Below are 56,359 nucleotides of genomic sequence, written 5' to 3' on the forward strand. Positions count from 1 at the left end.
TTGCCACTTTCGGAAAAAAATAAAACGAACCTCTTGAAAGTCTCAAGATTATTTTGGGGACGACACACAGGGGCGTGTGAGCAGCCGGCGGGACGGGGGCCCCAAAGCCTCCTCCGTCGGCCCCATTGCGAAGACAGCCGGGGGTGCCCAGACACCCCCACATCCCCCCCGTCCGCCCCGCCGGTCCTGTCCCTCCCCTCCGGGCGGCGATTGGCGGCGGCGCTGCCGGGCGCGGGGCGGGGCGGGCGCGGGGCGGCGCGCACAGCGCCGGGCGGCAGCAGGTGGGTCCGCACCGCTCCGCTCCGCGCTCCCGCCTCGCCTCGCCTCGCCCCGCCGCCTCACCGCGGCCCCCGCCGCAGCCAAGACGCCGCGGGCCGTGCTCCGAGTGAAGAATGGGGCGGCCAAGCTGGCCAAGCCGCCGGCGGCGGCGGGGGAGGCCCCCGGCGGCGCCCCCGGACCGGGGCTCTTCATGGAGCGCTCGCAGAGCCGCCTCAGCCTCTCCGCCTCCTTCGAGGCCCTGGCCATCTACTTCCCCTGCATGAACAGCTTCGACGAGGAGGACGCGGGTACGGGGGCGCGCTGGGGCGGGGGCTGCAGCCGAGCCCGTGGGTCTCGGTCCGAGTGGGGGTGCAGAAGGGCGGGCGGGGGTGTGCGTGGGGTGGGCGCCCAAAGCAGGGGGAGAGCCGGGGCTGCCGGTGGGGCGGGGGGCAGAGCGTGGGACTGGTGTCCGGGGTGTGTGGGTGGGCGCTAGCCCTGACCCCACCGCAGTTTTGGGGTGTCAGGGGTCCCCCCTCCGCTCCCAGCGGGCTGTCAGCGTGTGCGGGAGGATGCTGGGGGGCCCGAGGGCTTGTGCAGGGATGCGTGTGCCTGTGGAGATTGAATGGGGAATTAATTCACGGCGATGAAACGCTCTCCGGATCGATGGCGAGCCCGGCGTGTTTGCAGATGGAGCGGTTTACGCTCCCGTCCTGCTCCTGCGCCGAGCTGGGTGAAGCGGTGAAGGGCAGTGCCCGGGGAGAAGGCGTTTGTTCTGCTGGGTGCTGTGTCCAGTCTGCCGCTCATTTATACACCGTGAACTCTCAGGTTAATTGTTCTGAGGGCTCATTAGCACGGTGCTGCTTTTGGAGAGGGGAATAAAAGGGATTCTGTTAAAATGATCACACGGCACGTACAAAAAGCCTTTCAGAATGGATGCAGTGATTTATTTTGTTTTGCCCTTTTCATAAAAACCTATCTGGCCTCAAAGAGTTGGCAGCGGTCATGAAATAAGAGAAAGCCTCAAAAAGAGGGGTGTTGGTAAGGAAAAGTAGGAAAGAAATGGGGTTGAATGGGAAGGGAAGGGTGCTGGGTGCTGGGGAGGGTGCTGGGCAGGGAGGGCAGCGCAGCAGCTGCGTGGGGAGGGCGGACTCACGAGCGGGAGGATGGGGAGCCGTGGATAAGCACTTTGTTCCCTGCAGCTCACCTAGAAATGCAGGGTGCTTTTTACAGTACACGCTGTACCAGAGATCAGACCTTGTGAGTGAGTCTTCTGAGCGGCAAATAATGAAAGTTGGTGACTAAGGCGTATTTTAACGCTGGCTGTCATGGTTGCATCCCTCAAAATGCCGGCGTGCTCCTTTGTCTGGCGGCTCATCCCGAGATGTGCAGATGCCAGCTGGAATAACGGGCAGATCAGCCCGCTAGCTGCTACACCTGTAACCTTGTTGTTTTTAAAGGGATTGACGTAAGAATAAATTCATCATCTGCGTGATTAACCTAGGATTGTCATCAGCATCATGCAGGGGTGTCAGGCACAAGATTGTATCCTCCAACAGATGTATTATTTTCAATTTGTTCTCAAATTTTGCTGATGATTTATTTGCAGTTCGTGTTTGATTTGAATGCTGGGGAGCGTACGTGGCAATAACGGGAGCTTTGGGAAGCCTGGTCACTGTTGCTTCTGAAATGATTGATAGTGAGACATGCTGGAGTACGAGAACCCCACACAATGCCTGGAACAGCGTTTCATCCCCCGGCCTCCGACCCCTCTTGCTCTGAGCATGGTGACAGTTTCAATGAGTGCTCCCTCTTCCAGCACTTAGAAAAATGGTTTTGCACTAAATTGTATTTATTCACACTTACTGGATGCTCATGCATGAATGTTAATAGGCTGCTCTTAATACAACACGATTACTTGTCTCTGAATTAAATAAATCTACAATTAAGACCTCATTCTCCAGCAGCTTATTACTGGATCTCGCTTGCCTGAGTTAGTCTCGTTAGCAAAGCTGCGTGGAGTAACATTCATTACAGCGGGGACGTCGCAGTATTGCTCCTGTATTTTGTGCCTGTGAGTGTGTATTCAGACACGTATGAGCAAACAGCAGGAAAGAATGTGAGCTGCTTTGTATTTTTTGCGTTAAAACTACAGGCGTATAATTTTCTCAATGAAATAAATGTCGTGAAAGAGAAATGATGAAGGAAATGCTGAAATTTTGCCAGACAAGATTCTGTATAGTTCATACCCATGCACGCTCCTGAAATTGGGAGAGATTCTGACCAGTTTTGGTTGCAGCATGATTTCTGTCAAAAAAATAGATCTTGATAGCTCATTCAGGGAGATGAATACTGCACTTGGCAAGATGTTCTCCATAGGAGATGGCAGGAAAAGAAAGAAAAATTGATCCCACGAGCATTGACAAAGTAAACAATCCTATTTCAAGCAGACACATCATCCATTTTGTGTGAAGGGGAGAACCACATCTTTAAGAGAATAGTCATCCTACGGAAAAAGGAGAGGAGCTGATAAATGGCCAAGTTTCCTTGAAACTTGACGCTTTCCTCTGAAAAGGGAGAACAGCGCAATGTGGGCTCAAATCTAAAAATGAGAAAAAAATATTGAGGTGTCTCATGTAAGGTATTACAGGTGGGTCAGATTAAAGGAGCATAAAAGGCAATTTGCAGGGCTTGTCTGCTCCGAGAGCTGCGGCGATGTGCGAACAGCCACATCTGGGCCACGCTAACAATACCTCTGGGTTCCACTATTTCCCACTTTTAGTCTTGGAAAAATGGCTCTGCTTTGGAAAAATGCTTTTACTTATGGGGTATTTCCCTTTCTGCCATGGCTCTTCTGTTTTTCCTTCCTGTGCACCTTCTGGACATGAGTTGAGAGGACTGTTCTCATCTTGCACAGCTCCTCTGCCTCCGCACCACCCGCGGCTCTGCTCTGAGTTCTCGGCGATGAAGTGGGTGCGGATGGTACCCGCCTATATGTCAGTGTACAAAAGCAGGAGGGCGGTGTAGGCAGGACAGCGACAGGACTTGGAGCAAGAACCTGCATCCCTTTCGAATGCTTCCAGAGCGTGAGGATGATTGAGCTTCAGATGCGTCCTATGGCCAATAAGGCCACGTGCCTGCCGCTCCAGAGAGGTGGATGTGGACTGGCGCTCCTCCGTAATACACTTCTCGTTCCTCAGCTGCGTTACAATGAGGATACTCTGAGGCAACACTGAGCTTTGCTCACCAGTAAGCTGCAGAGAGGCTTTAAAATTACAGGAATTATTGTCTGTGCTCGCTAGTGTAAGGACTCTCAGCTAATTTTGGTCTTGGCATGATAATGTTGCTGTCCTTCCTGCTGGCCGAGTGTCGCTGTGTTTGCTCCATTGAGGTCCCCAGCAATGTGAAGTTAAGGATTTTGAAACTGCAGTTATCACCATAATTGTTGGTTTAATTTATGTAAATATTTGTCCTTAGTTCTGATAATTTTTCAGTTATGGAGTATTAGGCTAAAAAGAGGTAAAAATAATTCACGTGCTCTTTGTGTGCACGTGTGTAGAAATGTGAGCCTTAAATCAGTGCCTGTTTCTAGCAGTGTGAACACGAGTCTTGGCTGTCCTGAAGGTCTGCCATATGTTTGATCTTGGTCTTGGCTGGGATCAGCTGTTTGCAATGCTGGTATTTGTGTGGCGATATGTCGGAAGGGACCAAACTACCAAGTGACAAGTGCATGGCGGTTAAAAATAGGGCGCTGAGGGTTCATGATGAGTGTGGGAACCTGCAGCTTGTGAGTGCTGGGCGCAGTTTGCAGTTAAAACTGCAGGATTGTGGAATGGGGGTGCATGGGATCTGCCTTTGACAGCAGTGTCAGCACAGCCTTGCCCAGTCCGGGATCATCAAATCATAGAACGTCCTGAGTTGGAAGGGACCCACAAGGATCATCAAGTCCAACTCCTGTTCCTGCACAGGACAACCCCAAAATTCACACCACGTGTCTGAGGGATGGGGCACATCCTTAAGGTTAATGGGGATGTGTTTGCTGGCATGGAGCAGGACCAGCTCACTCCATGTGCGGAGCACGGGGTTTGGAAAATTTGCAAAAGCAGAACAGAAAGTGCAGTTTTGGTGGACAGCAGCTGTAACTGATTTGAAGCTGCAGGTGCAAAACCCAGTGAGTTTTGGGCAGGAAAGTGAAGGTGGTTTAAGTTGCAGCAACAGTCAGCGTGGACCTGCTGGGCATCCAGAAGTAGTCCTCAGCTCTAAGAGATGAGAGCTTCCCGACAAGGACCCTGCGTGCTACACAGGACAAAGGCTACGCCTAAAGAAACAAAGGTTGGGAAATGCCAAAAATCACTGAAAGGGTTGGGGTTTCCTTAAGCTCTGTGCCTGAACCGCAGGATCCAGGAGCAGTTCTGAGGCCTGGGGTGTCCTCCTGTGCCGTGGCATAAGTGGGTGAGATGCAGTAAAGCTCCAGCTCCTTTTCCTTCCGTCGCGTGTCCTGGTTTCCGCGGGAAGGACGCCCACTTGCGCGGGCAGAAGGCATCCGAGGTGTGCCGGGGAGGGACGCAGATTTGGGTGTTTAGGAGATTATAGCCAGGCAGGTGCCCTGGGGTGCAGGTACCACTTGACCATCTGCATGAGATGAAACTCGTGTTCCTCAGAGGAATCTTGTACCCTTGCAAGTGTGGTTGGCAAGCAGGGAGGCTTTGATAGGAAGCAGGGGAAGGTACAGAATAGCCGTGAGGGATGTGCGAGGGTCCCGCAGGTCGGGACCCCAGCACAGGGACTGTCCAGTTTGGCAGATCTCTGCCCTGCCTACAACATGGCAGGATCAAGTCGTGTCTCAGTGAGCTGGAACTAAGTGTCTGGCAGAGAGAAAATGGTTTCCAAAGTCAAAATGTCTCCTAGATACTGACGGTAAGCCTTCCTCGTGTCAGCTGCTCGTTCAGAAAAGAGTTGGGTTAGAGATAAAATTCAGCCTAGGCTGCTGCTTCCACACGCTATCGAGTACTGGCAGATGCACTGTGTTACAATCCACTCCTTTGAAGAGAAGCTGTGTGAAATATTATTTTAATGGATTGATAAAACCATTTAAAACATTGGGATGGAGGATTGTGCTGTGGACGTGTAGTTTAGTTTAGAATCTATTTTGTCTGGGTTTTATCTGTTGAACTTCTCTATAATTTTAAACATCAAACTTCTCTGTAATTTTAAACATTAAAACGTCACAAAGTTATTAAATAGAGTCCCTATGTGTGTTTTCAAGTTGCCATGGATATTTCTCAGTTGCAGTACTGTATTAGATTGGGGTACATATGATTTTTAAAGAAAATGATGATTCAAGTCTTTTAACTAGTCCATTTATATATTTTTAAAATGTCTGTGTATCAAGCATGTTAAGTCCTTTTGATGTCTAGTCTGTTTTTGCTCCATCCCAAGCTACCTTTGAAGTTTTGTAAGCCTCTGAGCAGTTTTGTTGTTTGTTAGGTAGGTAACCATGTTCACATGGCAAACATACAGAGGACAAGGGAAGTTATTTGCACAGCTGGAATGTTAACTATTCTTCTTATTAATCCTTTACAAATGAAACGATAGTTCATACCCGTAACCCTGCAGAGACCCAGGCTGTAGGGCTCATCTGGCCGTGCTTTATCCCAGGAATGCTGCAGGACAAATCTGAATCGATCTTGGAATACACAAACACGTAGAGAGTTGCCTGTGGCCTCATCCCTCCTGCGCAGGTCCCCGGCGCTCTCGGCTGGTGCAGAGCAGCAAAAGCCACAGCGTTTCCCTCTTCTTGCACAGAAAGGGGTGTATCCTTGGCCATAGGTTATCCTGGTGATTGTAAGAAATGCTGCTGTCCCTGCTGGGCAAATTCTAGGTCTAGTTATGCAAATGTTCATTTTACAAATTGATTAAAATGAAATAAAAAATGAGAACAGTTTTAGAAGGGCTGCTGTCAATCAGTCTTTCATCAGCACGAAGTATATGAAACGGACCAACCACCTAGAAGATGCCGTGGATGATACCTGCAGAGGTTGGTGATCTCACAACCTCTCACGAGTTAATCCGGATCATAAATGCAGTGACTGCTTTACACAGGGGATGCACCCAGTTGGTGCAGAGCTGGGCAAGCCGTGCTGTTCCATACATCCCCTGGGCACCGCAGGCAGCTTTCTGCTCTCTGCATCTGTTGCCTGCATACGTGATCTGTAAACTGCAATTAGAGAGGACGGGTTTTGTCTTCTGCTGTGGCCGTGTGAGACCAGAGCAGAGCAGGAGCCCTGCAAATGAGTCAGCACTGGGAAGAAGTGATTCAAAACCCTGTCCTCGTTTGTGTGGCTCTTGGTGTTACGGCCACATGCAAGGGCCATAGTCCTCACCCAGGTTCACGCTGTGCCGGTGGGAATGTGAAACAGAATGGCCACGCTTGTCCCAAAGAGTGGCAGACGCTGCCCTGGTGCTCACCCAGGTGTGGATTTACAGGGAGAGGGGACGTGAATGAGGTCCCTGTGCTGTCCCCCTGGCACTGCCCGTTGCAGCACACGCTGGCAGTCGTGGAAAGCACAGTATTGTCTCCCTTTCTCAAAGGTGGCGGCGTCTGGTCCAATGTACGTTATCAGTGTTCAGAGGATGATCCGTTCCAGCCACGTGTGCAGGAGTTGTAGAGGGCTGGTTGTACGTGGCAGCCGCAGGGGAAGGGTATCTCCTCTTATTTTGCTGTCAATTTACTTCCAGATAGAGGAGTCTGTCCCTGGAAAGCTTTCTGTCTAGGAGAAACTGTTTCCTTAGTGCTTCTATTTCATGTGAAGTTAATTTTAATGCAACATTTATTAATTCAAAAGCACTCTGTTCTCCAGGCTAAAAAAAAATTATCTTTACTCTGTCAGATTCCTACATCAGGACAAGTTGTAAAACGCTGTTACTACTTTGCTTCAACATTTCCGTTTGACAGAATGTATGTATCTGCTTTGTGTAGGGAAGAATTAAGTTTGGTTGGAGTAGTTGTTTTGAGGAATAATTTATCTGTGCAATTATTTTCTGAAGCCCTATCTGCTCATATTTGAGTGCCTTTAGTTAGATTAGAAATGTGAACGTTTTAATTTAGGGAAGGGTCTGTAATTTGCTCATGTGTTTTGATGGGGCAGTGAGACCTGGCTCCTGTGGGCTCCTCAGCCCCGCCGGCTTCTCCTCTTCCCTCAGCCATCGGTCACGAAGCACCGTTCGCACATTTGAATGAGGATTTCTGGTCTTCTGCAGAACCGCTCAATGCAATTTGAATACCCATCTATCCAAATGGTGTTGCTTTGTAGGCTTGGTTTTATTTTCTGGGAGAGTGTGTGAAAACCACGCTATACTGTATGGAAACGTGTCATGGTAGGGATCCTGCAACACAAATGATGCCTCAGTAGGTGCCATTGTTTAGATCTGCTGGTGACATGCACAAATTAGGGATGCTCTGATTTTGTTGTCAAACTGGGTTTGCCTTGGGATCTGCATTGAAGTTTTATCTGTGGCTTTGCTTTTGGAAAACAGCATGCATGTAAAGGCTGGGAAGCCCTGATACAGCCCAGCTTCATGTAGGAACACAGCAAAGCTCAGCAGCCCTGTCTTTTAACCATAAATCACTGTGGCTCATGATGTTTCAGCTTTGTGCCACTGGAGTGTTATATCACCATTGTCCGACACACAGAGAGCTGGTGCAGCCTTGCAGAAGCCAGCCTGAATGTTTGAGTGCTCAACCATTTGGAGAGCACAGCGTGTGCAGAGGTAAACGTCACATTTTTCTCTAAACTATGTTATGACTAAAAGGGGCTTGTGCTGATGTCTGTGTGTCCTTATTCATACAAATGTGGAGGTGGAAGGGTCCTGAGGAGTTGCTTGTGTCTGCTCCTCATCCTAGCTAACCTTTTCCTGTTGAAGTTTACCCTAAAATTTAGCTTAAATAAACAGATTCCTGTTACCTTGCTCCCGGAAACATGGGAAACTGCTGCCTTTAGAGCAACTCTTCACGTTGCAAAGTAGTTTTTCCCAGTGCTAATATTCCAAGCCCAGAGATGACCATACTGAAACCATCACTGCCTGGCATCCCTCTCCCTCTTTTTGCAACCTTTTGATTTTTGGACTAAAGGAGCCTGGCAGAATTTCTTGCATAGAGCAGTTCTGCGAGCATCGTGTTGCCCTTGGTGCTGGACCCTGGATCTTGCAGGAGGAGCAGCGTGAACGGCGGCTGCTGGCTGGTCCCTGGCAGGGAGGAATAACTGTGTCCCACACCTTGTGTGCAATATTCCTGTAAATACACACAGTGCTTTGCAAGATTGTCTTGACTCATGTTCAGGGTATAATCTGTGCCGCTTTCCAGATCATTCTCTGCAGGACTGCTGCCTGGCTACTCATTCCCTCTCTGATATTTGTGCACTTAGATTTTTCAATGTTCTGAAGTTATTACCTTTTACATGTGCCTTTATTGAATTTCCTTGTATTGATGTGGAGGGGTGAGCTGTTTTATGCCGTCAGTATCGCTCTGTATTCTGTATGTGTTGTTTAGCAAGACCCGTGCTGCTGGGATGTGTGTGGGATTGGGAGAGGGGGCTAAATAGCTGTGATAAAGCACTTTGTCCTTCGGGCTCCAGGAATGCTGCGCCGTTTTCTGGATGGTTTTGGCAGCTGGAGGAGAGCTCTGTAACTGCGGATCCACAGGCGAAGGGCAGCATCCCTGAAAACCTTTGCTTTCGGTGCACCCAGAGTGGCCTGTTTTATCAGGCACCTTCTCATCACCTCGTTTTGCAACGCTGGGTTCAAAGGACCGTTGTGTATTTCACACTTAATAGCTAGAATAAAGATAATTATGGTTAGTGGTACTTCACGCTGGTGACAGATCTGATTTCGGAGGTTATGTTCTCCCGCCCCGTGGCACAAGTGACCTGCAGAATGACCCACCTTGGCAAGGAACCGGCGGCATCCCCGATGGACGGAGCGCGCGGGCACAACCTGCCCCTCGCTCGGTCCATGGACAGCGCAGGTGAGGCCGATGTTTCCCAGGGCTGTGGGGCAGCTGCCCACCAGCAGAATGTGTATTTACAGTTATCCTGCCACGTGGATGGAAAACATGTTCATTGTGTTGCAGCCAAGATGTCTAAGAAGATTAAGATATTCTTTTTTTTGTTGGAAATCCAGCTCTTCTTTTAGCACTTCTCAGCGTCCTAGAAGGATTGTGTGGGTGGGTGCTTTTTTTTTTTTCATTTTTACTATTTACCTTTCTTGTATTTGCTGCATGACATCACAGCGCTAGCGAAAAGTTAGGAAAATCTGATTCAAGATTTTAAGGTTGCTGCTTTATATCCATATTTGGGTTTTAAATAGATTGTCAGGAACATAAATGTGAAGGATTTTCGCCTTCCTAATGCCTGTTAGACTCCCAGCTGCTGTAGCCGGCTCATTTCTGGATGGCGATATCATGACAAATCCAACCCAGTAGCTTTCGTTGTCTCTGGTGTTCAGTTCATGCTGCCGTCCCTCTGGCTCAAACCATCGTAGCTGCTGTGACATCTCACCGGTGGCCCAGGGGATTAGAGCGGTTGCTCTGCAGCGGTTCTGCAGAGCCCTTTTACCTTTATACACGTTTTAATTAAACTTATGATGAAGGTGGATGGTGGTCCGGACTAACTTTTGAGGCTTGACAGCGTTCTGCTTTCCCCCAGATCCCCCAAAGCTTGAAAGAACAGTGGCAATTGCTGTCACAAGCCAGTGTTACATTTTGATGGTGATTTTGGTATGTTTGTCCAGACATACACACATTTTTGTGAGGGTCGATCCCCGTGCATCTCCCTTTATGAATCCTATAGTCCACAGCTGTGTCCCCACCAGATTTAGGATTTATTGTTTCAACATAAGTAGGCAGGAAAAGGTTGGGTAGTATTACCTGATGCTTCTGCCATGAGCATAGTTTTGACAATAGTCTGTGCTTGTTTTAAGTATTAAATGTGCAAAGTTGGGTATTTTAACAAATGCCTGGGAGTTTTGGTCTCTAGTATTTGTTGAAAGCGGAGGGTTTTTTGGGCTGTACCTGCTTTTGGCAGTTCAGAACATCATCCCACAGCCCTGCAAGTGTGGGGCCGAGATTGCGGCTCCGGTCACGCCGAGCCAGGCAAGCAGAGGAGCCGGCTCTCCCGGGGATCCAGCAATTCCAACAAGTTGATGAAGGAACATGGGAAACGCTGGTCCGGAAAGCAGGGCGAGCAGCACTGATGGTAGGCGTGCAGGCCAGCGCTCAGCCTGGCAGACGGCGCGCGTTAAGTCAGGGTGATTTATGGAACCGTTGCCGTTAAAAGCTTCCTCGTGCACTTTAGGAAGCGGAGCTGCCAGATTGGTCAAAATCCAATACCCAGAGAGTTTGAATTGGCTGCAGTAATAACCGCGGCGAACTCCGAGCAGCCGTCGCAGGCTGCCCCAGCGCTGCTGCTTCGCGGAAAACAGTGTCAAAATGTTACGTGGTATGAGGACATCTCCATGGCAACGTTAGCATCCCATGACACCCGTTCTCGTACGCGTGTGCTGTCGTCGTCGCACTTTCTCTCTCCATCTGGGGCCTTCAGGAACGCCGTGATTCTGATCAAGCCCATTTCTTCAGTGCTCATGGTTATGGGGCTGAGGGTGGAAGAGTTGCTCTCTCTGGGCTGCCAGGTGTCTTAAATAGGGCAGGTATTTTTGCTTTTAGCATACACATAATTCAACTCAAAAGCACCTGATTTTGCTTTCTGCCGCGCTGCTTTTAGCAGGTTTTGCTGTCGGATCAGACCCCTCGCGGCAGGGGCTGTTCGTTCCTGGCGTCAGAGCCACCCGCGCTCCCATCCCGCAGCTCTGAGGCGGCTCCCAGATCGCTCCGTTTGTGAAGACACTCCAGGTTTGTTCCAGGTCTGATCCTTTCATCCCGGGGAACGCTCAGCACCGATTTCCATCTGCAGCTCCCGACCATCGGCTGCTCCGGACGCTGCCAACCGTGGGGCTGGTTTTGGAGCATCCTGAGGGCTTTGGGTAGAGTCTGATCCATGGCTGTCTCCTGGTTTCGTTTCTGTCTCGATCAATGGTTTTGACCTATAAATATTTCAGTACTTTATACTGCAGTAACAATGTCCCACTAGGATTCTCAGTATTCTCCCTGTGGTTTTTTTCATCTTTATCATTCTGTATTTCTGTATTTCCACCAGGTTATATTTTCCAAAATTAGCATCATGGGGTTTTTTTTACTGTGCAGGCAACATATGTTTATTGGCTCATTTCCCTTGACACACAGAAAGCTCTTCTCAATATTTTATTGGTAAGCTAAAGCTTTGGCAAGAAATAATAAAGGTAAAGATATTTTCTGTATGGCAGCCCATGGCCCTTACAGCATTGCACATTTTTTCACTTCGGCTTGGTGTTTTTTAAGAGTAATAAGAGAGAGCTTGGGTTAGTTGTTGTGCGTGTGTGATTTTAGCATCTGGTCTGAAGTATTTCACTTGAAGGGACTAAGAAGATAAATGGGACACTTGAGAAAGTGCAGGTAGAGAATAGGGGAAGGAGCAGAACTTGACTTTTGATCGTATCTGTTCCTCGGGACGCGCTTCTGGACTGTTTCACAACAGTAATTCTCAGCTCTCCCGTTTTGCCCAGGGCTCCTCTTTGAGCTGTGCCAGAGTCCCAAGTTATCTTTCTATAAACGTGTTTTTCATCTTTTTTTCCACTGAATTCCTGGCTTCTGCCTGGTAACAGCAGCAGGTCTGTTCCTGTGCCCTGTCTGCTCTGTGTCTGCACAAACACTCTTACTGCTCCAGGGCAGGAGGCAGCTACTATATCCTAAACTCAGTTTTTCCCAAGACCCAACCCAAGCCAAGTGTCTCTAAACCTGGCATCATGTCAGCCCAATTTCACTGTTTTCCTATTTCTGTCTCAGTACTGCCTGGCTTACCTGCTAGAGAGCTCCATGAAACATGGCATGGTTGATTCAGGCGAAGTTTGACTTGCTGCTCTAGGAGTAATACCAGGCAAATTATCCGCAGTCCATTTTAGTTGGTGAATTTGACTCTGTTTTCACCGCCATCTGCTGCAGGGAGACAGCAAGCTTGTGGGACAGATTGACCCTGAAAATCAGGAAGGCTTATTTCAGGCCATAATTTTGTTTAATTTCCTGAAACTATAAAACTGTTTCTTTCCTAAAACACCTTTCCCCTGGAGCCCTAAGACTGGGTTTCCAAAGATGACCTGTACAGTGTATTAACTGCATGAAAGATATTTTGGGGGGAATTCTGAAGGTTTGGCAACGTGATGTTTCACCGATCAAAATATTAATTAATAATTTCCCAAGCTCCCATCAGTTTTATTAAGAATGTGCTTTTACGTACAAGTTGACCAACACAAAAGTGTTCTGCAAGTGTCAGTAATGCAGATTAAAGCAGCATTTGGCCCCTTGAAGTTCAGTAAATGGTTTGGAAACTGGATTTTTTTCTGCTCTAATGCTAAACTACTATGTCAGGAAAGATTCTCCGCCTTTTATTTCAGTTTAAGGAGGGGGAAAAAAAGCTTAACATCTTGATATGAGTATGTTTTACAAGGTTTAGACATTGTAAAAGATTTAGTGACCTGCTCTCTTAAGCTCTTATAGTCATCAGATTTGAGGGGAAATTGCAGTCAAAAGGGAACGTTTTAAAACTCGCTGATCTAAGTGGTTAATAGTCGACCTGTTTTTCCCCTTGATATTCCCGTGCTTATCTCTTCAGACCGCAGGTGTTCGTCCACTAAGGCGGCAGTGCGGGCAGGGGAAAAGAGCTGCAAAACTAGGACAGACTTGGATTATATTTAACCACGTTCTATTTCGACTTGACAACCAGCTATTGAACACCTACAAGTTTGCGACTGTGATTCACTCGGAAGCTGACATAACTGATGTCACGCTGTATTAATAGCTACAGAATTGTAACTGCTTTTAGCAATGAGTTTCATTAACAGCCTCTACAAACACACTGACAATCGGTTGAAAACTTGAAAATATTAGGTGTATATAAAAATAGATTATGCCATAAAGGAACCTCCCTGTGTTGCCAAATGTGTTTACAGCAAGCTCTTGCAGGTGTTGTGCATAATGATTCCTCTTCATCACTTTCAGTAGGTATTACTGATACCAGAAGGTGTTTGAGGACTGATCCACACTCTAAATTAATTAGGAGCCGCGGGTCTAGCGGGGTTGCACGCCGTGAAGTGTGCTTCAGCAGCATTTGTCTTGGCAAGTGGACACTGCAGAGGGCTGACGATGCTTTGGATGGTGTTTGGTCCTTCACTTGTTTTAGCTGAAGGCTTTAGCTCCGACGGAAGGTGTCGTGACAATCGGTGGCTCGACGGTGCTCTCCAGGCTGTACTGAGTGTGTCGGGTTCATCTCACCCTGGAGCTTCGCTGGTTTCCTCGGTGTGGGCTGCCAGCCGCCCCCCGGGAGGTTGTGCGGAGGATGTGGAAGTGTTTGTCGCTTCCTACCATCTTCTTTGAAGATGCTGAGTCAGTAGCTAATGATGGTGGCGTGGAACTAGTCCTCACCAGCTTCTTAACTGTCCTCTGGGGTGGGTGAGTCAGTTGCTCGTCCAGGCTCTTAGTGAAGTCATCCCTGCATTATGTACGGGCAGTTTTGGGGTTTGCATCACCAGCATGATGGGTCAAGGCTTTGTTGTAGAAGTGAAACGAAAACTGAGATTCAAGAGAGGAGGTGTTCAGGATGGCGTTGGCTCAATGGCGAGTTGTGTAGACTTGTCACTGGAGTAAATCTGTGGACATGTGCGTTTGGGCTGGGGGTTCTGATGCTCTGGTACCTCTGAGACCTGCATTGCTCCTCACAGCATCAGTCATCTGCTTCCCTCGGTTCCTCCTTTGCCTGTGTTCCCTCACAGTGCCTCTTCCTTTTGGCCCCGGTTAATCCAGTTGTGATTAAGTTTTCAGGTGGTGTCTTCCCAGTCTCATTCATCTATCACCACTTTTGGCATCTGTCATTTGGATGTGACTTTGCTTTTGCTGACCTGCGACTCTTAGGCTTGTGTGCTGCCTTCAGGAGACAGAGAGTCCCCTGGGACCGGCAGGAATCGCTGGCTCAGGACACAGCAAAATTGCAAATAACAGTCCTTTGAAAACAGTACCGTCCGGCGAGGGAGCAGAATTCCTTATCTTGAAATCATGGGCATCCTGGGCACTTTTTCCCCTTTCTCAGGGTTAGACTTTGTTTTCAAGTTCACCCTTCCTCCCCTAGAGTTATAAGTAGCTGTCCAGATAATTAAGTACAGTTGATCATCTTCTGGTAACACAGTTTATATTTTAAATATTGCAATAGCAAATGATTACTTGGGCACATAACACAGCAGGCGATCAAACCACCTCTGGCTCCACGTGTCTGCGTTGAAACAGCTTGTGACAGTGAAGGAGTGTAATTAGCAAGGCACACAGAATGGGATTGAAAAAAGATGTGAAAATAAGCAGAAGGATTTGAAAAGGATTAGGAGGGTAAATGACAAACCAGTCACTAAATGGTGCATGATTAATGACTGTAGAAGTAAAAGTTTGACTAAATATTGTGACTCTGTGATGGCTGCCCCAAAGTCATAGAAAATACTTTTGTTCAGAAGACTCCAGAAGTGGGTTTGTATCGACACGTGCTGACTCTGGGTTTAGACGTGCTTCTTAGACTTGGCTTAGGTCAAGGTGAGCATCCCCTGAGATGCTTTCCTGGTTGACTCGATGACCTGAGATTAATCTTCCATCTTCAATATTAATGATCAGCATCAAAATATCAGTTGCTCCACTGAAGCACTGTGAATTTATTCCTCTTCTGAGCCTCAGTACAAGTGGGAGCATCAAAACTGCCGGGGATCACTAGACAATTGATGGCTCGTTGTCTGATATTAGAGGAAATGGTATCCGTGATGGAACTGTTTTTCTTAGTGCTACAAAGCTGGTTTGTGTACGCAAAAGGAGTCTGACAAGGTGCAACTTCCACAGTGTTTAGGGGGGTCAGCAGGGGTTGCTCTCGGTTATGGGGAGTTGCGGGGTGTCACTTTTTGCCTTGGTACTGACTTTGTCATGTCTTCTATATAACGCCTGATCTGGGACTGCATTTTAACTTTGTTTTCTTATCACTGCATCTTAAATTCTAATTTTCAAGGAGGTGCTGAACTCCTCTGTGTATCTGGTAAATACACTGTTGAGGACTTTGCACAAACTCTGAATTTTCTCTTTCCTGTAGTATCTGTCTCTCTGCTGCTTTAGTATCAGAGCTTGTGTTGTTCCGAGACATATTTTCCCTTCAAACTGGGCCTCAAGCTGTTCTCAGATCTGCCCTCTTGTGTCTTAGAGGAAACAAAGTTGTATATTAATATGTTTTAAAGTTCAACATTTGTCTCAAACCGATATAAGCCGACAGAAATGGAAGTGCCATCCGAATACTGAGATGCTGTGACCAAAGATTTGTGGTTGCTGTAATTTCTCTAGCGGGAACATTAAAGCAGAGCTGCAGGATAGGGAAATTCTGAATGCAGCTGAGCGTGTGTTATGGGTATCGTGAAAAGATTTGCTGTTAATATTGCAGTATGGATTCCCAGGGAAATTATTCGGTCACCTTTGGTGGCGTGTGTGTATTTTCCAGCGGGCACGAACTGTCCCGTGCTGCAAAGAACTCAGCCAGCATTGGGGGAAGCAGTTTCTCTGGGTTTTGTGTGTGGTTTGTTTGTGTTCCTTTTTTGTTTTTGAACAAAATCTCATTACTGTCAAAAGTAACGTTTTTCCTGTGACTGCGTATTTATCACAACAGAGCTGGACATAAGTAATGGTGTGTAATTGTCACAAGTGTCTCATTTGTTTAGCAGGAGCACATTCCACTTCTGTTTCCTCGCAGAAAATTTGCAGGTGAGAAATTCCCCCCACTTTTTGGGGACTTCCATGCTGTGTTGGGAGAGAAGAGAGAAACATTTTCAAATACGTGAATCTGACAAATCACAGAAGCTGGAACACTGCGTGAGAGGGAAGGGAACAGATTTAGGACTCTGAACTGGTTTTGACTCATTTTTGGAAGTCAATTTCAAATTCAATTGGCCTTTTAAGGGCTGTTTTAGGCACAACTGATCTAATGACACTTTCCCCTCGCAGACACCATCCGCAGCCTCTCGGGATGCGCAGCCTGCCCTTTGGGCATAGCTGGAACATCTCACCGGTCACCTGGCTCTTGCTTCTCATGCCAGATAAGAGGCTGAACTGTAACAGGCTTGTCCTTTGCTGGGGACGCTGATTCAAACCTCTTTTCTGTCCGTGGGCACTCGCGCAGCGCAGCACAGCTGGTGCTTCAGGCATACACCCGCTGCTTGGCTCCAGTGGAGCAAAGCGGGGAAAATGGTCGTGTAAAAGTAGCCAAAGTCACTGCCAAGGGATGGTACTGTGTTGAGAAGATTGCTGCCATCGCTTGGTGTGGTTTAATGGAGAGATGAGGTGGTGTTTGGTCTTTGAGGTTCCTACTGGACTGGCAGTCGGTAACGTAAAACCGTTCCGAGGGAAATCAGGCTCTGTGTTCAGTAGTTCCCAACTCGGAGAGTTCAGTTTTGCCTCTGAGCACTAAATTGCTTTGAGTTCAATAACTCATGTCCCTCCAACTGCTTTATTGCCATTTGATTTATTAATGAGTTGGCTCGGACAGCTGTCCTGATGATTTATCACTGCAAAGTGAAGCAAGGGCTGCGCGAGCCCATGTTGTGTGAGCAGCACAGCATTTCCCTGGAACCGGTCCCACAGGGACAGCAGGGCTGGTACACTGGGCGTGCAAGAACTGGAGCTCCTAAACTCCAGCCTTGTTCTGTCCATCAGCGTCCCTTCCCAACACTCATCCTCTCCCTCTTGTTTGATGTAGAAGAACTTCAGATCATGCTTTCTTTTTTTCTAGAAGTGGATTGTGATGGTTAATTAGATGATGTTTGTAGAGCAGCATACAAAACCTGCCCAGGGTTACTGCCCTCACTGGTATTATTAGAGCTGGAGGACGACTGCCAGAAGGTATTGATGACTTGGTAAAAATAAACCCTGCAGATTTCTTTGGTCTTTATTCACTACTGCTTTTTATCTCGGCATCCTGCAAACCTTTCAGAGGGTGGATTTGTTTGCCGGAAGATCAAAACAAAATGTTGACAACTACCGGTGCCAATTTGTGTGGGCAACATCAGAGCAATTTGTGCAGTGCTCTGGGAAGTCTTTCTACACTTTAAATCCACTTAGAGCTGTTGTCTGAGTGAGTGACCAGGTAGGGGTAGCACATCGAGTATTGAAAATAAGGAGAGAATCTCTTTCGGGCTTGTGAAACTGTTTAGTGTATAGAAGCTTGAATATACTTCCTAAAGTTGATGTTTTGATTTGTTTAGGGAAGTTTGTTGGTTAGTTGAGTACAAGTGGAGTGTCGCCCTGTGTGGTGGGTGCTGTTGGGAGAGCTGCGGCTCCTGCTGGGGAGGACTTGCTGCCTCCTCTGGGTTCTGGCTCGTCTCGGGGATGGTTTGCAGCTTCCCCCAAACCTCACTGTGGAAAAGGAAATGTCACACTTGGGATTCATTAAGCAGCTGTGCAAAGGAGGGGGTTACTGTGGGAAGGGGAAAGCTGTTTTATACAACTGTAAAATACAAGGGTGAAAAGTCACATATCTGTAGCAGAAAATACATGAAAAAGACAAGTATAGTATAACATGCTTGGTAAAGTGAAATTTCTAAGGAGAACGGATACAACAGGAAGACACTTCAAGCAGAAATACGGCTTCCAGGATACCAGGAGGATGTACAGTCATGTGTGGATCCAGAGGACTAAAATTTAGTGGTAACTTCAAAACCAAGTGTAGCGTTATGGTTTACTCTGATTGAAATGTGCAGTCAGAGCAGAAGCAAAACATAACATCTTTCTCCAAATTAGGCCTAGGACAAAGCACAGACCCCCAAACACCTGCACATGTCACGACCTAGGAGTTGCTTTAGCGGGGAGACTAAAGCCAGGCTTTGCTGGAGACTGCCAGGTGCTTTCTGTGCACATGCCAGAGTCACAAATGGATTTGCCTTGGTTATCACAAGTCCCCTTTGCGTTTATTTCCAACCATTAAGCTTCTTTGAATGAATATTTGGGTAAATGGGAGGGTTTTAAGCAAATACTGGTGGCTGCGCTTTGTTCTTACACTGCCAGATGACTCTCGCATAGTGACATCCCATCAGAGCCACCCATTAGTGCTTGAGGGCGCTGAGCTGGCCCGACCTGCCCGCCTGCTGGCCCAGAACAGGGCACTGGCTGGGTGTGCTGACCGATGTTACTCTTTGATAATCCTGAACAAGGACCAGCTTCTTTTCTTTTAAAACTCAGGACACTTCATGAGCAAAGGAAAGGTGAGAACCATCAGCAGATGCTATGAACTCATTTCCCAGTGCTCGTTGCTCAGATTTCTTCTAGAAGTAGCTAAGGTGTGAGCAAACCACCTAGCTGCCTGTCACATAAAGTACGGGTGAAACAGATTTTTAAAAAAGTAAAGCAAAAGGCAGAATTAATGTATAGCTGTGTAGGTATGTTAGCAGTGAAAGGGAGGAATGGTGCCAGTGCTGGGAAGTGGCAAAGAGGTTTCTATTATTGAAATGTGTCATAACCCATCAGTAACTTGGAGATGGATAAGAGCTGTGGGACAGGGGACGTTAAAGAGCTGGCAGTACAATTTTAATGTTCTTTCAGTGGAGCTGTTTCTATGCAGTTGCTTGAGGAAATCACAGAATACAGGTTTTGATGCTGGTGCTGCTAAGCGAGTTCTGTGTGGGCATTGCACCATCGTCCCTGATGCTCCAGGCACATGTGGAGTTAGACGTGAGCATGTTGAGTGAGAGGCAAGGAGCAGATGCTCTGGTGGGCTGGGCATAGACGGAGCACGGGGACCACACGGGACATCCATGAAACCTGTTGCACAAGCTGCAGAGGAGGAAAATTCAGAAGCAGCTTAGGAAGTGAATGGGAGACTCGCAGTCTGAGAACTCTGATCTTCTCTGTGTTGTGGCAAAATAGAAGGAGTAAGCGTTTTTTGTGTCTGGAGAGAGTCAGGGAGATGGTAAGAGGGTCTGACACCATGGAGGAAACCTGAAAGGAGGAGCGTGGCTTCTTGCAGAGCCCCCACGTCTGCCAGCCGGGAGTTTGGCTTCTGAGAGTGCCCACCTCGTAACCCAGGGAGTGGGGGTTGTGCAGGTTTATCGGGCTGTTTCATCGGGATGCTGGCCCAGTCACTGACTCGTGGCTTGGGGACCTCCTCTACTCTTGGCTTTTTTCCTCATTAATTTGTCCGGTTGGTTTTTGATCCCTCGTTAATGACCAGCAGCACCACAAAGCCCTGCAGCGAGGAGACCTCCTGTCCTGGGCAGGGAGCGCTGTCCGCTGCCCCTCTCGCCTCGCTGGGTTGTCTTCTCCGTTGTCACCATGGTGGGTTCTTGGCTGTGGGTTGCCACAGCGCTGTGGTGGGGCACACCCTAATTTTAGCACATTGTGCTGGTTTTAATGACAGTAATAGAAAGTCAATTTATAGGCAAGAACAAATTGCCTTTTTATACGGGGAGGAGGATAATTCCTCCCATGTGTTGCATTATTAAATTTGTAATCTTCATTTCTAATGCTTTTCAAAAGTGAATATTAACAGAATCTAAAATACAGATCTTAAATTTATGAGCTGCATTTTTTTTCCCCAAACTCCTCAAGTTCTATAATTTGTCTTTAAAGGTGACTTCAGTGAGGTGTAGTTTTGGGTTTTTTTTAACTTAATAAATTAATATCCCTTACTCACTACCTATCTCTGGACAAGCTTAAAGGCTCCAAAGATACTTGCATTTTCAATAGCAATAATAGATATCTATTTTCATCTTTGCTGAGTGGTGAATTCTGAGTTCAGGCTTATTCCCTAGGGATAAAAGATACCGAAGAGAAAAGAAATGACACATTTTCTTGTGCCATTTGCTAGTGAGGACGCTGTTGTGATGCTCTTCTTTGTTGCCAAGGAAACAGAGCCCTGAACTTGTGGCTCCGCAGGCAGGAGGGGGAGGAAAGGACATTATTTACCTCCTGAGCTCGCTTTCAATTTTGTCTCGTTATGGGGCACTGGGAATGGGTTGGGACCAAGGGCCTCTCTCTGAAGTTCACCCTCAAAATTGTGTGTCTGCTCTCCTTTAGGTTTGTTTCTGTGTTCAGATAAATGTGGAGGCTGGAACCTGACGGCAGAGCTCACCCTGGTACCGGTAACCTGGGGTGGCAGCTGGACGCAGGTCACCAGCGTGGCTGTGGAACAGGGGCTGTGCTGCCCCTGACATGGACGTCTCTGAGCTTGCCAGGGCCACCTCAAGAGATCCCAAGGCCTCCTTGTGTCAGCCCGGTCTTAAGTGTGAGCACAGAAGTGTCAGAGTTACCTGCAAGCATCAGAAGAAAGCAAGTTGATGCTTCATAAGTCAAGGTTGATGCACAGTGTCCTCTTCTGACCTCGGGTCATTACTGGTGGTCAGTTACAAAGAAGTTCCCATCAAACTTTTTTTTGTTGTTGTTAGTTATATTAAAGCTATTTTTTCACTCCTAAATAAAGATAAATATTGCTCTGGAGTGCATGTTTCATCTTCCTGAGCTGGCAGTGTTGTCTGCAAGATTGATGCTATATCATAAGTCTGTACTACTTTTATTTCTTCTTCATCCACTCTCTTTTCTGCTCACATAGTAGAGACAAGTCAGCAAGGCGCTCTTAAGTGTTTTGTTCATCTCTTCTCCTTCTACAAAACATATTTAGAAGTATTTGGCACAATTAATGGGATTTTGGAGAACTTGCTGCCATATATGTGTCATGGGGTAGCCATGCTACAAACAGCCATCTGCTTCTTACGGCCGTTCTACGCTGACTGATTAACACAGATTCCATTTAATACAATGTTGAACGCCATAGTGTATCTCTTCTTTGCAAAGGACAGATTCTTTCTGCATCTAATGGTTGATAATTGAGAAGATTAGATCTTGGTATTGTTCTTAAAACATTAATCTACACTATCAGTGTTGGGTTTTTTTCCCTCAAATCCTCAGTAATCTTCAGACAGACATGATATTTTGGTTGGTTTCTCACGTTCTCCAGTATCTTTCAGTGGAGATTAAGACATTATGTTTGTTTTCTAGCTCTGGCCACAGGGCTTTTTTTCCTCTATTGGAAGCTCAATATTCTGCTTGGACAGTGAACTGAATTTCCCAGTGGATTTCAAATAATTTGGGGTGCGTTTATCTCCGAGTGCTGCTTTTGTGCATGTAGGAGGCAGATGTAGTTACATGTCTGCCGGGTTCATCTGTGGGAGAGTTTGTCACTCGGATGAGTCTGTGTGCATCTCTTCAGGGTGAAAATGTTGCTCAGATTTTGTTGTTGTTGTTAGGAGGCTGCTAGTTAAATTTCAGCATCTCTTTTTGGTATTGGACGATGTTTTCAGTATTGAACGGCTTGACTTGTCACCGGTTGAAGGTATCTATGATGTGTGACTGGCAGGGCTGGTTGCCGTGAGATGAAACCCAGTGTTTTGACCACTTTGATTTCTTAGACACCATGAATCACTTTATATTGTAAGGTGCTGCCACAATGTGATGGCTGGTCCTATCCTGCTTCTGAGCGTGGAAGCCTGACCCTCTCGTCCAGCTGTCCAGAGATGCCTCCAGCCAAATTACCATGGTTGTGAAGGGCAGGGTGCTCTCCCTCCACACAGGGGAAAACGTGCTGGCGTGCTGGCTTGCTTTAGCTTTTGCTACAGGTACTACATGACAACACCTTCAGTGAAGGCTGACACAGATAGTTGTATCAACTGGTGAAATTGCCTGGAATTAGAAGCTGAATGCCTGAAATTGTTTGGCTTCTCTGGAAACCAGACCATCATCTCCCCCTCTCTGCTGCCACAGTGGATCAAATAATTGCTTCCAAATGGATGCAAGTTGTTAAGCAGTGTGTATAATTAAAGTCAACTCCTCGTGAATCTGATCATTCACTTCCTTAAGGAAAATATGATGTAGTTACAACCCAAGCTAAACACAAATCAAATGCTATTCTAAGCGCGATTCCGCATCATGGTTCTAGTTTATGAATGACTCCAGGGTTCTGTGGCTTCATGCCTGTTAAAGAAATGTGGCTGTGTTTTTAATTGTGTTTATAACAAATGAACAAGAGGTTGTATGACTCATTCACTGTGCCAAGGCCATTGCTTGCTCTGTGTGTTCACACATGTAGTCTTGACAAAGCTGCTTCCTCCTAAAAGAGCATCAATGGGACAGAAGAAAAGGGGAAAAATCTTGTTAATGAATCTGGCCTTGTCAGCTCTTTCCCCCTGAATTTTACCTGACCATAACTAAACTTTACTTGCTCCAGCTGTGAATTTGAGGGAGTCAATTACTTCTTTAATACATAAGGCAGAGCCGTGTCCTCACCCCTCTCCCCTCCCTCCATCATTCCTATAAATGTAGCACATACTTTGCAGTTTTAGGACCAGCCTTGTGCAAAGCTCCCTGGATTAGCGAAATGTAGGCAGGGCAGCTCTTTCATCTCATGCCATCCTTCCCTTACAATGACACTTTCTAGCGGCTTTATTTTTGTGCAGTCATCTCATTTTTGTCATCTTCTCCTAAATGGAGAGGTTTTCTGCAGCTCAGGCTCATTCATATTTCAGATCCTGGACTTAAGCAACATCCTCAGAGTTATTAATAGTGTGAGATGGACAGCAGAATTAGGACAGGGCGCTCTGGTTCAACTCACTTGTAATCAAATAGAGATCCTGACCTGGCTTTGGTAACTAATGTTGGTCAGCTGGAGGACTTCGAGCCACTGGGACCCGAATTGGCTCCACCTCTGGTCCTGCTGGTGAGATAACAAGAAGAAAGCCCTGGGATGGCCCTGGCAGACGAACTAACCACCCACCTTTTGGCTTTTCATGTTTTTCTGATGCCCAGACCTTTATAGCTGACGAAGTTCTAAGAGTTTTGAACTGAGAACATTTTGTCTTAAAGCGCTGCTGGTTGTTAGTCCTCTGTCAGACATTTCCCCCGGCTTTCTAGGGAATAAATACTACAATGTAGTGGTTTAAATAAACCCAGTTATTTATTATTAATTGTCTGTGGCTGTTCCAGGTGTACCTGTTCTCTGAACCCATCAATTAAACCCTCCTTGGCTTGGCAGACTCTAAGATAGACATGACTCTTAGTCAAGCTTAAGCTACAAAATCACAAAAGTGGAAAGACTGGATCCCCTCATATCTGTGCAGTCAGGATGTGTGTGTGTGTGTGTATCACACACAGTATCACAGTATGTTTGGGATTGGAAGGGACCTCAAAAGATCATCCAGTCCAATCCCCCTGCTGGAGCAGGAACGCCCAGGTGAGGTCGCACAGGAACATGTCCAGGCGGGTTCTGAATGTCTCCAGACAAGGAGACTCCACAACCCCCCTGGGCAGCCTGTTCCAGTGTCTGTCACCCTTACTGAGAAGAAGTTTCTTCTCAAATTTAAGTGGAACCTCTTGTGTTCCAGCTTGATCCCATTACCCCTTGTCCTGTCATTGTTTGACACCTAGAAGAGCCTGGCTCCATCCTCATGGCACTCACCCTTCATATATTTATAAACATTAATAAGGTCACCCCTCAGTCTCCTCCAAACTAAAGAGACCCAGCTCCCTCAGCCTTTCTTCATAAGGGAGGTGCTCCACCCCTTTAATCATCTTCATTGCCCTACGCTGGACCCTCTCCAGCAGTTCCCTGTCCTTCTGGAACTGAGGGGCCCAGAACTGGACACAATATTCCAGATGTGGTCTCACCAGGGTGGAGTAGAGGGGAAGGAGGACCTCCCTCGATCAGATATGTGTAGATATGTGGCTCATTGAATGATAAATATCATAGTTAGTTGTGGGTTTTTTAAGTCATCAGCCCTTGCCCAAGCACAAAGCAGCAGAGGATGGTTCTCCAGGATGAGCCTGGGCTGTGTGTGTCCCAGACGTGCAGCAATTCCAGGGACAACTGGGGCAGCGTCAGCCGTCCCGTGCTTGTCCCTGGAGACCTGGGCCCGCAGCCGGGACAGCGCTTGGGTCTCATTGCTTGGCTGCTGGTGAGATATTACAGCAGTGAATTTTCTGTATGCGTACGGACGTTGCATTGCATCAGGCTCTCCTGCAAAGCGTGGCAGATTGGGGGGAAAAGAAGGGGGCAGCGTGTTCCGTTTTCTTATAGAAATAAAAATGCAGAAGCAGATGAAGCTATTTGGATCCCGCTGCTGCAAACAAAATAGAGACATGGAAAGAATTCTGGATCCAGTTGCAAGGTGGTTCCCATGAAATACTCTGAAAGATCCCAATGTTTTTGTTAGTGCTATGGTACTGTAACTTTTTAATGGTGAAAAGCTAAACAATTTTTTATCATAGTCAAAAATTGTTTAAAAGTCATTGGCAGTGGAATATATGTATGTTTACCTTTTGGTTTATTAGCTTTCTCTCTTGTCAGCCAAGGAAAAAATCTCCAAGTAATTTTCCTGGCTACATGTTAGTTACAGAGCTCTTTCTTTAGACATTTTTAAATTAAAATTTTGGCCATTTAATTTGGTTATATAGATGAATTATCAGAAAGGTCAAAATTAAAAATAGTTTCATGGGAACTATTTGGATTTAGCCTCAAAAAGGAACAGGAAAAATGTATCACACTATCCTAGTTTAAAATACAGAAATGGGTCTTGCGGAGATAGGAAGCAAAAGCAGCGCTTTACCAGCGCTCCAGCCAACCTGCAAGAGGTGGTCACATCTCACTGCGGTGGAGATTTGCTTAAATACAGATATTGTGGGGTTTAAAACAAACTGCAGCCTGGGGGAGAAAACACTTGCTGCTTTAACGTGGGTGAGGAATTGGGGGGCTGGGCTGGGGGGGTTTGGACACTCCAGGCAAGGCTAAAAACCCCCGGGGGGGTTTGGTGCTTGGCAGAGGGTTAGAGGGTGAAATGCTGCTGTCCCAGGGCTGGGGCAGTGGAGGGACAGACAGGGGGTGTCAGATCTGTGCTCTGCTTTTAGTGTTTATAGGAAGGAAGAGGAAGAAGGTTAGCGGTGTCTTACTTAAATTAAGCTACTGTTCGGCTTTAATAACAGGGCTGTTATGTTTCTGAAGACTTGCAGAGCTCCTGTGCTGTCTACAGCTATGGGATGATTTGCCTTTCTGCAGCCAGAGGAAGCTTCATCTCCAGGGAGGGCAGCCCCCCAGACTGCTGCCAGCCTCATCAAAATAACCCTGTGAATGGGGTTTGGTCCTTGTAATAGTGAGGAGGAAGAAGCAAAAATCATGTGTTCAGGGGGAGTGGGTTTGACGTCCGTGCATCTGGGCACAGGTGCGACCACTGCCTGTGGGCAGGGTTGAACACTAGGATGGGACAAAGGGCTCTCTGTGCTAAAATATCAAATACTGTAGTGGCCCAGGAGCAGTGGGACGTGTTGGTGACTCTGCTATGGGTGGGAGTTCAGAGGAGGTGCCTCGTTGGCTTCTCCATAGGCTGCCTGGCCCTGCTCTGCATTCCGCTGGGCTCTGTGGCTGTCACAGCAATACAAATAGTTGCTAATTTTACTATTTTCTGGCTCTCACAAGAACAGTTGACTGACCTTTCCCAACCCTGTGGATGTATTTAATTTGCACAGATTAAGAATTAACATGTTGAAATACATATATATATATATATTTATTTTTACATCTCATAGAAGGTTTTCTGCTTAATTTGGGAAGGGTGTGATTTTATGAGTGTCTGAAACTAGGACAAGGGAATGAAGCAAACAGCCTGATTAGTGCCCCTGCTTATCCCCAGCCGTTTTCTGACATTTCTGGTGGATTATTCAGGCTGTGATGATATTCTGGCGTGTTCCGGAGCGCAGTACAAACTGCCTCTCTTCAGGTGCTCGTAATTCACGCTCCATTAGGATGTCGATGTAGGGAATACTTGGCTGGATGTCAGAGCTTGCCAGGCATGATGAGATTGAGTTCATCTCGTTAAACTGCGTTCTGAAGTGACAATCCAGTATTTTTATAGATAGATAGATAGATAGATATTTTCCCTTAGCAGTAGCATCCCCTTAGAAGAGCAGCACGTCTTGCTCCGAACACAGATGCCGCTGTGGAAGGTCGTGCGCTGGCCACCCCGACAGCTGCTGGTCAGCGTGTGCCAGGCTGCCGCAGGTGTTGGACGGTGGTGCAAGGCTGTGGGAAGACTTTTATTCGCTTCAGAATTGATTCACGGCACACAAATCTGAGCACACATCTGTAGGGACTCAGCATCTGACTGAACAGAAAGTAGCCTGTTATTTTTAAACCCATTAGGAGCAACAATGCAGTGACAAAGTCTGAAGCGGAGAAGCTAACGTTTTGGCTCTTTTATCGGAGTATTTGAAAATAAGAAGCGGGTAAAATGGTGAGCACACCAGCAGTCTCACGGCGTGCTGAGCTGACTCCCACTGCTGCTTTTTGCCCACAGATGTGTCAAAGACCAGTTGCTGGACTTGGGGACCTTCTCCCTAATCTCAACAGGTGATAATATCCAGATGAGTGCTTGGTGTTTTCTCTTCTTCATTTTCAACCCCAAACTAACATGCATCATCTTTTCTCTGGGGTGGATCTTCATGGAGAAGAAAGCAAGAATCGACTCTTTGGTTTTGACCTTAAGAGTGAAGTTTGTGGCTGTGGGAAATGAAAGCGCATGTGAGACGGTGTTTGAGCTGAGGGTAGAGCAGGAGGATCTGGTGTAATGTACCGCATAGCTCGGGCTGTATCTCCTTGGCAGACTGTCGGTCCTGTCCCCGCGCTGGATGCTGCCTGCAGGGCGCTCTGCTGCACAGACCTTCATCCTTCTCATCCCCCTCATCTTTGCTTCTACATGATGTGCAACATGCTCCGAAAAGTGCATCGACTCTGACAAATGGGTTTTTCTCTGTTTTCCCACTGGGGTTGTCAGTTCTCCACGCTTCCTAAGTGCTGGTTTGTACCCGCGCCACATTTTGGAGCAAAGCTGAAGAACCCGGGTGTGAAACCGGAGAGCAGAGTCTGCCCTGGTTGATACCCTGTGTGTGTGTGGATGCAGATCGATGCACACTGCTCGGTTTGGGTAAGAAAAGCAATAGAAACGCAGCCTGTTTGCTCAGGCTTGGACTAGGCTTTCCTGGAAAATGCAAAATGTGATTTTTTCCAGAGCTTTGCAATAGGAACCAATGCAACCCGAAAGTAAGTGTGCAACTGATTTTTCTCTTCTTGATATTTTTTTTCTTGCCTTGCACCCCAAGGTGAAGTTTGGGAAGGTAAAAAAGCTAATTTGGCTGTTTTGCCAGATCCTTGGTGTGTATTGGGTGGCCTGTGCTGGTGCTGCCTGGCCATGTGCTTTGGGTACCAACATGTTCCGTGTTTGGAAGCAGTTGGTTAATTTAGGAGCAAAGCCAATTGAGTTGAAATTCATCAATTCCTAATCTCAGGGTTGAATCAATATCAATTAGTTCTCAAGTACGTGAGGGTCTGTAGCACATGTATCATGCTGGTTTTGTTTTATGTTGATAGCATCCAGCAAACTGAGCAAACATGGAGGAGAAAATTGAAAGCAAACTGGAAAAGGAAGGTACCAAACACTTGGGTGGAGGAGAAGGAGGTGACAAGAGAGGAGATGGTGCAAGGATAACGGTGAAAGGGACACGCTCTGTCCCTCAGAAACATCAACTCAATAAACATCTAGTGTAGAGCGGTTCTGTGTGGTAGTAATAATTACATAATCGTGACCTTGTGGTGAGCTATTGCATTATTCGCATAGATTTTTCAAGACTTGATGTCCTCCGAGCCTGGAGAGTCCTGTCCATAGCAGAGAGGAAGGGCTGTGAAGAGTCTTGTTTCTCCAGAGAAGGCAAATACAATTCTGGGTGGCAGGCAGTTCTGCCACAGGAGCGGCATCATCCATGAGAAGAGCTGGAAGTGTATTTGGGAAGGGAGCTCTCCAAAGGATGCTCCGTGCTGTGCGGGGCACCTGCTCCGTCACCTTACTCATCTTTGTCCATTACTGCCTTGTCTGGAGGGAACTTTTAGTTATTTGGTCTAGTGTCACAGAATTAGGGAAAACAAGATAATGAGATCCAATTAATAACGAACAAAATGATGGAATATAATTAATGCCAGTCAAGAAGGACTTAGGGAAAATGAGTCTTAGATGGTTTTTTCCCTTGAGTTTTAGTAGGAGCAGGTATCTGGGTAAATGTGATAAGCATGTAAGGGTTTTGTCCTAGAACAACATGACCCTAAAAAATGTGATAGTGATAAATGGCTTAAAAACTTACTTCGCATCTCAAGAAGCAGTTGTCAAGGAACAGTCTCAAAGGCAGGAGGCTCTTTCGAAGGGCTGCTGCTATTTGCAGAATCGCAGAATGCCCTGAGCTGGAAGGGACCCATAAGGATCATCGAGTCCAACTCCTGGCCCTGCACAGGACACCCCACAGGTCACACCGTGTGTCTGAGGATGATGTCCAGTCTCTGCTTGAACACTGTCAGGCTTGGGGCTGTGACGCCTCCCTGGGGAGCCTGTTCAGTGTCCAGCACCTCTGGGGGAAGAACCTTTTCCTTATGTCCAACCTGACCCTCCCCAGCACATCTTCCTGCCATTCCCTCGGGTTCTGTTATTGTTCACTAGAGATAAGAGATCAGCGCCCGGCCCTCCTCCCCTAAGCTGTGGGCCGTGATGATATTCAACGTTTTCATTTTATTTGGAGCAGGCATGAGTTTAAACCTTACAAAATTCACAGGCAATGTACCCATTATCAGGATAATAAATAGCACTGAGGATAGGAGAGTGGCAAAAAGCTGTCTGGACCTTTTGCTGTCTCCTTTCAAATAAGATGTTTTCTTACATATTTCTTAATATATTAAGAATAATTTATTATATTTATTATTATTCTTTATATATTATAATGTTGTACAAGGTTGTACCATCAGGACAGGCAGGAGCTGCAGTGTCCAGGAGAGGTGTGATGCTGTTCCAAGAGGTCGCTGTGCTCTGGGGAGCTGCAAGCAGGAGGAGTGAAGATGAGAATACAAGCTGATTTTTTTTTTGTCTCTGTACATGTTTTTGCACTAAAATGCCATCTCCAGTTCTGCCGTGTTCTCAAAGGGGCGTTTAAAACCTGGGGAGGTCATTAAAAAGATTCAAGGCCAGGAGAAAAAAAATGCTAGAGCATACGAAACATAAAGAGCTCAATCTATTTAACTTGTCAAAAAATACTGAGAGATGACTTGATAACACTGCGGAAGAGCCTTCATAGCGAGAACACAAAGCAGCCCCTGCAGTGGAGAAGGACATTAGAAAAACTGATGGCTGAAAGCTGAAACCAGGCAAATTTAAGTCACATCTTTAAATATTGAGTAGTAAAATAAACTGCACAGGCAAATGGCAGATTCTTCATCTCTCGGTATCTTCAAATCCAGAGTGAATGGCTTTTTTGGAAGGTATTCTTTAGCCAAACATAAATTGTTTGGCTGAGCAGAACAAAATCTAAGCGCCTGTCAACACAGAAAACTTGGCAGAGTGGTTGTTCCCTTCTGGTTCCTGGCGTCTGTGAGGTGCTGGGTGGCTCCAGCCTGGCTATTTGGGCAAAAGATTTCTTCTTCTCAAGGTCATTCTGAAGTCGAATCTGCTCTTCAGCTGCGTGTTGCACTGTATTCTTGACCAGCCACTTAACCTTTGTCGTTTACTGCTTCATTGGAAAAGGTGCAGAAAATCAATCTGGTGACCCCACAGAAAACATCAGTGCTACTCTTACTTGTTCCAGATACCACTAACAATTAAATAAAGACAAATGGTTTTGCCAGGCAACGCCCTCACAGATAAACCTTGATTTGCAAAGCTGTTGAAGCACAAGATTTCGGGTGAGGGAGGCGGCACAGCCCCTGGACGATGCTCCACACTGGGCAGAGAAGGTTGTTCTTGGGTGACTGTGGCTTGTGAAATGGTTTTGGTCCCCAGACAAGCAGTGCAGGTTTGTACATCTTTATTTCCTTTCCAGGTGGGCCGTTTATGATCTGCCCATCTCTCCCAACGGAGGGGGTTAAAACATGGCTTTTTTGTAATGTGCTGAGTGCGAGTAAAGTTTGACTAAAGGTTTAAGGGTGTGATTTAGGAAGCTCTGTCCCATTTCTGGGGGCATCTCTTGTGCTTACGTCCATCTCATCCTATTTCAGTCTTGACTCTGGCCACAGTGGTTTGGGAACTTGCCTTTTTGACAAAAGTTTCCTCCCCTTCTGTTCAAGGGAAACTTCTGACATAAAGCAGACTGGAGGGGAAGGAAGCTGGAGAAACCTTTCTCTGGAGTACAGGGAGATGGTTTGTGAGATGCAGCAGTCGCTCTGGATACCTGCCTTTCCTGGCCTTTGGGTCCTTCTGCTTTACTCATTAGCTTTGAATCGGGAGATGGCTAATAGGGGGCAGCAAGCTCTAAAGCCCTGCTCTGTCCCAAGCCTCTAGTTTATTGCCAGATGTTGGTGCATAATCTTCTAAGTATGAATGTCTCCAGGCATTAGATTGCGAAAATAAGAGATTTTTTTCTTTTTTGAAGCAGATGGACAACAGGGCATTTTTAATTTGTTTCTTATATTTGTCATTTGCTGCTTCGGCTCTGATTGCTTACAAGGCTCTCGTAAGGACGAACCTTAAAGGCGCAGAAGGATGTAGATGACTAAAAGATTGTTTGTGGAGGTGGATGTGAGACAAATGAAATGGACCATCAAGTGTGCCCGCGAGGCTGTGGGAAGCGCTCTGAGAAGAGCCCAGAAACCCCGTCAGAGGATCCAGCAGAGCTGCACAAGGCTTGGAGGAGGTACAGCGAAGGGACCGGCTCTGCAGCCACTGGCAAGTCAGGCCGTTTCAGGAGGCTTTGCTTTTGTTGATGCCTATATTATTATTCTTGCCTGAAGGTTCGGATCTTGAACACATGTTAAAAATGTTTTACGTTTGTGTGACTTCCTGATTTATACAATGTGCTCCGTACATTGCTGTAGGCAGACAAATACAAAGCGTAGTTAATGTTAACCCAGAACACGCGTATTCTCTCCTCTTGGCCCATGGGGACGTGCACACACGTGCTGAGCCGTATGTGGGGACAGCAGCTGGTGCAGAGCCCTGGGGCCAACACATTCACCCACTTGGAAACCTCATGATACCAGAGGAAAAGGGGCTTTATAGCCGTATTTATTGGAGAATTTTTGTCTCTGCGTTTCAGCGTAAGTGTAATTTGAGAAGCGGGATAGGAAGCATTTCTGATATCTCACGGATTTTTTTTTAAGTGCCTTTTCACACAAGATCTAACAAGAAGTATTTTAGGTCAAGCAGCTTGCTAGTCAACGTTCTGCGTATTTTAAACAGGTTCTTACAGATATCCCCATGTTTCTAAAGTAGTTGGGAAAGACTTGTTTTCTTTAATATCTGGGGATCCTGAGTTCTCTAGACTCAGTCGCCAGGTCATTTCTTCTCCAGGGGTGGCATTCAAAAAGCTGGTGGCTTTCTGAGAGCACCCTGGGCCAGAGGTTTGTCGCCTGAATCCAGGTTAATGGCCGGGCATCATTAAGGGATTTTGATCATTCTGAAAACTCGTAGCAGATGCGTTTCAGGATGAGTGCTGCTGTATGTGGGTTGAAATCTGGAGCTTCCTAACACTAGCTAAAGCAATTAATAGTCATGGTATTCATTACATATTCATTACATAACGTGGTTTGTTCTGAGCAACAGGCCGCTCGAGATGGAGGATGAAAATAGCAGCTGTTCATTTCAGAGGGCTGAGTCTCTGAGGCCTGCACCTACTTAGTTCCCTTTGCACTGTGGCCGAGGGTGTCTGCAAAGGGAAATAGTCCCCTCTGGGGTGTTCTGCTGCTGGTGCCTTTCCGGGTGCCACTGGGGAACATTTTGGCTGTGCCCAACCATTCCCCTATGGCACATGTGGGAGGGATCCTGCCTTCACATCACCTCTGGCCTTTTCCTCGCATCTACTCCCTTGATGGGACCTGCTGCTCCACACGATCCGAGGCAGCAACATGGGATTTAGGAGCTGTTTTGAGGCATGTGTGCCTCGGCTCTGCCCTTGGGTGCTGATGCCGTGACCCCAAACCAAGCAGCTCCATGTGTAGCCAGCTTGTGGGCCTGTGTGCACCTGCGCTCTGGGCATAATTAATTGGTACAAATGGTTGGAGTAGGTGAGGTGGTACGTGTGTCTTGGGTTTCTGCTGAGCTCTGGCTTGCTGGAGCACTGGGATGGTTCCAAAGGTGACTGGGAGCTGCTGATGAGGCAGGACTGAGTAACAAAATGCTGTGTGAGGGCAAAATGCTGCCTGGGTGCCAGGTGCTGGGCCTGAAATACCTTCTCTGCTTCTTCACTCTGTCACTGCAAAAGGCTGCGTTAGCAATAGCTGACTGTCTGACTCCCTTTTTGTTCCTAGATGGGGATGGTCGGAGACTGAAAGGAGCCATCCAGAGGAGCACAGAAACGGGGCTGGCTGTGGAAATGCCCAGCCGGACTGTCCGCCAAGCCAGCCACGAGTCCATTGAGGACAGCATGAACAGCTATGGATCGGAGGGAAAGTGAGTCGTCAAAAGGGAGCTGGGTGATCCCCTGTGGGAGGCACTGTTCTTCTTATACTTACTAATTTATGTCCAGTCTGATAGACGATGTGTTTGTCTGACTTTCTTATGCTGCAGGTGTACTACCCGCTCAACTCGAGTGGAGTGGATCTTTGTCTGCATAGCCGGCACATACTCTACCTGTTTATATACTTTTTTTTAGTTTCCTCATTATTCTGAGCTGAAGCAGATTCAGGGTGAATAGCTGAGGCTCATTACTGGTAATAAATTGTAAGCCGATATCCTTTAATGTTGCACAATAGTTGTCCATCTTCCTTATTTCAAAATAGCCATTTGGTTTGGGGAAAAAAAAGAACTCTGAAGGTGATGAAAAGGATGCAAGTAGCAAAATAATCTTTCTGATATCAAGATACACATTTAGAAGCCTGTATATACCTTTGGTAACAAGCTTTCTTTTGTTTCATCTGAGTTAGTATCCTAAAAGAATGTATTTTAGAAGTGGGTTTTGACTCTGAGTTTTACCACATTTTGCTGCACTCAGGCTTTATACCAGAATGCAAAGCAGGGGATCCTTAAGGCAGAACTTTGAGGGCTGACTTGTCTTCAGTTCTCATTTTTGTATTTCCATTATTAGAAGCCATATATGGAGATAATCATCATTTTATTACGATGACCATTCATGGGAATCTTTGGAGACGAAAAAAGCCCAGTATTTAGAACCAGAGGCAATATATACCATCAGATTCTGTACTTCTAGGTATGAGGCCAAAATGTTTGTATACCTAAAACATGCTCTGTTTAAGCCAAGTACCACACTTGGCATCTCTCTATACACTCTCTCTAGTCCTACGTGATATTCCAAGTACATTGTGCTGCTCAAATGCTAGGGTAGTCCAAACGCGCTCTCAATTAACGTGATTCTGGTGTTAAATAAGTAACAGGCTGTAAATGAAGAGAGACTTTCTTTAGCGTTAGAAGTAGGCTAATCCTGGAAAGGCATTGCAGATCTGTGCTGAAGGTTGGAAATAGTAATGAGGCACAGGCTGCGACAGCAATCTTGTCACTCCCAAGCTGTGATGTACCTTGTCTGTTCTGTGAGCTGCTGTCTCCGGGGAAATATTCCTGCTACCCCAGCACAGTCCTGTGGCTTGGAGTTCTGCCTCCTCTATGAGATGCACAGGATTGGTGATTAAGTTCAGTCCCTTGGCAATGTGGGGCAAAAATCTGCTTTCGTGCCGAGTCAGATTCTTTCCTTTTATATTTACCTAGCTTACCCTCCTGGGAAAGGGGTATAATTCTACGACAGGTCTGTGTCCTGTCGTCACATATGCTGGCTGCTTTGGTTGGGCTTTCTTGGAGTGAGAATATTCCTGCCAACAAAATATTGCACCCATACAAGCACTGTTTTATCCTGGAGACAGGCGGCATGTATCTTATCAGCTCTACAAAGAAAGAAAAATCCTGTCTTGCAATCCGAATGTCTTTATTAGAACAAGCCTAACATTTGGTATTCCAACCCCAAACACCACCAGAACATCCTCGCCAGCCCCTCTGCCAGTGACCAGACAGCTTCTCCTCTTTAATTCCCCGAGAATTGTGCTGCGTCCTGGGTGCTTTGTTCCTAGGTGGGGTAATTGATCTCCTCAGGGACGCTGGTGGGAATTGCAGCGATCTGTCTGAGCTGCGAGTGATAAGCAAACGGGGCTGAGAGTACAAAGAGCTAAGAGGGCTCTATTCTCTTGAAACATGGTGGGAGGGGAACTTCTCTGCTTGCTTTTCCTGCAGCAAAGAAAGGAATTGTTTGGGGAATAGCTCCGAGAGACAGAAACGTATTCTCCTAAATCAGATTTCTCTTGACCTCTCTCGTTTGCTGTAGCTGTGTTCCCAGGGAGGCAAAATGAAGATTTATATGACTGTGTTAGCAGTGGCAAGTTTATTTTCTTTAATGTTGGGGATAGCTCGAGCTGTCTGCATCTGACTGGTGCAGATGCTCCCAGGTCCGAGGCAGTTTTCAGCACTGAGTGTCAAAAACTGGGTTTTCAGCAAGATGAGGTTACCCTAGTTCTTCCTACCCATGCATCTCTTCAGCACGTTCACACTGGGAGGAAAGTGGATTCAAAACATCATCTTCCAAGAGCTTGAGCTTGTTTCCCAAGTTCAATACGTTTTCCTAATCCTTTTCAATTTAAGGATGAAAAGGACAAGTTCCAAAGGCGGCACACTGAAATTTGGTGAAATTTTGCTGCAGAAGGCCTTAAATACCTGTTCTCAGCCATACAGGTGTACTTTTAAAGGTCTGTATGTTAGTTGTGATGAGCTGCAAGCAGCTACAGCTGCTCAGTGCCAGCGCAAAGCATCGCGGTCGAAGAGTTTTCTGTAGTGCACGATTCTGAGCAACGCTGCTTTTTGTTTGAGTAGCAGAGTGCGTGAAATGCACTTACGGAGAGGCTTATTACATAGGGCTATACGTCTCAGATATGACAGGCCCTCCTTCAAGAAAATATTCCCTTGCGGGTTTTACCTGGTGGTGAAGTATAATGAAGATTAGCTGGTTGGAAGGATGTGTCGACTGGAATTGAAGCTCATGCGCAAGCCAGCGAGTGCCAACAATGTCAACACACCGCTCCATTTAATTTTTTGCTATACGTTAAGTCCCCCAGCTATATTACCCAGCTTTTATACTGCACAGTGGTTGTGCTCCAGTGTAGGAAATTAATATAATAAAACTCAATGTGAGCGCTTACGGAAGGGAAAGGTGATATTTATTCTAAACAAAGCTGTTTTCAGTCATTCCCGCCTCTGGGTTTCCCTCACTTGTGCTCTCAGCTCCCCAGGGCAGGTGCTGCAGCCACACGGGGGGGACCAGGAACACCCTCTGCCAAACCTTCACCGTGTCCTCCGAGTTGTTCCTCTCAACAGACGGGCTCTGGGGATGGCTTTTTACACTTTCTAGGACTTACCTGTTATTATGGGGTGATCTCTCACCTCAGGCTCTTGGTTTTTTTGGCTTTCGTAGATCTTCAGCAGTGCTGCTGCCTTTATGTTTCCTTGTTCGGGGGCTGTTTTGGGCTGTAGTTGCCTCCAGCCGGGCTGTGGAAGTGATGTGCTCTTAACTCTGTCCTCCTGTGGTCAGGGGACAGGTTTGCTGCTGGCAGGTTGGTTGTGCTTTCACACACACAGGTGTTTCCATTTGTAATTCATCCAGACCAGTCTCGATACTGGTTACAAACCTCTACAGAAGTGGGTATTTTGTTCTATGTATGTCCTTAAAAACCTGCACGAGAGGCCAGTTACCCCCTGTAGTAGGTGCCTACCGGGCAGTCTCAGGACACCAAGATTACTGCAAGGATAAAATTCTGAATATAGGAATAGCTCACAAACAAACCCTTGAGCTTTGACAGGGATCTCCAGCTCCATCCTGGCTCTTGCACAACCTACATCTTGTTTTGGCTGGGTTTTGCTGCAGCTGCATGAGACCGTGTGCAATGTTCAGAAAGCAAGAGATTCTGGACTTATGTGTCACTTACTCCTGCCAACCACCTTCCTTTCTGAAAACGGAGCAGAAGGACAAAAATGGAGCTGGAACAAAAGACTGCGAGCTGCCATAGTCCCTAATAAGTGGTACTTGTCAGCTTTTTTGTTCTTGCTGGCTACTGCTGAGATGATTAAGTTATGGAGAGCTAAGGTGATTTTTACCTTAGAAAAGCACAGCAGGTGATGAGTAGCAAAGACTTAGAGGATTATTCTTGTATTATCTGAGATGAGTCTGCCTGTCCAGCAAGGAATCATCCCGTCGTTAGCCGAATCATCTCTGTTTTCCCATGGCGAGGGCAGCGCCAGGCTGAGCCCGGCCCGAAGGCGCCGCTGCGGCGAGGCCTGGAGGCAGAACGCAGCCTGGCATGCGTGTGCCAGCAGCTCACGCCTCTCGCTTTTGCTGTTTTGTGCTGGTTTTGCAAGATATGGCTTATACCACTTACCCTGTCTGATGTGAACCAATGCAGGGACTTAGGCCGCAGAGCTGCCTGCCCTTCTCTGCGTCACCGTGGAGCAGTGACTGAAAGTGAGCTGGAGAAAACACTGGCCTGACCGTGTGAAGATTCACTTTCCTTCACCAAAAATCAGCCATCGTCGTTTGAGAATTACCAAAAGCCTTGATTCCTGAACGCATCGTTCAGGTGATTGATGTCTTAGCTGTTCACTGGATGTCTGTTTTTCAGTATCCAAAGCCAGGGAACTTCTAGACTCTTTTATAGCAAATGATCTTTAGAGCTCTCCTTTTATCCAAGTCCTTTTAAAGAAATACAATGAAATGTGTTGTTAATACAGTCCAGGCTATAGGAAATCAAGGCCTTCAGAGATGCAAACCAGGAAAGCAATGGGGATTGTTTCTGCAATATGCCAAGAAATTAGTCAACCTGTTCAGCACCAGCACATTTTTTGGTGCCGTTAAGCTTGACCAGCGCAGCTCAGAGAGGACGTGACCTTGAGAGCTGCAGTTACAGCAGTAAATACAGTGAATCCCACTTCCAGCAGCCTCTTGGGAACAGGCAATATTGCTCTCTGAAGACAGGTAGCTATCTTTTATTCAACGCGTCTGAGATGACTTGTGATTGCTAAAAACAGAGCTGGGCTGGTGAGGCGGGGAGAGGAATGGGGGAGGCCTTTGTACATAATTCACTGCACGGTTTTTATAGCTCTGTTTAGGTGGCAGGATTCGTAGAGCAGACGGAACCGGCTGCACGAGCGGAGTACAGTGTGTTACAGCACATAAGACAGCACGTCACGGTGCTAAAAATGCTCCGGAAAGTGGAGTGCCCGGGAGAGCAGCGGGGCCGGTTCGAGGCAGAGCAGGTTGTGCGGGCGGAGGGGTGAGGTTGGTTTGGGTCCCGCGGGGGTCGCTGCTCACAGAAACCCCCCCCAGCCAACGTGAAGGCTCCTGTGTTATTCACATCCACTCCAACAGGGTAAGGGACTGTGTGCCCAGTCCCCTGACAATGCAGTCAGATGCATGTCGCATTAATAATTCCTCATGTGCACCATGAATATTTTAAGGATTGGGGCAGTGGACATTAAATTAACCAGTTATGCCATCCTCCTTAGCTGATAGATATCTACTTGGCTTCCGCGTGTAAGATGCGATTTAAAAGAGCTTAGCATGCAATATGGATGAGTGTGATTGTAATGCGGAACATTTCTGCTCCCTGAAATTGGAGTTCTGATGGTGTGGGTTTTGGTTTGTTTTTGTTTGTTTTTTTTAATGCTCAAATAAAATAACTACCAAATATGTTATCAGTCTCAGAGGAGACTTCCCCTCCCTTTCTTTCTTCTGGATGAGGGAAGCATGCGTTACTGTCCCAGTTTTTAAAGGCAGAGCTGGAGAACATAGCTATGCATTGCATATAGACGTATAGCAAATCTGTTAGTGCAGCTGTGCAAGTCAAACCATTAAGTTGCATGGCTGTGTTTAGGCACCTTGCGTATTAATTGCAACTTTGTGTGCTAAGAGGACAAAAAAAAAGGTGCCTTTTAGAAAATACTTACAAGAACAGAACAATAATTTCCGAACCCTGGCCCCAGACACATCCCATGTACATGGTGGGCACCTCTTCAAGAGTGTGCCAGCTCTAGAGGCTTGAATCGATGGCAAATAGGTGGTTTTGTGGATAGTGTGAATAAATCCATGAAAAGCACAAGGCAAAATGTTATCTTCTTAAAATAGCTGTTGTCTGGGTGTATTGGGGGCGGCTCTGGCTTCACCCCCCACCCCGGCGGAACCCGCAGCAGTGCAGCTGGGCAAAAATCAAGTGTGATAAAGAGGCAGTAATGGGGATTTGATCCAAGGAGGAGACACACAAAGTCATCTTAGAATCCCCCTCTTCTTGATAGAGCTCCTCAATACCGGGTGTGACACTCAGCCTGCGAAGGGAGGAGATGAACACCTCGCTCTGCATTTATTCTGCGGGGGCACGGCAGCGAGTGTGTGGCCATTACAAGTTGGTACAATTGAGACCAGTCCCAGAGCGTTGTAAGGTAGAATTAAAAAGCACTGTATCGAGGGCAAAAGAAAGGAAATAGGTTGGTCTGTGCTTCCAGTTGATAACTCACAAATGGTGTTGAGGATTTATGTGCAAAGAGGAAGGACTGGAAAAAGATTTGGAAGGAAAAAGTAAAGCAAAGCACAGGAATAAATTACCTAGGGAGGTATTTTAAGAACGGGTCAGACAAGCAGCTGTCACAAATGATGTAAAATAAAGCTGCTCTGGCCTTGGACCTGGGTGTGCACTCAGTGACCTGTGGATGTGCCTTCTTGCCATATTTTCTGCGAGTTTTGCAAGGTTTTGACAAGCTGATTGTGCAGCCGCTTGCAGCAGCATAATGGTATACCTGGCATCCAGATCCCCAGGAGCAATTTAAAAATAGCTTTAGAAAAGAGGTCAGACAAACTCCTCGTGGACAGGAAAAGAAATTAATGATACATTTTCCCTAAATGTGTCTGTGCTGCTCCATGCTCTGCATGCTGATGCGCGGGGAGAGGCTGAGCAGAGCCGTGTGTACGGCATGAGAGGGATCGGCACGGGGGCTCCGAATTTGCTTCGTACCATTTTATATTGAAATCTGCATTGCCTGTCTAGGCGCTCAAATCCTGATCAGCTTCCAAGTGAGCTTTGAAAAGCCATTTCTCTATTCGAATATGTCTGAAGAAAAGTGACCTTGCTGTGAAGGAACCAACCGCTCGATGCTTTGCATGTGCAGAGGAGGGACACGAATATTTGGGTGGGTCGGGAAATGCTGCTGCCTTTAAGAGAAGCTGGCAAAGAGCCTTTAAGCCCCTCTTAAATTACACTACAGAGGACAGATTTCATGCGCCCTGACCTACAGCGTGCAACACAGGAGCGCGGTCTTCAGAGACTGAATAATCAGGATTATGAATGTTGTGTTTAAAAAGAAGAACATCTAGGCAATTTCAGCCTGAGTTGGAGCAGACGGTGCCTCAGATAGAGCGAACACGCGGTTTTATTCTGCATATAAACGCATCACAAAAGAAATAAGTAGTTTCTGCAGTGCTGTGTTTCTCACATGGTCAGGAAGGGTGGTCAGGTCCCTGTTCTGCACGGGGCTGTGTCGGGACATGGTCGGAGCTGCCTGCAGCCTCCAGCCCGGTGCCAGCGTGGCCTTGTCTCCCTCTCGCGGGTGTCCACACGACTGCAGCAAGAGCGCTTGTCCCCTGCTGTCCCCAGCTGTGTCTGTGCTGTGAGCTGCTGGGCCAGGGACAGTTTTGGCTTAGAAACGGCTGTTTTATCCATGTGTCTGAAATGGGGTTTGCAGCCTGTGCTGAGCCTGGGGGTGCAGGTGGTGCCTGCGCCAACAAAATTAACGTTCGTGGGGGTTTCTGCTGTTGCTGCCCCACATCAGTGGGCTCGGAGACCCTGGGATTGATGGTGTGTGGCTGTGTCTGCAGGTCCTCCTGAAACATGTCTTTTGTTTGTCCTTGACACTCTGGAGGTCTCGCTGCTCTCGCTGTGCCTTCAGGTCACTAACAGAATCACATTCAACTTACAACCAATTCCCCAGCAAAACCCGTAAGCTTTAACTTCATTACAATCACCCTCATTCAGCTGTGGCAAAGCAGAGCACGTGAATCATGATTAGTGAAAGCAGAGGGCCAGAGAAGAGAGAATTAATTTCTCTTTCCTGATCAAAAGGCTGCGCTGCCCTTGCTCAGAGGACAATTTGTGCCCTTTAGACAAAAGGCTGACAAGTGTCACCTGTTAATCTGCTCGGTGTGCGGCTGTTTGTCAGCTCCGGGTGGCCCTGCAGCCCTGGCCCCCAGGGCACTGCTGGTTATGACAGTTGGTTTTTTGCAAGTCAGCTGCTAAACGCTCCCACTTTATTCCTCCAGCTGTTTTTAGCACTTCTTTTCAAATTAGTGATATTGGTGATAACCAGGTTGTAGGGATCTCTCCCATTGAAGGACAAGCGTGTTTGGCGATGGGCTTTCCAGGCCGGTCTGCTGGCTGTCACCCGGGATGCAGTGTCATTGTCACCTGCGGCAGGTGACACATCTCCCTGCCAGCGCACCCGCTGTGGGGTTCAGCTGGAGGGCTGGTTGCTGGATCAAGGGCAGGTGAGAAACAGCTCGTTTTTGTGCAGAAATCAGGCAGGAAAAATCTGCTGAGCATGCAGGAGAGAGCTCTTGGGAGCACGAGCACCAGGGCTGTGTTTAAACACCTGAAAGGAATCACCGTTGTGCCTGGAGCTCTTCTCCTCCCCGCTTCAGCTGCGTGAAAAGCAACTGAGTGATCTCAGAACCAAACCGTACACGGCCCCCTCACCTCAGCATCCAGCTCCTCTCCGAGCACTTGACAGACACAGCTCAGCAAGATGGATTTGAGCATCCTAAATTTAGCCGATGCAGCTAAATGGTTCCTGCTGTTTCTAATTCACATGCATTCTAAATTTTTGCAGTTTTATTTTCCCCTTCCCTCTCCTCACTAGGGAGAAGCAATGGATTTCTTGGAGGTGGCTTATGATTTTTCCAGACAAAAATTGTTTCAGTTCCAGGGTTGTTGGCAATACCCAAATTTACGTCCAGGAATCGGTCAAAGCCGAGGAGCCTGATTTAGAGCTGCTACTTCTAATGTCTAATAAAGCAGCCTCTGAAGGTCAGCCTCTGTGCAGCAGAGCAGTCAGTCCTGCCAGCTAATGGCATCATCTATTAAAGAATTAATTCCCTATGTTTTCCCTTCCCAGTCAAATATAACAACAACAGGGGACATTAACTGTTTCACCTAATACTGACTTCCATATAGCGCCAGTAAACCTATTAATTGAGCCTGTTATCCAAACCGCTGGAGTCTTGACCTTGGCCTGTGTTTTTAAGCGGGTTTTTGCTGTTTCTCTCGCGGTCACAAAGCAGCAGCAGCTTCATTCGGGCAGCGGCTCCACTGCTCCCCTTGCGATGGTGGGTGCTCGGGGTGGGGATGCTGTCCCCTCCCTGGAACTGGCACTGTTCATCACCTTGGGGTCACCCCGAGCCCTCCCACTCCTGCATCTGTGCGGAGATACGGGCAACGTTGGCTTTGCTGGAAACACTTCCAGTCGCTGTTAGTTCACCTTTAGCCCAACAGCTTGTGTTCTTATGCTTTTTCGCACTGTTCTTCGTTCTCTCCTGCTTCACGTTGGGGTATTGTTGCTGTAGGCTGCAGCATCAGTTGTTCTGTTAGCAGATGATTTTGTTTGCTCCTGAGCTGCCCCGGCCGCTGGGCAGAGCCTTTGGGAGCAGTGTGGCTGAACTGGTGTGTGGAAGCACAAGGAGATTCTCTCCACGTGTGTATCGAGCACAGAGAAATATATGGCATCAGCCTTCAGTGCGATTCTCTGCCCAGCAGGTAAGGGGAAATGGTCTGCTGGCAGGTTTTGGGAATTGTTTTGGGTGTTCAGGGCCAGAAGGAGGGTTTCTCTTTGGTGTTGTGCAGCGAGTAGAGTTTCTGGGGGTGGTTGTCCCCCAGATTTGAGTCCCCACGGCGAGGAGGGATCCCTGGCTGGCTCTGGGTGCTCTGCAGCCTCTCGCAGCGTTAGGCTCCGCTCAGTCCCGCGCTTCCCCTCCCCTGTCCTGGTCCTCAGCATCTTGTTAATGAGCCCAAGCATCTGTTTTGAGCACAGCAGTGAACATTTCCCCGAAGGGCTGTGAGTTGTCTTGCCAGCTCGTTATTTACGCGCTGGTTCAGGTCACACACTCCCCAGGGCAGGAGTGAGACCTGAGCTTGGCCCATTTATCTTCCATGAGTTGAGGAGAATAAAGAAAACATTTACCTTCTGGCTGATAGTCCATTCGTCTCCTGTTGAATCTTAGGTCTTTCTCTGTCAGGTCACTTTTTTTTTTTAAACTGTTTTAGGTTCTCTAAGCACTAGTTTTCATCCTTTTTTGACTCTCTATGGGCAGCTCGAAACGCCTGATCCAGCAGGCGTGAGGAGTCTCTGGTCCTCCCTGGAACAGGACTCGCTTTTCCCTCCTTGTATGGGCAAATCCTGAGCCTGATAAAACCCGTCTGGCTCCAGGCTCCCCCTTCCCCTCCTTTCCCCGTTGCATCTCCCCGTCCCTGCAGATTTACTGGCCCTGGGGCTGTCTGTCTGTCTGTCTGTCTGCGCACAATCCAGCATCTCTGCCGTGGTCCTGTGCTCGGGGTCTGTCCCATCAGGTTTGGCAGATGCCAGCTGGGCAGTGGGGCAGGAGTTGGGTGGCCCCACAGCTGCCCCTGTCCCCAGGATGGACGGTGGCACTGGGGACATGCCTTGTGCCCCTGAGGAGTCGGTGACACTGAAAACCAAGAAGAATCTTCCCTGTAATTAATGCCAATTATAAATCCTGCTGTTCTGTTGTATCTCAAAAATATCACCTGGAGCTAAATATCACAAAAATATCACGTGTAGCTTAACTTCCTGGAAATCTGTGAGTTTTGCAAGGGAAAAAGGCTTCCATAGTTGTCATTTGTTTCAGAGATATATTAAATCTGGTTCCTTTGTTACTGGGTTGCTTTAAAATGCAAATTAAACACTTACCAAAATCTATTTCTTTTGCAGCTTGAATTTCAGTGGAGTCCACCTGGCGTCTGCAGGGCAGTTCAGTGACTTTCTGGGGAGCATGGGCCCCGCGCAGTTCGTTGGCCGTCAGACCTTGGCCACCACCTCCATGGGTAAGGAACAGAAAGACGTTAGGCGGCTTTAATTTAATCTTGCACCAGACCGCTTCTACCAGCTGCTTAGTAACGTGTCCAGCGTCTGCTGCCCTCCCACTCCCTGGCTCTGTTTCTCTCTCTGTTAAATCGAGTAAGTTTGGCTGAAGGGGTTTGCTGATATCTGCGGATGCGGTGTCAGTAGGCGAGCACCAGCTTTGTGCTTTCCTCATCACATCCGAAAGGCAGAGACTAAGTAAAACACAGCTAAAATCCTGATAATGCATCCTGTTCATCTTCATGGTTTACTTGCTCTCTGAGACCCACTGGGCTCTCTAAAGATTTTCCTGTGCTCCACCATAATTGCATTTTTCCAAAGCAGACTATAATTCAAGGGGCTTCAGTTTGGGAGAGATGAGGAGGCTCGATGCTGCTGAAGAGTGTGAGACTGAGTCACCCAAGCCATGTTTTTCCTGAGTAGCAAGTGCTAGGATGAGGGGAAATGGCCTCAATTTGCACCAGGGGAGGTTTAGATTGGATATTAGGAAACATTTCTTCCCGGAAAGGGCTGTCGGGCATTGGAACAGGCTGCCCAGGGTAGTGATGGAGTCACCAGCCCTGGAGGGGTTTGAAAGACGTGTAGATGAGGCTCTTAGGGACATGGTTTAGTGCTGGAGTGAGGTTATGACTGGACTCAATGATCTTAAGAGTCTCTCGCAAACAAAATGATTCTATGATTCTGTGTTAGAGGGCTGACATTAGAGATTGCTTTTGAAGGTGTGGGTTTGAATCACTCAGGGCTGCTCTAGATAATGCAGGAGATCGGGCACTCAGGGCCCACAGTTTGTTACAGCTTGTAGCAGGCATGATGTGAAAATTGGGGGTTTTTTAACATTTTAGTAGCCCACACGTATTGTTTTCAGCGTCTTCTCTCTATTTTGTCATTTTGGCTTAGGGGATGTGGAAATCGGCTTGCAAGAGCGCAATGGGCAGCTAGAAGTGGATATCATTCAGGCTCGAGGACTGACACCAAAACCCGGCTCCAAAACACTGCCAGGTAGTGTGCTTTGACCTCCTGAAATAATTCCCCGAGCCCCAGCCTCCTGCCGTGCTTGCGAATAGAGAAAATGTTAATTCCGCTTGGCTTCTGCAAGCATAAGCAGCCTGTATGTGGTATTGAAAACAAGGCTGGTTGAGCACGTCTTCTCGCTGCTCTAAATGCCGTCTTTAGAAACAGCTGAGACATGGCACTCTGTCTTTTCTAAAGTGAGCATGAAGGTTCTTTCATATTTGACCATGTTTTTTTTTTCCAGCTGCTTACATCAAAGCTTACCTGCTAGAGAATGGCGTGTGCATTGCGAAAAAGAAGACAAAAGTGGCTCGCAAATCATTAGACCCTTTGTACAATCAGGTGTTACTGTTTCCTGAGAGCCCCCAGGGCAAAGTGTTACAGGTAAGATGAGCAAGTCTCAGGTCTGCCACGCTGTCTCTTCCACCTCTGCTGGAAGATATTAAGTCTGGCAAGGGATCTGGATAATTACTATAGATGAGAAAAAGCCAATGTTTAATTGAACCAAATGCACTCCATGTGAATGTAACAAATGGGAAGGAAAACCTTATCTTCATACTCAAACTGATTATTATTTGACACCCTGCCGGGTAACATGAGTGCCTACCAGGAAAAGGTTGATTTTTATGTTTTTTAATTCTTTTTTCCTGTTAGGAGGTAGGTAGTACCTATAGGTGCTAAACAATCTTGCAGCATAGGTTGTCTTCTGCATTCACATGTATTCAGAGCACTCTGCTTTGGCCATCACCCAGTCGCATATCCTACCTTTTCCTATCTCTTTTCTTTTGCTGCCATGCAGTTTCTGCCACACTCGTATTTTCAGATCTACATCTGTGTTTCCAGAGCAAATAGTCATTTGCATTATTAATTCATACCTAAATCATTTCCATCCAATAAAGCCTGGCTAAAATCCCTTGGTAATACCGATGTAATTAACCTGTGAGTTTCTGTTGCTTCCCTCCACTGGCATATGAATTGCCAGTTAACCGCTGGATCCTTCTCATTAGTGAACTCTTCCTCATTTACCTTGATTAAAAGCATTTTTTCCCTGTTGCAATGAGACAGAACATTTTAGCTGAAATTGGGTGGGTCAGCCCTTGCCTTGCACGGTTTCCTTACCTGCTGCCAGCAAAGTCACTTATTCCAAGAGAATGACAGCAGGAGCTTGGCTGGCTGACAGTGGCCATGCCACCAGATGAACTTTCTGCAGTGCCTTGCTCCATCTCACGCTGACCTGAGTGTTATTATTTATCTTTTAATTTGACATTCATTGTTTTTTTCCTACCTCGTTTTACAGAAAATTGTAACGTGATGGTTATTCAGAGCTTAGGGAAGGGAGCTGTCAGGATTAGCCAGAGATCACTAGTCACCGTCATAACCCATTGCACTCATCCTCACCTCCTCAGAACATGGACTCGCTCTGCTGTCAGTCGTCACCTTTGTCCTGAGCCACGCCGGGACACTTGGTCACGTGCAGAGCTCCAGCATGCCCGAGCCTGTGACCCTCACACGTGTTCCACCCGCCGGTCTCCATCGTGTCGTAAGCGTGATTCAGCGCTCCCTGCTCGGCTGCCAGCTCTCTCTCATTAGCCCTTCCTCTGCGCCTGCCAGCCTCTCTGGCGGGCTGTTCTGCCTCCCCTGCATGCCGCTCCACGTGTGTCCCTCACGTCACCGTCCCGCTTGCCAGCGCTCGGCTCCTGCCCTTTCTCCAGGTGAGTGGCTGTCCCTGTCACCATCTGTCACGAGCTCTGAGTGCAGAAGTTAAGACGTTCTCTTTTCCTCAAACTGGTGGCTCTTGACCCAAGCTATCGCCCACCTTTTTTTTTTGTGTTGGTGTATTTTTCCAGATCAGGAGCCTTTCCTGCCCTTTTTGCACAGACCACCCCTTGTTGCGCCCAAGGCGTGTTACTGTGCCAGGACCGGGCTTTACATGCAGGTGTTGGAGCTGCAGCTCCGGGGATACTTTGTGCACGTGCTAGAACAGAACTAGAACAGCAGAATGATGTCTCATCCCCATGTGCATTCACCCCTTTTCCATGGAGGAGGAGAAGAAAGTCTGACAACATTAGGATTTGTAAAACTGTGCTTAAAGAAAAAATAAGTGAAATCATCAGCCAGAGTTTCACGTCACCTGTTGGTAGCGTAAACCTTTCTGCTGTTCTTGGACTGTAGTGAAGCCCTGGGAAGCTGGATGAGTAAAAGGAGGATTTATCAGACTTGTGCTTCCCAAGCAAGTGTGCAGGTTGGAGGATTAACTGTGCTCCCCCTTCGTTTTCCCAAGGTGATAGTGTGGGGAAACTACGGGCGCATGGAGCGCAAGCACTTCATGGGAGTCGCCAGGGTCCTCCTGGAAGAACTGGATTTGTCAACTTTAGCGATCGGCTGGTACAAGCTCTTCCCGACCTCCTCGATGGTGGATCCCACGACGGGCCCGCTCCTGCGCCAGTCCTCCCAGCTGTCCCTGGAGAGCACAGTGGGACCCTGCTGTGACAGGTCTTAGTGAGTAAGGAAAGGGAACTGCTTTTGTTTTTTAAACATGCTGTCAAGGTTTTGTTTGCTGGAACTCTGACCTCAAGCGCAATGCATGTTCAATCAGTTCTTGTGGAGCTGGAAGAGGAGGATAAACCAGTGACCTTAGACAGAAGATGAGGGGGAGGGCGCTGAGCCCTCTCCGCCCGAGGAGGAGGTGCCGTGGGGCATGAGTCCTAGTTGTCAAATTAGACATACACCTCTTGTTTCACTTCTCTCGCTGTCATTCTTGGACCCTTGTTTCAGATCAGTATTAACCTTGGAAAGTTGCAGCGTTTGAAAGATTTTGGGGGGAGTAAGAAAGTTTTTCTTAACTGTACATCTTAGAAATTTCTAATACGGATTCTTTCACAAGGAAGTACCTGAAAAATTCAGAGGCTGATATCTGACCTAAAAAGAGCAGGAAGTTTAAGAGAGGAAGCATTAGGGTTTTTTAAGGTCTCTCTTCTCAAAAGGAAGAAAAAAGAAAGAAACCTGCAACTCTTTCTTTAGAATCAGTTCCCTATCAGTGAGTCACGTTAACTGTAACACTGTCATCGCTGTGTTTTCAAACTGTGCCAAATTACCAGCAAGTGTCTTTACTGCATTACTTGTCTAACACTGCTGATGAAGCGTACTTGGTGGGAGAATAAGTAGCGCCTACTTAGGCCAGACAGTTTGAACAGAGTTTGAGTTTAGCAGGCTAATTAACTGCACATTTTCTCAGAAACAAAACAAAAAAACAACCAACAAACACACCACTAGAAGTGGGAGCTGAACATCAGACTTACAGCTTGAGAAATGTTTTGTATTGTCAGATACAACGTTCTGCGATTTACTGGCTCCCTTGCTTGTTGCTCTGCATCCTTCAGTCACGATGTCTTTTACCTTCTGCTTTTCTCCCGTCTCCTTTGTACTGGTACATATCTGCTGGAGATGCCGCCTGTGGACTGACCTGGAACAGGGCTGGTTTATCCTGCCACAGGAGATTGAGGTTTGTGGGGGTGCAGAAGAAAGAAACCCCAGTTTGCCATCTGACAAGAAGGGGCTGGAGAGCACGTAACCTTCCTGGTGCAGAGAGAGGTGCTGTGGGCAGTCTCGGTAGTACATGAACTTTGCCAAGTGTCCTGCAAGAGGAGATGCGATCCCCGAAGTATGGAGAGGTAGCGGGGTGAGGAATCTGAAGACACAGTGGTCACAGCATGTATATTTTATTAATTGAAGTTTAAACGAGTCTTGTAGATTAGGCCAGTGAAGCACATTCTCCGAGCTACAGCAGCTGCTGTCGGCAGAGCCTTGTGCTGGAGTGAGTGCACTAGAGCCTTCAGACAATTAAAATCTTATTACCCCGAATCACAGAGAATCTCCAAAGATTTTCTCTGGATTGACCTGTTTCGTTAGGCTTTGTCTCAGTTCCTCCTGAGGATCTGACGACTGCTGTCTCAGAATAAGCTTTTGGAGATGTTTTCCTTTGTGATCTACAAGTGAAGGTCCCATGTGACGTTTAGGAATGAGCAGGTTCTTGACCTGAACATTGATTTCTGCATGTGGACCTCAGCTTTGTTAGAATAAAAGCATGAGTGTTGAGTGGGTGGTGAAAGCAATTGCTTTTGGTCCTAGCTTGTCTGTGGCATTTAAAATTATTTTGAGATAAATTAGATGCAAAACTAATAGGCCTTACAATAATCTCTGTAAAAATTATATAATGTAAAGGAGAGGGAAGGAGGATAAGGGACATAGAATGAATAGTTTTTCGAGTCTTCAGTGGCAAAAGCCTCAACATTTCAGATAAATCTCATAATTTCCTTGATCAAATATGTCTCTGGCCTCTCACTAATTATTTTTTCTAATCGTATTAGACAATTTCTATATACTAGCTGAAGGAAGTCTGTTGCATGCTGATCAAACTATGTTGTGGCTCTCTTTTATTTTAATTTTTTTTTAAAGCACATTTGCTGTAATTCAAGTCAGCATCTTTTCCTCTTGGTATGTAGTGAGTACTAGGCAATATTGTACAATATGTGTATGAACTAGAATAGATTAGGTAGATTTAGTGGTTTGTAGCACTGGATCTTTTAATAACTATGTCTTTAAAAGGACTGCGGGGAGCTCCGGGTCCATGCCAGACCTGGCAGCTCTAACAGGGCTTCTGTCTTAAGTTACGCTGAAAACTTTATATTGGCACTTAGTTTGGACATTATCTACCAGGAACAGACAGTTAATCATGGTTTGCAGGCTTCAGTGGGGAGTAGGAGACTATGTATGCCAAATATATCCCCCCAGAACACTTTGTTTAATGACTGTTGAAGAGCTCGGTTCCTGCGCGCCCGGCGGGGGCCGCGTGTCTCTGTATCCAACCCCTCCGAAAGCTCTGCAGGCTCCAACGTGATCGGTTTAGTTACAATAGGACCACTTAACACCAAGGACTATCTTCCGTGTGTTTTTAGTCATGCTAGAAGGTCACTGTCAGGTAAAAAAAAAACAACATTACAGTTCTACTCCTGTTATTTTTGTTAACGTCTCAGCTCCTGCAATCCGGAGGCGGTTTTAACAGTCTGCTCCGTCCTGTTTGCTGCTGCAGTTTTTGTGTGGTCTGGTGGTTCTCGCTTTTGTTTCTCCTCACTGCCACGTCCCGTTTGTCCCCAGCAGCCCAGCCCAGCCCTGCCTGCCCCGCGCAGCCGGTCCCGTCCGCTGCCTCGTGCGGATGAGCTGCTTTGTAAAGCCGGACTTGCAGGACCCTCTGAGAGCACCCAGGGGCATCGCACAGTTCCCTGGGTCTAAATCCTTGCTTCACTTACACCTGTGATTCCTGCACTGACCACGGCATATTATAGTTAAAAAAGAAGCCTGGTTGTCCATCCAAGGCAAATCTCAGGCCTGGTATAGCTTAGTCTTATAAAGCCTAACCTTTTCTGCACCCCCCGCCCCTAAATTTGACTTGCCAGTTTCTAAGGGGATGGGGTATGACAGTTGGGATTACCAGTGTGGTCGTGTAAAAAGCAGCAGTTTGCTGGAGTGATGAGCAGCTGAAAACTCAGCTTTGGTGCCCCTTGCAGGTCCCAACTGAGTGTTTTTCCTGGTTATAGTCAGCGAGGGGGAGAGAGGAAGAGCAGGAGACTTAAAAAAAGAAAAGGCTTCATAGTATTTTTAGTCTGAGCACAATGGTGAGGGATGAGACTGAGGGGAGAAGCACCTGCCCAGCTCGGGGCTAATTCCCTGTTCATTGTGCATGAAATCATAGAATCGTTTAGGTTGGAAGAGACGTTCAAGGTCATCGAGTCCAACCGTTAACCTAACACTGCCAAGCCAAAATACCACATTTTAGTAGTAATGGGAGGATTGCTTGCCAAAAAAACCCAAAAATAATGGAGAGCTGGTCCCTAAATGTTACCTTGCTTACTATTGCCATGGAAAACAGAGAAATCCTGATGGTGGGAGCATCCCTGGGAGCAGAACGATCTGTGTGCAGTGGGAATCCCTGCAGAGCAGAGCGAACCCGCTCCCTCCCGGCTGTGTGCTCTTTGTGCTCCGAGCAGAACCGCGTGTCCCAGCTCGTTCAGGCAAAGAAAAGTGACATTTTCCCCATCTCCTGGCGTTGCTTTCCCTGTGCCCCGACCCAGCCGGGTGCTGCAGAGCCGACACAAGGTCCTCACCCTGCGATTCAGTCCCCGGGTCCCATGCGTCCCGAGCTCCGCGGCAGGGACAGGACTGGGGGCTTCATTGTTTAGCCAAGCACATCCCCACTTCTTGGCCGTGGATTCTTTCAAAAGGGCGTTGCAGAATTATTTGCTTTGAATTAAAATATCTATTTCTTGTTTCTAGCTACCAGAACCTTTATCGATGTACTGTTCTAAATTTGCAGGTCTTCTGGAGTATGAATATCACAAGTTCCTGTAAAGGAGCTATTTTTAAGATGTTGAGGCAGTTAACAGAATCTCAACCTGAGCATGTTTAGTAATGTTTAGACAGCAAGACAACTTTTTTATGAAACTCATTTTAAGTTAGTTTATTACATGCTGTTGGTAATATTTTAAAACAGGAAAAAATATTTTTCTTTAAAGACAAGATGCTGTATGTTTTTTAAGGGACAACATAATTTAGCGTTTTCAAAAATGATTAATGTTCTTGGTATGAAGTTTACTCATTCTTTTGATTTCTATGTTCCTTGTTCTATTTTATCAACTTTTTTCCAAAAGAAAAGAGGCATATGTAAATAAACACCAGAAAAGAGTCCGAGAAGAAATTCTGTTCAAACTGGCCATACAATTATTAGTAAGTATTTGTTATTGTTCATTAACTCTCAGATACTATTCAGGCCTTTGTTGAAAGAATTGATGTTGTATTTTCGGATGAGAACTACTTAGTTAGTTTTGTCATAATCCTGTACTCTGTATAAAAATCTTTTTATAAAGAAAGTCTAATAGGCTAACAAGCAATAATATATTCCATTTGGTGTGCACAGATTGTGACTTGCGGGCTGTAGTACATATTGTTGATACAGTTTATAATTGTCTTCAATCTCAGTGACATCACTTTTGAAAAAGATCCATATTAACTTTGATTGTAAAACAAAAAACAACCAAGACTGGGCTTATTGCCTTGTGAGATATATTCATCCTATAGACTTCTCTGTGAATGTATGTGCCCATCGACATGAAATCTCTCTTAGGTGAAGAATGAAGCGGCTGTAGGTGACTTCATATTACAGAGGTAAAAAGTAGTTTCGATATAAACTTCACGACTGTTTCAATCTCCCTGTTTTTCGTAGGCTATCTAGTGTGTGTAACTCGATGAGAATGGTTCCCACTGCCACTGTAGCCCTGATACAGCAAAAAAGCCTTTGCACCCCAGGGCCACGCGAGTTCTGCCTGACCGCTGCCTGTTCTCCTCGGGATCCCAGGGGCGAGCTAAGGGGAGGGGTTTTTCGGAGCAGCAGGTTGAGCTGCTCTTCTTTAAAGGCTTTGTGGGTTATTTTGTCCATTCCATAGATGGTATTTGTCCATTTTGTTAGAAAATTCCACCCAAGGCAGAGAGGTTGCACCTTCGCAGGGAATCGCGGGAGGCTGATGTGTGGAACAGGAGCAGGCTGTTCCGTGCTGTTCTGTGGTTAAATAAAGTTAAATAATGCTGGGCTCACCTAAAGGTTTTTCCAAAGTGGCAGGATCAGGATATTGGGTTTTAAGTCAGCTCTGTCGTTGATGCAGCGCGTAAAATAAAGCAGCTTCAAAGCAGCATCCCCGCTCATTGCCTGTGCATTTCTTGCATCATTTCCCATAGGAAAAATCAGCATGCTGGCCATGTGGGCAGCAGGTCACTGGCCCAGTGATGCTGGGAGCCCCAATCAATGATGACATTATTTTTCTTTGTTTTTTTTTTGTGAAATGCTTTGAGAATGAAAAAGAGCCATGTAAATGCTGCCCGTAGAGAAGTCCAGGACACAACACCTTGTAGCACCTTTAGTAATGGAAAGGGCATACTCGAACCTGGAGCAAGCATCTAAAATGAAATTGCAGCTGCCAAATTTGAGCCAAACATTTAGAATAAAGGATGATCGAGTGAAAGGCTTTTCATGTTTTACCCCAGTGCACATGGCTGTCCATACGTGTGTATATGAATGTATACAGGCACAGGGCGCACAGTGACGCTTTGGAAAATGCCGGGTTCCCTTGGGGAGGTGACATCTGGTCGTGCAGTTGGTGTCCCAGCCCCCCAGATGAGCCCTTTGCTCGGGACACTCGTGACACCCCTTGTGGCAGAGACCCAGGGCTGCCGTCCTGCGCCCTGCCCGGCTTTGCAGCCTGCGTCTGTGAGCGTGGAATTCCTGGGGAGTTTGCCAGTGATTAGGTATTGTCAAAATGCGGCTAATGAGTCTTAAACTGAGGCTGCCAGGCTCCTCTGCCCAGTGACCAACGTCCCGGTGCCCGAGCAGCCACACGTCCGTCCCTTGCCCAGCCACTCGCCCACAACAGCAGCATCAGGCTTGTTCCTGGGGACCCTCAAGCTGTCCCCACGGTGCGGACACCCCCCTGCCCTCCCTTCCCTGTGGGAGCTGCTCTCATCCCGGTGGAGGAGAACAACTGGGGAGAGTTTCTTGTAGCATTTGGTTCTTTGCACTTTAGCAGCTGAGACTTAAGAAGGAGCCAGCACCAGCCCTTTACAGAGCACCAGCAAAACAGAGGCTACGACCTAACGATTTCCCCTTCATGGCTTTCCAGTAGCTAAAATGGCAACCAAAGCTATGTTGTGAAACCCCGCTCTGCCGGGTCAGCAGGCAGCCTTTGCGTTTGCACGGCACGCTGGGCACCTCGCGTGGGGCAGAGAAGGAGCAGGGGCAGCGCTGAGCTCTGCTCTCGGGGCAGAAGCAACCCCAGGGAAGAATCAAGGCACATCTATGCTGAAGCCATGCCCGCAAGCTTTCCAGGAGCTACTTTTTTTTGTAGTTTGGGCACCACGGGCTGGGATAGCTGCCCACCCGGGCTCTAGATCCCACTAAACACCAGCCTGGAATTTCAAATCCTGCAGCAGTTTTTTCTTTGGGGCTGTTGCTCCATACCCAGTGCTGCTCACTGGTCTCTGCTGTGGTGATTCCATCTCCTCGACCTGGAGCTGGTTTTGGCTTTAGAGCAGGAGTGAAGGTTGGGGAGTGAATCCAAGGTGTGTTCCCCCAGCCCTGTGGCACTGGCTCGCCTTGCCCCTGTGAGCTGCATTCTGCTCCCTGCGCCCGGTGGGAATGGCACCCTGGGGACACAGGGGTCCCCGAGGCCCCTCACGCAGCACTGCCATGGCCTGACACCCCCTGGGATGCCAGCGTCCTGCCTGTGTTTTGTGGCAGCCCCTAGTTCAGGCCGCAGAGGGTCATTCTTTTCCCGTCCCCAGCAGGGACGAGGGGTCTCTGCCAGGTCTCGGCAGCTCACGCAGGCGTGAGGTGCCGTACGGAGCAGGCAGGGAGCTGCCTCTGTGCCGGCCGGGGAGGAGGGCAGCTCCCAGCGAGCTTTCCTCCAGGCTCCCTTTGCTTTCCCCTGCGCCGCTGCTCCCTGTGTGGGTTCTCCCCTCTCGATACGAGGCCTTATTCCCAGCCCAGGGGGCTGATGCTGCCCGCAGGAGCATCCCGCAGGAGCCGCGCCGCAGAGCTGGCCTCTGCCGTCCCGCTGCCGCCCAGCCCGGCGAGCCGCTGCTCCGCCTCGTCCCGCCGCCCAGGGGCCTGGCCAAGGGAGGGAAATCCGCTTTCATGGCGTTCAGCCTTTTTACTTCATTAATTGCTCCGATAGCTTTGCAGGGGCACTGCACAGCTTCTACCCCTCCTCCCTTTCCATAGGAGTGGGAGTGGCTGTTCTGCTCTTTTTGGGCTCTGTAACCCTCTCCAAAAATTTTTGGAGGTTTTACCGTCATCCGGTGAGATGTGATCTCCGTGGGGCTGGAGGGAGCGCAGGCAATGGAGCTGGGCAGGCTGCTTGCCAGCGTGGCGAGTGGCTCGCGAGGTGCGTGGGCTGCCTTGGGTGGAAGGTGGACGCCGTCCGGCATGGCTGCTGTGCCGCCGGCAGGAGAGGATTCTGCTGTATTTTTTTCCTGTCTGTAGGTTTTATTCAGACAATATGTAATGATTGAGTGATTTACAATTCAGTGTTAAGCTAATGAAAACGTTGATAATGGTGATAATAAAACCTTTTCTTTTTTTTCCTGCGCTGTGTTGGAGGTTTTCTGTGGAGCGTCTCTGCCCTCTCTGTTGCCACCACTATCTCCAACCTAAGATTTCAGATGTCCCTTCCCTTCTCCTTGTGCCTACAGGGAATGCGAGGAGCTCAGCTGGCCCAGCCCTCCCGTGCTCTCTCTGAACCCACCGCAGCTTCACCCCTGCATCTCCCTGCACCGTTTCCAGATGTCTTCTGGCCATGGGCATCTCCAGGCACAGAGCTCAGCTTGCTCCTGGCTTGTGCTCTGCTCACTGCCCCAGTCATAAAGCCCTCTGCTCCTGGCCTTTCGTGGTCAACACTGGCCATTAGAGGTCGATTATGAAACCCTGGAGGTGAAGATGCTACTGGCATAAAAAAATACCCCCGGCCTTGGCTGTTGGGAGTACCAGGAGTCAGGGTAGGTGCAGGGGGAGCCTGGGGACCCTTGGGGAAGGAGACCCATGGGCGTTCTGGGCGTGCAGATCCAGGATGGGCTCCAGCTGTGAGCACTTGGGGAGCATTTGAGGGCTGTGGTTTGACTCCCACTGCAGGGTGCAGGGGAGGAGGTGGCGGGAACGTGCAGGGCTCCTTGGGGGGCCACTGCAAGCCCTTTTCCCATGGAATTGCGAGCGATTGTGGTGTCCTAGATCACTGAGAGTTTCAGCCACCCACCCACTGCAGCTGCAGCCCTGGGGGGGCAGTGGTGGCGGAAGGACATGAGGAGGATGAGTTCTCCAGTCTGCGAGTGGCTGGCAGCTCAGGGCGGCCCAGCCCAGCGCTGAGGCGTGAATGGCATCTCCTCACCAGCTTCCTAAAGCAGGATGGGGCTCTGGCCGTCACTAAGCAACTAAATTCCCCAGCACCACTGCACGGAAGCAGCAACAAACCCGAGCAGGTGCCCTGCTTTCTGTGCCATCAGCTCCTTGGCAGCTCCATCCTCTGCCCGAGACAGGCTCCGCGATGCAGACATTGTGCCGCCAGCCCTGGTGCTTCTGCTGGGCTTTGCTTTTGCATCATCAGGTACCGGGCTCTGCGGCACGAGCACGGAGCCACCGAGCGCTGGCAGCACCGCACTGAACCCAGAGGGAGCGTGAGGCCGGCGCAGCCTCCGGGTTCTGGTGGTTCTCCTGCTTCCAGCTCCAGACGAGGTGGGTTTCACCGGGGTGATGACACATGGGCTCTGACTTGTGCGGGAGTCGGAGAGCTGCTTTATTCCCTGAGAGCGGAATGAGGGTGGGAGGTGCTGGCTCCATCCCGGCCACTGTGAGGGTGTCCCAGGGTCAGCATGGAAAGAGCAAGAGCAAGATCTCTGTGCCCTGCACAGCGCTGGTGGCAGGGGCACCACTTCACACCCCAGGCTTGGTGAGGGTAGATGGGACATGGCAACACGGGCTGAGCTGGTGGGATCAACATGGAAAAATATCACTGAGGAGCTAAGAAGCCAATGAAAGCCTCGTTTTTAAGCCTCTTGCATACGCTCACAGCTTGCTTTCTCCCCACACTCCTCCTTATTTAACCCAAGGCTCACACAGCTG

The 56,359-nt window shown here is 47.7% G+C and overlaps 1 protein-coding gene across 1 annotated transcript; it reads left to right on the top strand.

Annotated features, from left to right (window-relative positions):
* Positions 1-342: 342 nt before the first annotated feature.
* On the top strand, positions 343-47,737 carry RIMS4 (regulating synaptic membrane exocytosis 4). Its single transcript, XM_082065827.1, has 6 exons — positions 343-566; positions 32,763-32,904; positions 43,486-43,598; positions 44,533-44,634; positions 44,891-45,030; positions 46,928-47,737. Exons 1-6 carry the CDS (start codon positions 470-472, stop codon positions 47,144-47,146), a joined length of 813 nt encoding a protein of 270 aa, XP_081921953.1. The 5' UTR covers positions 343-469; the 3' UTR covers positions 47,147-47,737.
* The last annotated feature ends 8,622 nt before the right edge of the window (positions 47,738-56,359 follow it).

Source organism: Streptopelia decaocto, assembly GCF_964273445.1.
Source record: "Streptopelia decaocto genome assembly, chromosome: 14".
NCBI lineage: Eukaryota > Metazoa > Chordata > Aves > Columbiformes > Columbidae > Streptopelia > Streptopelia decaocto.

Excerpts from the sequence above, each read along its gene's own strand:
- RIMS4 (XM_082065827.1), top strand. The coding sequence starts at position 470 with ATGGAGCGCTCGCAGAGCCGCCTCAGCCTCTCCGCCTCCTTCGAGGCC. Across the intron at positions 32,905-43,485 it reads AGCTATGGATCGGAGGGAAA|CTTGAATTTCAGTGGAGTCC; the intron begins GTGAGTCGTCAA and ends TTTCTTTTGCAG. Across the intron at positions 44,635-44,890 it reads CGGCTCCAAAACACTGCCAG|CTGCTTACATCAAAGCTTAC; the intron begins GTAGTGTGCTTT and ends TTTTTTTTCCAG.